This window comes from Eutrema salsugineum, unplaced genomic scaffold (genome assembly GCF_000478725.1).
Source record: "Eutrema salsugineum unplaced genomic scaffold, Eutsalg1_0 scaffold_4, whole genome shotgun sequence".
Taxonomy (NCBI): domain Eukaryota; kingdom Viridiplantae; phylum Streptophyta; class Magnoliopsida; order Brassicales; family Brassicaceae; genus Eutrema; species Eutrema salsugineum.
This window is the reverse complement of record NW_006256686.1, coordinates 2,702,499-2,774,587: the sequence shown is the minus strand read 5'-3', so window position 1 is coordinate 2,774,587 and position 72,089 is coordinate 2,702,499. Positions and strand designations below refer to the sequence as shown.

Genomic DNA, 72,089 nt, shown 5'->3' with positions numbered 1-72,089 from the left:
TTTGAGAATCTCCCTTGCAGATGACCAGAGACTGAACCGTTCCTGCCCACGAGACAAACAAAAGTGCGGGCCAGAAGAGAGTTTTGAAGGGTAAAGCCGTTGCCGTGCCACGTGGTGGAGAGACCAGCAAGAAACCCTCGATGCAACCCGATGACGAGCCAACCCCCAAACGAGCAAGAAATACTGAGCTCACTCTGGCACCAGCTCTCGAATCAAAAAGGAACGGAAGAAGGCAGCTGTGGGATCGGATGACGACGAGCCCGGAGCCTTAGTCCCTTATGTGGACAACGGTGACAAAAAGTCTAAGAAAGAACCAAAGGCCGAGCCAACTACTGAGGAATACTTGGACCACTTTAACTCAATAAGAGTGGCTCAAGGTCGATTCCCTGACTTGGAGTTGCTGAGGAAACTCGAGATACTTGATGACGTGACCCTCATTTTTGAGAATATGGGCTTGGCAAAGTTCTTCGAGATGAGCGATGTTGCCTATGAAGGGATTACACAGCAGTTTCTTGCAACCTTGGAGGTCATCATCTACCCCAAGAGAGATCCAAAGCGATTACATGGCAAAGGATTCGGCCACATTGAGTTTGAAATGGATAGCGTGCACTACAAGGTCAGTTTCAAGGAGCTTGATGAAATCTTTGGGTTTGAAAGGAATGGAAGCTCGCTTGACAAGTTTTTGTACCCTCGTGATGAGTTGGCCGCCTTGTGGGACGATATCTTTTGGACCTTACCTCGTAGGCAAGAGCAAGACAAGCTGCATAAGGAACCCTGCGATCAGATACGCAAACCGCGTCCTAGCATCAACATTCTTCTCGACCTTTAACCCTGGTGTTATTCACACGGCCGAGCTTGAACTGTTGGGACTCGGACTGAAGCCGTTCATCACTCAGATGAAGAACAAGAAAGAGTTCCAAGGGCCGCTGCATTTACCATCATTGGGTGCATTCTTTGCCATTCAAATGCTCACTTATCGGCACAATGTATGGTGCGACCGCAAAAAGCGAGGAGCAAGAAGACTTCAGAACGGTTGGATAGTCACCAAGATCCTGAGGGCTCAAGGGTTTATATTCCCTGATTCACCAAAGAAGCCGAATCTCATTGATGAGTTATACCTAAGTAAAAGTGGTTTCTTCGGAGGCAAGTCAGGGGACAAATGGGTTTACAACTTCACCCTACTGCATAGACACGGCACGCAGGTTCTGCTGCCTAACCGAGGCCTCACCATGCTCGACAAGCAGTGTAACGTCTCATTCTACGTTCTCAAAGACCAGTTGTATAACCCAGCTTTCGACCCACCAACACGCAAATGCACCAAGGCAACACCTAGCAAACCCGAGAACACTAATGGCCCAGAAGATTGTGATAACGAGGAGCAGAGAAACTATGAGAGAAGGATCGGAGCAGGCCGCTATCACTTTGATCCGCAAGTGTGGGGTGAACCTGAATACCATACCAAGAAGCTGTATTCACGAGTTAACACCCTCCAAAAGTGGTGTAAGTGGCAAGACAAAACCATCCACGCATTGGTGGATTGTGTGAGGCATTTAAAGAAGAAAGTAAAGCAGCCCACCACGTCAGCCCACTCCCTCCTGCTCAACATCGAATCCCTCGCACTACTTGGGATCCGACCTCTCCGACTAAGGTATCGACTTCAAATCTTGTACATATGCATCTTGTATATATCATCTTGCATTCGTTCAGTTTGTCTTTTCACTTCTCTCACACGCTTTTATAACACAAGGGACTGTGTTATCTAAGTGTGGGGGAGGAGCTTTGTGTTTGCTAATCTTGTTTTCTTTGTTCTTGTTTGACTTTTGCACTCTTGAGTCTCATTTACCTTAGCACATATAACAAGGCCGAAAAAAAAAACACAAAAAATACATCATTCTAGTTGCATCTCGCATTTTAAGATCGAGTCTAGTTGCATCATGTAGGATTGCATCAGTGCAAGGAGCAATGATAGATTTTTTCCTAGAGAGTAAATCACTTGAGAACTTGAACTAAATATGCTTGTGAAACTCATTCTGTGCTTGTAAAGCTTGAAACGATTTGAATCCGAGAAACAAGTTTGAAATTGCACTCAACTCTAGCTAAGTGATAACCCTGAATCTGAATTGAAAATATCTTTTGATGCATTGCTTGAATAGGCTTGTGGATACCGATACACATACTTGAGCTAGAATCATCGTTTTTTTTTTACCACCCTCCTTCCTTAGCTCAAGTAGCTGAATCCGCATCATGGATCAGTTCCCTCTCCTTGAACCCATCTTTCTTTCAAGCCAATGTTTGCGTGTGAATTGTAAGGCCACCTTGGACTGAACTTGGCAGAACGTGTTAGGTTTAGAGCGACAAGGGCTTGGCTCATTGAGTGATATGTTCCAACATCAAGGAACCAAGAGTATTGGTGAGAAATAAGTGTGGGGGAAAAGACTTATTGGTGAGTGGAAAAAGGTGAGCTGAGTGGAAAAGTGAGAGTGGAAATAGCTAGGGGAATGAATGAAAATGAATTAAGTCTTGAGATAAGCTCTGAAATGAAAAGAAGCCAAAGGCTCAAGTGTTCTGAAATGAAAATGAAAGAGGCTATACGCTATGAAAGAAAAGAGCTGTGTGAATAAGTGAAAACCAAGGCTTGAAAATAAAAGAAAAAAAGGCGAGTCCCCTAGTGAAAAGAAAACGATTGTGAAGAGTGAGGATTCTGAGAGGGTGAACAAGTGAGAAACGCTTTGAGTGGAGTGTGGGGTGTGATGAGTCCTGCCCTTGTATGCATCGGTTGCTTTTTACCTTTAGCATTCTGCCAAAGTTTGGTCGTTCATAGAGAGATCCTTGTTGCATTGCACCCGCTTGAATATCGATGAGATCATTTTTATCTCATGACCTTACCCTAGCAAAGCCAGCCTATTTGAACATTGCATCATTTGATTCACCGGTTACAAACTTAATGAATGTGAAAGAGTTGAGTGTGATAATGACTTGTGGAGATTTCGTGCTTTAGTTGGAAAATATCTGAGTATAGCTTTGCATTGCATATTTGAGCATGAATCCGAGTTCTCTTTGTGGTCACTTCTCACTAAAAAGGAAATATGAGCTCCATCTGCATTACAACCTCTCTCTCTCTCATTTGTTCTTTTTGCTTGAGGACAAGCAAAGGACAAGTGTGGGGGAGTTGATATGTCTATATTTTACATCATTTAGATTGCATTATAGAGTTCTCATCATGTGTTTTCTCATGTAAATTGAGTCTTTAGGCGTCAAAATAGGACTTAGGGCTTGCATTAGGTCCCAAAGAGTTTTGCATGTTTTGAAGTCTTTATCAGGAGCTTTGGAGACCAATTGGAGCCTAAGAAGAGGAACAGAAAAGAAAACGGTGAAGAAAAGGGTCAAAAATGGTGGAAACCGCTTGGAGGAATTTCTCGGCCAAATCTCGTACCGGTTGGTCGGAAACCTCGGCCAAAATGTTTACCGGATGCTCATTACCGGCCAAAAACCTTACCGATCGGCCAGAATCGACTATCGAGTGCGAAAATACCACGGGACAAGTTTTTGACCGAGGCAAGGATTTTTACGACCAAAAAGCTTACCGCGGTACACAGCCCTCGGCCATTTTCCTTACCGGGGGAAGGTTTTTACGACCAAAAGTTGTCCTTGCCCGCGCAATTCAGAGATCAGCAATCCGGGGAACCTTCCGGTCCGAATCAGTTGGCGGGGTCTTCATCAAAGTTGGATAGAATCAAGCAAAGATTCCAGAGCAGTTAGAATCATCCAATTCGGACCAGTTAGGAGAAAGATACAGCTTCCGGAAGATGCACCAGCATTACGCGCATCCGAGAACCGCACTGCGGATTCCAAAGATCACGGCGGACGGAGCCTTTCCGGACCAAACTAGCCTGCCCTGTCTTCATCAAAGTCTGAGATCTATGAAGTACCTTCTCAGAAAAGTTGGAATCGATCAGTTCGGAGCAGTGGTTCAAAAGATAAGGTCTCCGGAGTTCACATTGGTTCAAAAGCTTATTTTCCGGTGAATCTGATGCGGTGCAAAGATGTGAAATCCAGGAAGCCTTCCACTTCCCAAGCTCCAACGGTCCCTTCACCAAAGTTCGAGCTTATTGAGCCATCTTGACTGTGGAACTGGTTCCAGAGCAATTGGAGTCGTGTGCTGAAAGTTACTGCTTCCGGAAGGTGACATGGTCGATACAAGCCTAAATGAGTTGCGATACGCGCTAAGTGTTTTCACAAGCCTCGGTATCTTTACCTTGGCATCACTCAAGTCGAGGCTCATATCTTGGAAGTATTCTGGACTAGACCTCGTGCCAAAGCCTTGGCATGATTAGATCGAGGCATGCATACGTAAGAACTGAAGACTGGAAACGACTAAGTGTTGAAAGTACACCTCGGTGTAATGACCTCGGCGTGCATGCCGGACTGTGTTCTCCCAAGCACCTCGACATCATGACCCCTCGACATTTTATCCCGAGGTCCCTTGTCACGAACCCAGAATCAAGAATAGAATGGCTCAAGAACACACACGTGAGGATGGATCAAAGACTAGGGTTCATGCATGTTCTTGACGTGTTCTTCACGAGATCTTCATCTGGATCCTGACTCACGTGCACACCTCGGCATGAAGACCTCGGCTTCACTTTCCGACACACCGTGGCACTCACCCATCAACCCAAGGAAGCGGTTCAGTACCCGGTTTGTTCCGGGCTGACCCGCGACACTTTCCCTTTACTATAAATACATTTTAGGACCAAAAACCTAATCATCATATCTTTTATCTCCATTTACGTTTAAGAACTTGCCTCTTTTGTGAAACCAGATTAATATAATCCGATATCTCGTTTTTGCATCTGAATCTTGTTCTTTCTTTATTCTTCTTTTATTATCAGCATTAAACTCCTAATCATGACCAGCTACACGTCTTGCAAAGGACTTAGTGAGCTCGTTATGATCAGTGAGTAGTTGTTTAAGCGGCTTTAGATAAGTAGATTAGGGTGCTTTCAAGATAGATTAGTGGGTTTAGGTGTCTACTCTTGCATGTTTCATTCTTTAACCGACGAGATCTCTAGGCTGGACCCAAGCATATCACTTGAGGTTCAGATCTGAGGCATATCTTGAATCAAAAGTGTTTGTAGAAATATATGAACCACTCGGTTAAAGGTTTAAGAGTCTTTCATCGCGAGAGTTATAGTTTGTTCTCTTAAAAGACATATTTGAACTGAATCTTATTGCTGATTGATTCGTGCTTCTCAAAAGACATTTTGGTATGAAGGAGGATCAGTTTAGATGTTTGATACTTTCATGAGAAGATTAACATGCCTTGAGTTCAAAGTTAAATGAAATCGCTTGACAAAATAATTCATTAACCCATTAGTTTAGCTTGGAAGCACCCGAGTCGATTATCTTGTCTAGAGTCTCTTCCCTTATCGCATATTATCATCATCTGAATCACCTGTTTGTTGTTTGCATCTTGATTAGTTTAAATTTCTGCTTTTATTTAATTTTATTGCTTATTTGCCTGTTAATCATCGTCACCAAACTTTTATCCTCTTGTCTTGACTTAAGTGAACAAATGACATAGGCTAGTGTCTCGTTTACAAGCTTGGTTTGACACCCCTTATACTACTTTGACAAGGGGATTGATAACCCTTCTGAGAGCCCCAAAACTCTTAGTTATCAATGATCAACCTTGGCTCGATGGAGAACAAGACCTGATCCCTCCAAGAAAACCTCAAAACCGAGATGCTTTGGACCAGAGAAGAGAAGAACGTGTAGACCTTCATGTTCCGCTCAACGCTGCTGAAGATGTTGATGTGAGTGCAGTGGGCAACACAAGTTTTACCCTAGACAAGCTGCAAGTGCACAGCAAACGAAATAGTACTTAGAGATCGAATCCACAGAGATCTGTGTGTTGAGGACTTCTAACTGATGCTAAAAAAAATCCTAAACCTAATCTAATAAAAAGGGTTTTTGGTTTGTCACTAAATCTAATTATGCAGAGAACTAAAAAGCTGGAAATAAAAATCGGTTGAAAACTATATGAAAAACGGCGCAAGGTTCAAGGTTCATCTTTAGGGTTCATGTTCTAAAACACAAGGAATTTAGGCAAAGATTTTCTATGACTCGAAACTAGGATAGACACATGTAAAATTAGCCAACTCTCGTCACCCTAATCATCTAATCACTTGTTCATGGCAATTAACTCTCGCTCTCATCCCAGAACAAGATCATGCTTTGTAAGTAGCTTTCGTCTCCTACGACAGTGACGTCCAGAAGATCCAGTTCAGGCAACCCATATACAACACTCTCGTGGCTCGGATTAAACCTAGGATCGGATTCTGGGTGATCAATCCAGAATTACCGCTTTGAGATTTGGATGAATGGGAGAATCATGTTAAAAATCGAAATCCTTTTCCTAAAAACCTAGATGTCATTCGAACATTGGGTCCCTTTGGATTATCATTTCACCCAACTAGGTGCCTACTCAGACATGGCTGATGTAGACATCATCATCGGTTTAGAACTAAGAAGAAGAAAAGTAAAAGAAACAAAGTTGCAGAAAATTTTCTCTTATTGAAGACAGAGTGGCGATGGAGAGCTTCTAAAAATGCATAAAAATAAAACCTAAAACTACAAATGATTTCTCTCTCAAAGAGAAGAAAGAGACTCCCTTACAAAAGACCTAAAAATAAGTATTTATAGTGTTTCTTCAAGTCATGGGTGTCTAGGGCTTGTAAATTGGGTGCAGGTAGTATCTTGGGCCTTTAGTAGGGCTCCTGAGGTTCGGACATAGGTCCACCGGGGGTGAAACCTCTTGAGCCACGGTGGGAAGAAGCCTGGCCGCAGGTGAAAGCACCTGTGCTTGACTGGACTTGTGTTGATCGGCCTTCAGTGCATTGATGATATCTGGAGATCTAACCGTCGGATTGCTTTGATTCCAAGTGTTTTGGAAAGCTGGTTGTCTCCTATATAATATCTCCAAATTTGGGGATGATCAGACGGTGAGAAAGTCTTCATATGTTGCTAACTTCTGACAGTATGAATTTATCCAAAAATGTACTTTTGCTCCAAAATGCACTTCAAAGCTCCAAGTTTTCTGAAAAGCCTTTTACAACTCCAAAAAATGGAAAACACTTATAAAACATTTAGAACTGAGTGAAAGCACCTCCTTAAGATACTGAAAGTGATCTATAAAAGTGGTCAAAATCAGGTGTTGTCAACTCCCCCAGACTTAAACATTTGTTTGTCATCAAACAAAACCAAAGATCTAAACCTGGAAAAGAGGTTTGAAAATCGCAGGAACTAACAAAATCTCAGAGACCATGCTTCTAAACCAAAGTTAGTCATTATGCTCAAATCAAGGATAGTCTAGAAAATTTTCACCAAAGCACAAACATAACTAGTCCGTTGATCCGTCATGCGAAAATCTAGACACTTAAACCTGTCCTCCAGTCAACTAGCTCTTAACATTCATTTATAAGTTCCGGTGGTTCTGATCAAAAGGAGTTTAGCAAGGCAATCAAGGCTAGGTATTCAGAATGGCTGTTTAGAATGTGAGGTTTTTAGTGTTTAGGGTTACCTTTTCTGGAGAGACAAGACATTATGAAAAACAGCAAGAGAGGGTGGAGCTGTTGATATCCACAATTTCCAGTCACATTCTTCTTGCCTTAAGATTCTTGATCTCCTTTCTTCAGGTTCTCCTCATGACTTTCCCAGATTTAAATTTTTGTCTAGGTTTTAAAACCAATGCTCACAAATGAATACTTGTAGTCCTTGCTTCAGATAATTTCGGCCAACCTAGACTCTTTTAGGCTATTTGTTTTTCCTTTCCTTTCATATTTTTGATTTTTTTTTTTTAAAGAAAAAAATGTCTTTGGATGTAGAGTCTTAGGAAGCACGAAATTAACCTTTAAATTCAAGCTTTTTGAGGCACCATTCTGCTTTGATAGATTCTTGATGCTCCACTTTCCCAAACTTCTTCAGTCTTCTTCTTAAGTGACTGAAAACCATGTTGCTCCTCTCTCTCCGGCGTTTTTGCACATATCTGTCGATATAAACTAAAGAGAGAATGCATGAGGTTTAAACATAAAGTTTTTGGTAAAAGGTGTGGTACCAGGTAAAGATGAACTGATCATCTAAGACAATAAAGAGTGGTAACAATAAGGTGAGGATGTCCTAGATGTGTATCATGATGCCTGGTAAAACCAATGATGACAAAATTAGATGTCAGAATTATGTTCAAGTGAAATGAGCTAGTCTATCCTGTTAGAAAGAGTCTCCATGAGTAGAAATCCCCTGGTGGGAGTTCGTAGTGCAAATACTCTAACTACCGCCTAGTCTAGTACTAACCACAAAGGAAACTAGCATGTAAAGTCTAGAAACATATGGGTCTTACTCATCATAGTTTTGTGTCAAACATTCCTGAAAAAAAACTCAAGGTCAAAGCATAGAAAAATTTAAAAATTGCAGAAAAAGATAAGAAACAAAAAAAATAGATTAGTACGGATAAACATCCTCCTCCAGACTTAAATCACACTGCCCTAGTGTGAAAAAGTTGGTGAGAAGATGGTGAAATAAAAGCAAAAGAATCTAAAATAAAAGAAAAGAAAAATGGTGATAGAACTGTGGTTATGATGTGGTGATGGGTAGGCGCCTATGTCTCATGGCTGTCATCTGTCTCTGTGGCAGAGGAGTCATCATAAAACCGGCGGTTGTTCTTCAGTAGCCTCTTGCGCCTGTTGATCTTCTCTTTCTGGTCAAGCTTCTTCTTCAAAGCTGCAAATTCTTCATCACTCCTAGTGGATGCTCTAATCTGAGAAGAACTGGCTCTGGATGAAGATGGTGCAGGCTGAAGTCTCCTGCTGTTTGCAGCTACCTCTCTCTTGGCTTTTGCAGCCATAAATTGCTTCATGGTCATAGGTAAGAGTGGCAAAGATGGTAGGAAGTCGCTAGTCTCTGGTTTCCATCCTGGGTCTGAACCATCTCGGAGATGGGGTATTGAATCCGATGGTAGAAGGACCCTATACTCGGTGGAACTGGTGCAGAACCTGTAAGCAAATCCAATTGGGTCCATCTTGGCCCTGGTGATAGTCCTGTCTCTAGAGAACTGAGAAAGATCAAACCAATCCTCTATAAGAGGTGTCTCAGCTGGAAAATCAACACCTGCTGCTATCATAAGTGAAGTAATGATGCTCTCAAAAGCTGGTGAGTAGTCTTGACAATCAGATGTAAGCATCTCATGCTTAACCTTTACTAGGTTCCTCGAAATGATACAAGCAAAGCAAGGAAACCTGGGGTGATCTCGCTGTAGTGTCACCAACTCTGGCTTAAGGACATTCGCTTGGTTGGCTCGCAAAAACACAGTGTATGCTAGTAGCTTATGCACATAGCGGACAGCAGGATGAGAAAGTAATGATGTCTTGGACCTTCCTTTGTCATAAACTCCATAACCCATCAGTTTCCAAAGATCCTCATCTGGATCCTTCTCCAATGCAATCTCATCACAATAAGGTAATTTCAAAGCATCACACATCTCTAAGATGGTAAGAGAGTAGAGATGACCTCCAATAGAGAAGTAGAGTGTGCCATCTAGAGCTCTAGGAGTAGCTCTCTTCTTGTAGCTCAAAGTTGCTGATACAAGGAACTCCTTGGTGTGGCTCTCATAGGTCTGAAAATTCTGCTCCATGAATGATCTCATTCCAAGCCTATCAAGATACCATATCACATCTTCTCTGATTCCAAGCATCTCAAGAGTTGAGTAGTCAATTGCTGGAGTTGGCTTGATCTTCGGCTTCTCAAGCTGCGCCAAGTAGTTGATGTCTAGGTCAATGGCTTTACCAACAAACTTCACTTTCGGCCTAGAGGAAGACTTGACTTTTCGAGGTAAAGATAGCTGAGTGGTGGCTCACTCAATCTCTCCTGAAAAGATTCTTCTTTGTGTGGTAATGAAGGTGGATAGAGGTTCATCATCACTCAGTTGTGTCTCGTTTAATGCGTCATATGTCTCCTGCGAATGGGGCTTTCTCGCATGAGAACTCATCTTGGTTCGAATCAGTCGAACTTGAGAGAGATTCATGACCTGCAAAAACAAAATTCTCGAGACAAAGAATGAATCAAGCTGCTTTGGTATCGATTTTTATGAACAATGTTATAGAGGTATCACAAACACATTCTCATGATGAACAAGCTGTAAATGTATCAAACATTACAAAATCTGAGAATTTCTGGTAAAGTTCGATATATTGATGTTCAACATATGAGATTTCTATATCAAGATGGTGTTAATGCTCACTCATATGTAATCTAATCTGCTTTTCTATCAACAAGAACCAAACAATCCAGATTTGCAAAGCTGAATCAAACAGATCTCCAAATTTCAATTTGCTCAAAGTCTCAAATCTCAGATTTTCGAAAATCTCAAATCTCTAATGTCTAAGTTTTTAATCATGCAATTAAACTACCCAGTAGTCTAGTCTTAAGTTCAAAGACAGTTTTCAATCATCGTAAGGTGAATTTCTACTCATTCTAAGAAAACCTTAAATTTGAGTTCTTAAGGAAAAGTGAGAAATTCGAACTCATACCTTGATGAAAGTGTTATGTGATGACAGATTTGAAATCTCCTTGGAAAAAGAGTGAGATATGTTCAATAATTTGGAAAGGATTTGTCAAGTTTGATATCTGTTTTTTTTCTCAAGATCTCCAAGCTTGTTGGAGAAGATGAAGAGAAATACCTTTTTGATATTTAAATCCTCTTTTTCTTTTAAAAAGGTGTTTTTCCTAAGAAAAAAATTATTTTTAAAAGTCTAGAAGACTTATCTGGCGTGTTTAACACGGAAATTATGCTTCGGGAACTTCCTGGTTAAGTCCCGGAATAAAACGGGAAATTGAAGTTCCGATTTACGGGAAACAGGGAAAACTCGCCTAGGAACCAGACAAGGGCCGGCCGCGGGTGAGACGCGCGCGGCCGCGGCAGAGATGGATTGGGCCGCGGGCGATGTGTGTGGACCGCGGCTGAGAAGGGCTTGGCCGCGGCTGGATTGATCGCAGCCGCAGTGAACTGTATCTTCTGAATTCCTGGTTTCTTCCGTTTTCCTGTTTCTTCCTCCTATCTTTTTGTATTTTCTGGTTTTTTGAATGTTTTTGGTTTTTTTTCTGGGTTTTATGAAAGCATGAAATGCATAAAAAGAAAAGAAAAGATCAAATAGAAAAGAATTAAATAGAAAAGAAAATCATACCAAATGGGTTGCCTCCCATTAAACGCTTTTGTTTAAAGTCTTTTAGCTAGACTCTTGGCAGGATTAGGATTGAGAAGAAGAGACAGGATCCCTTGAATTAAGAGTCCTTGGGATCCTTCTTAGCCTGAACTTTGGATTTCCTTCATCTTGAATCACAATCTCCTTTCCTTTCTTAAAGATTTTTGCATCCTTGAAGACATGTTTTGTCTTCTCAACAAATCCTTCAAGATTTTCTCAAATTGCCTGGATGCAAGTGCTTTTAGTTCCTTTTTGTCATCCAACACCTTCTCCTTGTTCTTGTCTTTTACTATCCACATTTAAGAAAACTAAACAGCGATTTGCATGGTCAATAACAGCACCCACAGTAGCAAAGAATGGGCGACCAAATATCAAAGGTCTATCTTTATTTTTGTCCATCTCAAAACTTGAAAATCGGCTGGGAGTATTATGTTTCCAATAATCAATGGCAAGTCCTGGATCATTCTTTCTGTTCTCTTTTGAGATGAATCACCAAAGATTATCCTTACTGGAGATGGGACAAATGTGCCAATACCAAGTTTCTCAGCAACAGATTTTGACATGACATTCACATTAGCACCAGAATCACATAAACAATTCTGAAAATTCAATTCCAAAGATTGAACAAGTGAAGGAAAAATGCCATGGATCCTTAGACTTTTTGAGTCTTTGGTCAGCCAAGCGTTTGGGTACCTTAACCGGAATAACTTGGCCTCTCTCATGCTCGGTTTCAGAGTCCCTCATGAGAGGTTCAGGTGTCGATTTTTCCTTGGAGTCTGCGACAGGTTCTTCTTCCAAAACTGTTGTTATAGCATTGTATAACTTCTTTGGATTATCTTCCACTCTTCCTGGTAAGACTCCAGGTTGTCTCTTCATTGAATCTACAGTTTGAACTATCTGATGTTCCAACTTTTTGACATGGGTCGCAAGAGATTCGAACTTCCCATTCAAGTCACTGTAAATACAATTGATCTTCCCCCCCCCATTTCCCTGATTGACTTCTCATTGCCTTGAGTAGTCTGCATCATAGTTTGTTCAAGCAATTTTTCCTGGTTGCTTAGCTGGGAAAGGGTTGCTTCTAATGAGCTGGTCTGAGCTTGTTGAGGATTGAAAGGTGGTCTTTGTTGGAAGTTTCCTCCTCCATAGTTCCCATTTTGAAACTTGTTTTGAAAACTCCTTTGCTGCTGCGGATAGGGCTGATTCCTGGCTCCTTGATTTCTGTATGAGAGATTGTTGAAGTTGGCACCAGAGTTCCTGAAGTTGTTGTTGAAAGCTGGACTAAATCGGTTATGGTATGCCTGAGCACCCATAAAATTGATTTCTTCCTCTTGGTACATACCATCTTCTTCATTTCCTGCAGCAGTATCACAAGCATGTATATTCTTATTTTGAGACTTAAGAAGTTGACTTACCATGCGTTTTAGCTCAGCAATCTCACTTGATTCGTGACTAGTGATAGCTTTCTTTGATCTGTCATACTCAGGGTTGTTGTTGTTGTTAGCTACAGCTAGATTTTCGATGAGTGCTCTCCCTTGTGGTATGGATTTCGAACTGAAATCTCTATTCCTGGCAGTGTCAAGAGAAAGTTGATACTTCTGCTGTAGTCCTCTGTAGAAGGTGCTTAGCAAGTTTTCTCCAAAGAAACCATGATGAGGCCAGTCTCTTTCATACTCTTTGAATCGCTCCCAGGCTTCATAGAATGATTCTATTGGGCCTTGTTGGAAACTTTGTATCTTGTTTCTCAGCTGGTTCGATCTTGACTTGGTGTAGAAGTGGTTCAGGAAAGCTGACTTGCATTTTTCCAATGAAGTAATAGAACCAGATGGCATAGATTTTAACCATCTTAAAGCTTTATCACTTAGAGAGAAAGGAAAGAGTTTACACTTCACATAGTCCACAGTTTCTGGAGTTGTTCTCACCATTCCAGAGATTTCTTCAAAAAGATCAATGTGGTCCATTGGATGCTCAGTAGAGATTCCATGTAACTGGTTCTGCTTCACCAAAGAGACAATCTGAGGTTTTATCTCATGATCTCCTGTTGGAACAGTAATTTGAATAGCTGATCGATTTTGGAAGTGTTGGTGAGGTGCATCGAAATCGGCAATGAGTCTATTCTGAGGCTGTCTTCTCGCAGGATTAGCAAGCTGTATTGGTCGATTGGCTTCTCTTCCATTAGGTGGAACAATGTTTTCATCATTCCTTCTTTCTTCAGGATCGGCCTGGTCATGTCTCCTTCGGTTATCAGCGGCTTGAGCAGGATTTAAAGGAACTCGGTTTCCGTCTTCATCGAGTTGTGGCTGGCCATCTTCTTCATGGGCACCATCTAGGTCATCCCCATGAATTGAATCACGGTCATCATCTCCAATGTGATCCTCCTGATCACGGTTTAAAAGATCTTCTCGATGGGCATTAGGATTGGCCATCTTGAGCTTTCTTTGTCTGAGTTTCCTAAGTGCTCTTTCATGTTTGTCAATCTCGTCTCTAAGGGCAATACAATGTTGTATAGGATTTCTCCTAGTTTTCATGCACCTGTGAGCAAAGAAAGCAAAGATAAAAAGAGGAGTTAGAAAATCTCCAGCAGAACTCGAAAATCTTGAGGTCTAGGATTGAAATTAGATTAAGAAGTCAAGTCAACAGCGACAGATCCCCAGCAACGGCGCCAAAAAATTGATGTGAGTGCAGTGGGCAACACAAGTTTTACCCTAGACAAGCTGTAAGTGCACAGCAAACGCAGTAGTACTTAGGGATCGAATCCACAGAGATCTGTGTGTTGAGGACTTTTAACTGATGCTAAAAACAATCGTAAACCTAATCTAATAAAAAAAGGTTTTTGGTTTGTCACTAAATCTAATTATGCAGAGAACTAAAAAGCTGGAAATAAAAATCGGTTGAGAACTATAAGAAAAACGGCGCTGGGTTCAAGGTTCATCTTTAGGGTTCATGTTCTAAAACACAAGGAATTTAGGCAAAGATTTTTATGACTCTGAAACTAGGATAGACACATGTAAAATTAGCCAACTCTCGTCACCCTAATCATCTAATCACTTGTTCATGGCAATTAACTCTCGCTCTCATGCTTTGTAGATCGGAATCCATCTCGGCTTACATATCCTCCGTAAGTAGCTTTCGTCTCCTACGACAGTGACGTCCATAAGATCCAGTTCAGGCAACCCAGATACAATACTCTCGTGGCTCGGATTAAACCTAGGATCGGATTCTGGGTGATCAATTCAGAACTACCGCTTTGAGATTTGGATGAATGGGAGAATCATGTTAAAAATCGAAATCCTTTTTCTAAAAACCTAGATGTCATTCGAACATGGGGTCCCTTTGGATTACCCGTTCACCCAACTAGGTGACTACTCAGACATGATTGAGGTAGACATCATCATCAGTTTAGAACTAAGAAGAAGAAAAGTAAAAGAAACAAAGTTGCAGAAAAATTCTTTTATTGAAGACAGAGTGGCGATAGAGAGCTTCTACAAATGCATAAAAATAAAATCTAAAACTACAATGGATCACATTGAGCGTTTTAAAGAAATCTGCAGCATGATGAGAACAAATCAAGTTCCAGCAGACTATCTTAAGTGTAACCTTTTCCCACTTTCATTAAGTGATAAAGCTCACCGTTGGTTGAAATCTCTGCCTGCAGGATCGATTACTAACTGTGAAGAATGCAAAACTGCTTTCCTAAACCACTTCTACACTAAGTCAAGATCGAACCTGCTGAAAAACGAGATCCAAAGTTTCCAGCAAGGTTCGGTCGAATCTTTTTATGAAGCCTGGGAGGGTTTTAAGGAGTATGAGCGAGATTGTCCACACCACGGATTTCCCGGATCAAACTTTCTGAGCACATTCTATAGAGGATTGCAACCAAAATAAAAACTTTTACTTGACACAGCCAGCAATTGAGATTTCGGACAGAAGACAATCGCACAAGGAAGAGCCCTTATCAAAAATCTTACTCAAGCTACAGAAATGATTGTCCAGAATATGATCGTTCAACAAAGCAGACCGGAGCAGACAACAAGGAGATTACCAAGCTGAAGAACATGATGAACCAACTTCTCAAATGCCATAGGTGTTGATTGGTTCACCCGCTATCACCCGCAAACGCAACGTTTGCGGTTGGTAGCGGTTAGTAGCGTTTTATCACAATCATAGAAATTGCTGCAAACCGCTCCGTATTGTTTTTTACCGCTGAAATCCAAAAGCTGCTTCCCGCCAACGTTTGCGGTTGCGGGCAGTAGCGGTTGAGTAAAAAAAAAATCGCGCTAGAATTAAAAATATAAAATCACGTTAAAAACATTTATAAAACCTTAACCCTACTAATCTTCTCCTATATATAAATCCTAACCTCTCACCTTTTCTATCAAGTTCTAGTTTCTAATCATGGCTTTCATATTAGTTGAAGAAAATTAAGATACAAACATAAATGCCATAATACTTTGGTTTAATTCATTTATATTAATTGTTATGTTTCCATTTTTAAAGTAAGAAATTATAAATATGTATCTTATTAATTACAAAATTAGTTTGTTATAATTTTTTTTTTTTCGTTCTCCAAAAAGTTAAATGATCAAACGAGATGACATGTGCGTTACTTCAACGGATCATTGTGGAAAAACAAACTCAATATAAACGTATTTTGAAGAATACTAATGAGCAATTTGGTGTTGATTTGAGTTGGGGTCGTGCAAAAAATCGATTAGATCAACTGAAAAAATTTTACATCATGCATAACACAAATCCAGAAGATCCATGTATTGGAGCAATTTTTTTCCAGTCTATTACATTATTAGACACAATTTTGGGTGATGTTCCCAATAATTGAAATAAATCATATTATTATAAAATTTATTAGTTTTTAAAATAATTATTTAGTATTTATTTATAATTTTTATTAATTATTTTGAACTAGTGATTTTGATATTAATCATAATAATATAGTTTTTCTGTTATCTAATAATTATATATGATGTTTATTTTGATAATTTTATGTTTAACCGCTAAAACAATCGTTGGTTTGCCAGTCAAAAATGTCCCGCAAACAGACCCGCCTTAAAAAATTTAACCAGTCGTGCAAACGACTGAATAACGCTCAAAACCGCAATCGTCCGCATCCGCAAACTCCCGCACTCGCAACCGCAACCGCTGCGTTTAAACTAGTCAAGCCTATAATCGCCCAGTCTATGCCTGTGAAACCACCAATGGGGTAGAAGATGAAGGATTCTGTGAGACTGATCACAATCCGACCTTTCAAAAAGAATATGTGAACTATGTAGGAGCGCAAGACCCATACCCAAACCGTTTCAACAATGGCTTCAACCACAATTTCCGAAATGCGAAATCCAACAATCTCTCCAACCGGAATCCAAAATTTAGAGAATTCCCCAAGATCGGTACTACCCACCGCAGCAGAAACATTTCCAAAAAAGAATTCAAAATGGAAATTTTGGAGGAAATGGAGGCTTCCAGCCGCGACCACAATACAACTACCAAGGCGCAGGATTCAACAATCAATTCGGACATCAGCAAGGAGTCACAACAAACCAGCTTGCCTCACAAATCGGAAGACTTGAGCAATCAATCCAACAATTTGTCATGACAAATGAGAAGACAGCCAAAGAGATAAACGTGAAGGTCGATTATATGTACAATGAACTAAACGGGAAGTTTGAAGCTCTGTCTAGCCACGTCAAGAAGTTAGACATTCAAGTCGTCCAGAAAACCGATTCCATGAAGAGACAGAATGGAGCCCTTCCTGGAATAGTCGAGGATAACCCTAAGAGGTTCTGCAATGCTATTACTACACTGCCTGAAGGAGGCGCAGAAGACGATGAAAATGATGGAGAAACCTCTATTTTACAGTCCGAGACAAAGTTCAAAGCGATAGTGGAAGGACCAAAGGTAATAGACCCAAGGAGAAGGATAAGGGAAAGCAAAGTCACCAGTCTAGACCCTTTGAAAAAGTCAAAATTGTTGTCCCGCCAGATTTAGTGGAGACCAACGAAGAACAGATCAAAAAATTGATTGAGGGTACTAAAAAGGTCATGAGCAATGTTAAAGTGCGTAAGAAGAACAAAGGAAAGAAGATGGTAATCCAAGGAGAAGAAGTTGAATCGACAAAGCTTAAGGATGTTCAACGCACATCTAAGAAAGTGCCATATTTCCTCGCCTGATTCTCTTTACCGAAGTCGAGCTAAACGACTTAAATAAAAGCGCTTAATGGGAAGCAACCCAATTAGTAAACTTTTCTAAACTTTTCTTTCCTTTTCGCAATTTATGTTTTCTCTTTTCTTTTAGTTTCAGGTGCTCTCATAAAACAAAAAGACAAAAAAAAAAACAGAAAAATCGAAAAACCAAAAAAGAAGTACAGGTTTTTTTTTACTTCTCGATCCAGCAAAAACCAGAGGAAGGAAGTTTGGCCGCAAGAGGATCGGCCACGGTCGCGACCAACCAACCTGTGGCCGACCTACCATCGACTGTGGCATCGTAAATGTACCCATGACCAAACATGGTTCTGTCGCGGTTGCGTGTATTCTGACCGTGGCCATTGGTCATTGAGCCTGTAACCCTGTTTCCAAAAATTCTCGGGACAAACCCGATCCAGATCATTCCAAGCCCCCGTAAGTTTTAAAAGTTTTCATTTCCTGGTTCCATGAACATCAAGCAAAGGTAAGTTCCTTAAAGCTTTTCAAATCCTGAAAAACTTCCCTTCTACTCATAAAAATATTTTTTTTAAAAAAGAAATGAACTTTTTGGATCAAAATTCCTTTTTCTTCTTCTCTTCCAAAAGAATTAGAGATTTAAGAGAAAGAACATCTTTTTCAATTCTTAAGCTTTTCAAAAGATTCTTTGGCCAAACATCACTCTTTTTTCAAAGCTGACTTCAATTCTTTAATCATCTTCGTCATTCCACCAAGGTAAGAAGCTCAATCTGATCTTTTTCTCATAGTTTTAAAATCTAGGTTTTTCTTAAAAAGCTTAGATCTGGGTCTAATCTAAGTAAAGAATGATTTAGAAGTTTAGACTGGCCTTTTTGGTTGTATGGAAATCGATTTTAACACCTGGTTGATTAGAACTATGATTTTTGAAATTTGATATCTTCAACCTTTGCAAAAATTGAATTTAGAGGAATTAAATTGGTAAATTTAGTTAAGTCTTGTGTAATTAGTGATTGGTATTAGGTAATCTATAGATTTTGCATAGAAATTGGTCATTTAATCGATTTTTAGAAAAACTTTATGTCAAGAACATCACAAATCCGAACCTGACCATGAACTACTCGATTTTTTTAAAATTATTATCAGTAATGCTCATTTATTGATTGAATTAGTCTCTTGATGCTTTAAATTGTATCCCTGATCATTGATTTAGTTAATTCAACTGCCATATTCACTCTTTTTCTGAGAATTCTCTTGTTTTGTAGGAACATGGACCAAACCAGATCCCGAAGGAGCCGTCATACTGATGACAGCCCAGAGATAGCACCCGATGACAGCACTCTTACAGAGTACATCCTGAGCACTGCCATACCAGGAGCTTTAGGTCGCATAAAGAGGAACCTCCAGCATTCATGCAGAGTCCCTTCATGGGAACGACCAAAGATCTGATATATTAAGAAGGAGATGAACCCGAGAGTTAGCTATGCAAAAAAAATTCAAGAAGCTGAACATCAAACGACACCTTGCATCGATCATCACACACTTGAGATGCTCGGGATTAGAGAGGATGTTGTCTGGTGCATCGATGCATTTGGACTGCGACCATACATGGAGCTAAATCTCCTTAAATATGCTGATCTAGTTCGCGAGTTCCTAGCGACCATCACCCTTCACCACACGAAGAGGAGGAGCCCCAGACTATAAGACGGTGTTCTATTTTTCTTTATCCGCAGACAGTCCTATTCACTCCTATCTCCGAGCTTTGTGGACCTCTTTAGCTTCCATATATCGATGGCATTCACCTCGAGGAGGAACCTGACTTAGACCTATGGGGAGAGATGGGTCAAGATATCTATAACAGTGGGACATCCAAGTCAGCTCTTTTTACTGACCCTGCAGTAGAGTGGTGCACAAATTCTTGGCACACACGATTTTCTCTCGAGCCAACATGGGATATGTCCTCAAGTCCGAGCTTGTTACACTTCAAATACCATTCCTGGATCACCCTAGACTTGCATGCTTCGCCTGGATCATCACACAGAACATGGTGAAGCATGATCTACATGGATGCGAGGATGCATCTACAGCTTTTGGGAGTGATAACATTGTATTTTGACCATTTTTGTGGATCGATTTTAAATGCTTTTCAAATTATTTTTATTTCTTTTAACTTTTTTTAATATGGTTTTCTAGTATTTGTATTTCCAAGACTCTTTTCAGGTAATTAAGGCAAAAGATGTGCATTAGAGCAAAAGACCATTTTAGATAAATTCAGGCCGTCAGAAGTTTCACATCCGATGGAGACTTTCTCACCATCTGATCATCCCCAAAATTGGACCTAATATAAAGGAGACAACTAGCTTTCAAATGCAATTAGTTTGGAGACTATTCAATGGTTAGATCTCCGCATATCCTTGATGCACTGAAGACATGTTCTGCAGTCACGCGAAGGAAGCAAGAGCAGAATGAAGATTCAACCTCACAGGCCAGTCTCCGCGGGTCCAGGAGCCACGACCGCGGAGAACACACTCTCGTCCACGGTTACGACCCTCTGGCCATGGCCAAACCCCAATTCACCACGGGTAGAAGCCTCGCGACCAGAACCGACTAAAACGCTGGCCCAAGACACTGTTTCAAGCCCAATTCGTCTTCACTTCAAAGAAAACCCTAAAGACGACTGGATAGAGTTTAAGACCTGTAAATATATATCTAAGCAGACCTATTTTTGTGTGCCTCAGTAGAATCCTTTTTGGGAGCCACCAAATTTAGTTTTTTAGGACTTTTATATTTTTATGTTTTTAGTTCTTAGTTTAGGGAGATAGAGATTTCTCTTGAACCCTCTCTATGTTCTATCTTTAATTTCAATTCAGATTTTACTTTTATGCAATCTTTCAATTCGTTTTTACCTTCTTCATGTTCGATTAGTTTCTTAAAGGATTTGAAGAGAAGTTTTCTCCAAGCGTAGATCTCGAAATCGAGATGCTTTTTCTTCATCTCCTTGTCTCTTTATCTCCACTTCTTTCTTTTAATTATGCACGTTTTGGAATAATGAGGTATGATTTTAAAGGCTCCATCGAAGGGAATCGAATATGCTCGGTAGGGATCTTCGCGAGATAAACAAAAAAGCCGAATTCTAGAAATCTTTCTTCTAAGTTTTTATATAATGCTGGATCTATCGCTACGGCCTAGATACTGTTCTAGATGCTTGGTGTTGCGAAAGTTTTCATTAAGTGTCAGATCTAGCTTGAGAAGAGTGTATCTACCATAGGAGCGGAAACCTATCTATGGGTAAATCGTGAATGTTGGCGAGTCTTGTGCAAGTTCCTGCGTTTTTTCCCTTCTAGGACCAGAGTGGAAACCTACTGGTCAAGGTTGCGAGAGACAGTTGGTTATGAGCACGACAAAGGCGTAGTCATACCATCGTGGCTTGAGTTCTAAGAATTTACAAGGATCAATTTTAAGAGCTTTGTTTTGCGCGATTTTAATCGATCATATCCCGTAGACATCCTTTATATTCAACATGAATTTATTCACTTCTAGTTTAGTTTTTAAAATGCTTTTTAAAACCTTTTTTAAAACCCTTTTCAAAATCTTTTTAAAATTCTTTTTTTTTAACGTACATATATTTAAATCTTGACAACCTACCCAAAACCCCGTTTTTCGTCTTAGACTTCGTTTACTAATTCTGGTTCTAAGGTTCTGCAGGTAAAGCGTGGATTCTCTGTGGATCGATTCCCTAAGTACTACAACGCACTGCTGTGCACTTGCAGATATCAGGGGTTATAAATTTAAAACATGAAGCCGCAAAGTCAACCCTAGCAGCATCTGGGAGCACCATCACAGCCATACTACAGGCTGTAGGATTCGAATTCTCATCCGATGCTCCACTTTCTGAGGTCTGGTATGATTTACTCTACCTTTCTCGAGATCACATTATCTCTCGTACCATTTTCGATCCAGACAGATTCGGTTACAAGTATTGTACTAGCACCGAGGAGCACAGAGTTTGCTTACCTTCAGCATCAGTCCTGAGACTGTACTATGGAGCGTGCCCACGATAGACTCCAAGATCTGATGAGTTTCTACCATCTGCACCTCGCCTGCCACTTACCATTGGGCAGTATATGGTGGCTAAGGTCAAGCGCGACGCAGCTGCAGCATGTTCTCACTATCAGCCACCAGTTTTGACCGACCATACCTCATCATCTACATCTTTGTGCTCACATCTGGATTTGGAACGCAGAGTTGATAGACAGGGACGACGATTCGTGCGTGTTGTCACCTTCTTGCAGGAGCAGCACCAGTTCGATGCAGATTCATCTGAGGAGGAGGATTGATCGGACCAGCATTGCATCATCCATACCATTTGATCGTCATTCACGGTTCTACCACCATTTCCATTTGAGCTTTTTATTTTTAGTTTATTGCTTAATCATCTTTTCACCAACTTTTTCACACCGATGATGGTGTGATTTAAGTCTGGGGGAGGATGCTTATCCGTACTAATCATTTTCTCGCTTTGCTTTTTTATTTTTGAGTATTTTGTAAATATTTTACTGTAACCTATTCGACTTCTAGTATTTTTCAAGAATGTTTGAAACAAAACTATGATGATTTCGACCTGTATGCTTCTACACTATGCATGATAGCTCATTTGTGGTTAATACTAGACTAGGCGGTAGCTAGAGTACTTGCACTACGAACTACCACCAAATGACTTCTATTTATGGAGATTTTTTCTGACAGGATATACTAACTCATTTTATTTGACCTTAATATTGATATCTAATTTTCTCATCATTTATTTTAGGCAGACATCGAGATATACATCTAGGACACATTTTCCTTCTTTTTACCACTCTTTGTTTTCTTAGATGGCCAGTTCATCTTTAGCTGGTACCATACCCTTACCCAATCCTTAATTTTTCAAACCTTACACATCCTTTTTTTAGTTTATATCAGCAGATATGTGCAAAAACATCGGAGAGGGAGGAATGACACAGTTTTCAGTCAGCCAAAGGGAAGACTAAAAAGGAGTTGGAAGGAGGTACATCGGCAATGCTAAGCCACTTCGAAAGGCTTGCTCCGTGTCCTCTAAGGCTTTATATCTAAAGGTGTTTTCCCTTTCTTTCTTAAAAAAAAAGGAGAATGAAAGGGAAAACACCAAAAGCCTAAAGAGTCTTAGATGACTGAAATTATTTGAAGCAAAAGGCTATTAGTATGCATCCATTGGAGTTAAGGTTACAATCCGGACAAGAATCTAAGTCTAGGGAAATTGAAAGGAGAACCAGAGGAAGATAAAAGATTCTAAGGCAAGAAGAATGTGACTGGAAACTATGATAGCTCCATCCTCTCTTGTTGTTTTGCATAATACTCTGCTTCTCCAGTAACCAAGTAACCCGAAACACTTTAAAACCTCACCCCTAAAAGAGCCTTTTTGACGTCTAGCCCAGATCACCTTGCTTATACTTCTTATGATGAGAACCACTGAGATTTTTAATGAATGTTAAGAGCTAGTTGACTGGAAGTTAGATCTAAGTGTATAGACTTTCGCATGACAGATCAACGGACTAGTTATGCTTGTACTTTGGTAAGAATTTTCTAAGCTATCTCTGATTGATGCATAATGATTGATCTTAGTCAAGAAGTATGGTCTCTGAGATTTTGTTAGTTCCTGAGTTTTCAAACCTCTCACCGATATTTTATCTTTGTTTTGTTTGAGGACAAACAAAAGTCTAAGTCTGGGGAATTGATAACACCAGATTTTGACCATTTTATGGATCACTTTAATCTTTTGCAGGTGTTTTTACTCCATTTTCAAAGGTTTTCAAAGGATTTCTATGTTTTCGGATTTTAAAAGACTTTTCAGGTAATTTGAGAGAAAGAGGTGCAAATTAGAATAAAAAGACTCTTTTGGATAAATTCAGACCGTCATAACTCTCATGGAGAGACAAAGACCTTCTCACTGTCTGATCTTCCCCCAAAATTGGATATTTAATAGAAGACTCAACCAGCTCTCAAATGCACTTGGTTTGGAGACATTCCAACGGTTGGATCTCAAGATATTCCATTTGCCCGGAGACATTTGAAGACGGCCAGCAAGCTACGGGACCGCGGCCAACTACAGGACCGCGGCCAACAAGCCATTTACCACGGCCAGAGCCACTCGACCGTGGCCAAGCACCCATTCACACAGGTCATGCCTCATGCGAACGCGACCAGCCATCTCCGATGTAAGAAGCCCATTCCTGAAGCCCAAGTCATTTCCAAGCCTCAATTCTGAAACCCTAGATGCCCTGGAGTATTGAAGACTATAAATACTTGTCATTTAGGTCACTTTTACATATCTTTTCCATAATTTTTACAGAGACCTTAGCCGTTTTAGCAATTTTGTAGAGAAGATTTCTCAACCTTGAGTTCATCAATAGAGAAGCTTTCTTCTACCTCTTTTCTTTACTGTTTTTGATTGCTTTCATTAAAACCAATGATGATGTCGACCTCAGCAATGTCTGAGTAGATCCAAGTTGGGCATAGGGTTCCCGAAAAGGACTCTCATAATCAAATAAGGCAACTAGGTTTCTAGATTTGGGATTTTATTTTATGTTCTTCGTTTATTCTTGTTCTTAATGCATGTATGCTTGATTGATCACCTAGCATCTGATCTTGATAGTTATTGTTGTGAAAGTTTTCATTAATTGCCGACCTATAATGAAACGAGTGATTCAACCATAGGAGTGGAAACCTACCTATGGGCGAGTCGTGAGTATTGACGAGTCCTATACAAGTTCCTGCGTTTTCTCCCTTCCAGAGCCAGAGTGGAAACCTGCTGGTCAAGGTTGCGAGAGACAGTTGGTTATGATCAAGACACTGACGTAATCATACCGCCATACTCTAATTCTAGAATCCTAGATATTTTGATATCCACCAATCCTAATCTATAGCCTTAATTGTTAAAACCGATTATGATCCGCATAGAGTTTCCGAATGCCCAGCATTTTTAATTACTGTTTACAACCTAATCGATATTTACCTGCTTTCTTAGATCTGCATTTTTACTCGCTTTCATTTGAATTCCTGTTTGCTTAATTTACTTCCATTCAATTGTTCACTTGCTTTCTTAGGATAGATTTATTTGCTTTTTTTAGTTTTAATTTAATCCGTAACACATACCAAACCCTTAAAAACCGATTTAGTCTAAACATAAGCTTAGAAACCATAGAAAAATATTCGGCACACAAATCTCTGTGAATTCGATCCCTAAGTACTACAATTAATTAGTTGTGCACTTGCGACTTTCATTTGTTTCTTATCAGGGTAAAACTTGACGCCCCCTCATACACCACATCAGTGGAGCAATGTGCTCATGTGGTATAAATAAATAGGGGATCAAAGAAAGTTGTTTTGTGTGAACTCGCATAATTTTCTGGAAGTGAACTGTGAATCTGGACTAAAGCAATTTGGACGTATGTAGTACAATCGTCTTAGTGAAAATTTAGCGAAAGAAGGATATGTGAATAATCCTATATCCCCATGTGTTTTCATCAAGAAAACAACATCCAGATTTGTAATTATCATGATATATGTTGATGATCTAAACATTATTGAAACTCAAGGGGAAAATACAGAAAGCATCAAATTATTTGAAAGGGGAATTTAAAATCAAAGATCTCAGACAAACAAAATATTGGCTTGACTTATAAATTGAGCATTCTTAAAAATGTATATTTATGCACCAGTCCACTTATACAAAAAGAGTACTAAAACACTTTAACATAGATAAAACAACTCCTTTAAGTACTCCTATGGTCGTTAGATCACTTAAGGTTGGAAATGATATATTCCGACCACATGAGGAAAATGAAGAGATACTTGGTTCTGAAGTATCATATCTAATTGCAATTGGAACCCTTATGTACCTTGCCAATAGTACATGATCTGGCATATCATTTTCTGTTAATCTTTTGACAAGATTCAGCTTGTCTCCTATACAAAAACATTGGAATGGGATCAAACATGTCTTTCGTTATCTCCAAAACAGTATTGACTTAGGTTTGCTCTATCTTAAAAAATTCAAAAGGTCAAATGGTTGGTTTTCCAGATGTCGGATCCACATAAAGCCCAATCAGAGGCACTGCTAGGAAAATTGGCTTTTTTAGACCCCAACTATTAGATTATGTTAATCTCAGACTTAACTTTATGTATCCGACTAAAACATACTTACACTTCTATTTAATTTGAGTATCATACTTAAACAATGTTTTTTGTGCATAAACATACTTAACACCAAACGTCGCTAAAAACCCGTCAACCCTTGTCGATGTGGAGGCCATGTCAGAGACCTTGTTCTAAAACAAAATGTCATCGGGTTTAATTGTAAACGACGTTGGGTTAGTTATTTTTTTCTTATTGTATTCTTCGTCTTCAACATCTCTACATTCGACTCTTTCTCTGGTGTCTTTCGCTTCCTTCCCGGCCAACATCTCTTCTCTAATTGTCCATCATGCCACTAAATCCCCTCCTAATTCTAAAAAGCTCCTCACCATCGCAATCTCTGCCGTGACGTCCACCGTTTTAGTCGCCACGCTTATCGAATTGCTTTATTGGCGTAGAAGAAGGAGAAGAAGATGACAGGATAGTAACTTACCTGATGATAGCAAGACGTGGACAACCGACAGTAGCCAGGACCGTGCCTATGTATGAAAATTAGAAACTTTGGCCTACAGGCCTTTTTTAATAGAATTATGCTTAAATTTTTATGATTATAATAATATTAGGGTCAAATATATAAACATAATGTTTTTAGAGTCTTTAAAAAATAAAAATCATTATTAAAAATAAAGATATTATAAAAATAAGGTTAATAATCCTTTGATCTTCTTCGCACATATCATACTTACATTCATTTTACCATTAATACGTTAAACTTTTTTTAAAACAAAACATTAAATTTGCACTAATTTATTTTTTAGCCCAAAACTTACATTAATTTTTTAGTGTAATTTTATATTAAATTTGAATAATGATGGTTATTATTTTAGTAAAAATAATTTCTCTGTATACCGTTTAGGATCTTCACAACTCTGGGCACGGTTCTGAGAGTAGCCACCCAGTTTATCCGCTTCCTCTATTGGTGGCGCCGCTAAGAGTGTAGGAATAGTAAGCAGAGGACGACGACGAACACTAGCTTAGAGTTTCTTTACTTAGGAACGATGGTGAATCCAAGAAAATTTGAGAATCAATCGGCTAGTTATAATGGTTTGAGTTTCTTTACCAGTCTAAATCGGGAGGTTGGTTCAATAGGGGAGGAGTAAGAAGAAGAGTTATACTTCTCCTGGTCGTCGTCAAGCTCAATCAGGCTCACCAGGAAGATCGACCTTCATCAGCATTTCTCTGTCGATGAGTCTGAAGAGATCCGTCGGTGCTAATCTCCGCGATAGAGTCGCCACTGAAAACTTCTACAGGAAGCTCTTAATCATCACTAGCGAAAGTATCAGACAAACCAGATTATTGATTCCTGAGGTTTCTATCACTGCTGGGATTTTGCCTGGCAAAAAAACGCCGATGAAGGATTATGGCCAAATCTCTGACGGTTAAATGATGTTATTTGTTTTTTTTCTTTCTCAGATTTTGAAAATCTTATGTTGCTGCTTACGTGGATGCCACATATACTAGATTTAACAGAATTTTAACAGCGTTTAATCTAATGATGATTTACGCACAAAAAGAAAAGTCTAGGTATAAAATTCAAATTATTTAAAACTTGAGAACGTTTTAGCACATGATACAAGATTGGGTATAAATTTAACATTTTTGCATAGTTTAAGGAGCAAAAAAACAATTTTTCAGCATTGCTATATCTTGGTGTTCTCAGAAGTAGACACTTGTGGTCACTTTTTCGAATCATGCTGAAATCATCGCACTCTACGAAGCAAGTAGAGAATGTGTATGACTGAGATCAATAAGTCAGCATATCCAATCAAGCGGTAAAATTCATGTAAAATTCATGTAAAATTCATGTAAATATGGAGTCAACTATCTTAAATGAAGATACTGTTGCAAGTATTGCCCAAACGAAAGAAGGATATATCAAAAGTGAAAATCAAACATATCCCTCCGAAGTTTTTCTCATATACTCAAGAATTCGAGAAGAATAAATAATCGAAATAAGATATGTTTGATCATGTGAAAATGCAGTGGATCTCTTCACAAAATCATTGTCTACCACTATGTTATGAAAACATGTTCATAATATTAGAATGCGTCATCAATGAGACTTATAGGATGACATTTTAGTCATTCGAGGGGGAGCTTACGTAGTTATACGTACGTTTTTAATTTTTCATAATTTTTTTCTATTGGGTTATCCTAGACAGATTTTTAACAAAGCAACAAAAACAAAACGCGCAAAATAAAGAAATAGTAAAACCGGTCTTAAAAAAAATTGTTATAAAGTTAGAAATTATGACATGCTTCAAAGTCATAAATTATGGTGATGAAATACAACATGGGTAAAACTTATAGAGTTTATCTTCACTATTTCTGTATATACGAACAATCTATTATATTAAAACAGAAGCATTTTTAGTGCTTGCTTCCAAACACTCCCAAAATTTTTTATAATATTTTATTTTATATTTATATTTAATTTTTGAAAATTAGTTATTAATTTAGATATTTTTAGATTTCCTAAAATCTAGGTCATCTTTAATTTAAATTTCAAATTATTAGAGATTTATGATAATTAAATTTAATTACAAAATTCTGCATTCAATTTAATTTAAATTCAAAAAATTCAAAAAATAAATAATTAAATTTAATTACGAAATTTAGATAATAATTTTAATACTTTAGAATTCCTTAAATACAGATTAAATTTAATTAAAATTTTTAAATTTAAAAAATATTTTCATAAAAATGCATAGTAAATAAATATTTTATCGTATATTATCATAATCAATCGGTCGAAAATATCAAATGTTTTAGATTAATAAATATTTATATTATACAATAATATGATCGAGCTGATTAGAGTTATATATATATATATATACTTAAGGTCTATGAGTTAATTTATTAAAATATGTAAGATATTAAGATGATTTAAGATAATTAAACTACCAGGTTAGCCAGTTTTTATATATATATATATATATATATATATATTGTAATAGCACAAATAATAAATAAATATCTTATTATTTTTTTTTCATAATCAATTGGTCCAAATATGCAATAGGTTATATAAATATAATTATAGTCTTATACAGATTAGTTTATCAAAATATGTAAGATATTTAAAATGATTTACGAAAACTAAACGGACGGATTAGCAAATTTATTGATATATAGATTGTTTATGTGTAAATCTAAATTCACATAATAACAAAGTTTATAATTAATATTAGATCAATGTATACTTAATTAACGCATATTCTTATTCTACTTATACAAATTTTTATTGTTTAAAATTAAAACATGATAATAATTTTTTGATTTCAAAAAATAAATAACAAAAAAATATATTTAAAAATAAATAAATGCAATTTATATTAGAAATAAAAAAATACAAAATTCCCGGGGTTAAAATCTAGTTTTGTTTAATTGTAAACACACAATATCACTCACAAAATAATAACTCTCTCTTACTCTAATTTCTCTCATCTTTCTTTATCAATATTCTTATTCTTTTGCAATATTTTTTTTTCTTTATTACTATTTCTCTTTATAATAAATTATAACTATTATTATATCAAATATTAAATAGTGAAATTTTCGTTTAACTTATGCATAACATTACCCCAATTTCCCATTAATTATTGTCTTTTTTATTAATTAATTTGACTCGACAGTCGAGTCGCTTTGTTTTTTTAGAGCTGTCAAACTTATTCGCAGATTTTCTCCATCTCCGGTACTCAGGCGTCAGGCTCTCTCTCTCTGTCTCACCATCTTTTCTTCCTTTTTCCCACCGACAATTCTCTTCTTCTTCTCCGATCGAAATTAGTCGTCTGATCGCAATGCATGCTCTCAAGGACAAGGTCTCACAGAAGCTTTCTAATCTCTTCGCCGATTCCCCTACCCAATCTGCTTCTCCTCGCTATTCCCTCTCCGATTCTCCAAAGGTATCTCCTTTCTCCATCTTTCTTTTCCTTTCCGTTTCGAATCAATAATCCAGAAGCTTGTTTAGATTATATATCTCCTTTGAATCATATGTCCTGTATTGTTACTACCCAATTTCCTGAGATGTGTCGTTGGATTCGAATCTCGTTTGTTCTCCAACGGATCATTTTTCGGATAAAACCAAAAGATTCGTGCTTGGATTTGCTATGCGTTCGATCGATGAGGTGACTTTGATTTGTGACATTAAAGCTTTTGAATGTGTAGGCCAGGCTGAATTCGAGCTCAGGGAAATCGTTTACTTCGTATTTCTCTTTTGGTGTTGTTCAATCTGGAAACGAGAATGGTGATTCCCAACCATGCCCACCTCCTCCTCTTCCCGTTAGAACAGATAGCTACGAGTCTGTTGAGAATTACAAACATGGAAATGGGCAAAACCAAGCTGAGGCAATTACAATGATCTCGAATGGCCAAGACAAGGATTACTTTGACGGGATGAAGCAGATGAAGGAATTAACCGAAAGCTCTGCTTTTATTTCTGCTAACTTGTGTGAGTTCTTGCAAGCGTGTCTTCCAAACATCGTGAGAGGATGCAAATGGATCTTGTTGTATAGGTAAAGAAGAATGTTTTTTGTTGTTTCATCTCTTATTGGAGATTTTTTCAGACTTCTTGGTTTTGATATTAACTTTTTTTCGGATGAAGGGCAGTACGTTGAAACATGGCATATCACTTCGTACGCTACTGCGTAAAAGCGCAGAGCTTCCTGGTCCTTGTTTACTGGTTTGTTTGCTGGCCTGTATGTACATTTTGGAATAAGTTAGTGGGGAAAGATCTTAGTTTGTGATGATTGGGTATTGGTGCAGGTTGCTGGAGACAAACAAGGTGCGGTTTTTGGCGCTTTGCTGGAATGTCCATTAAGACCTACTCCTAAGAGAAAATATCAGGTGGGCTAACACTTTATATTGATAGTTGTGTTTTCGTTTCCTTCCATGTTGTAGTTCCTGATAACAACTATTATAACATGGAAACGCAAACGCTAAGAAACAATCAGGACCTGATAAGTTTTTGTAATGCTGATTCTCTCACATGTTGTTTGATGATAGGGTACAAGCGAGACATTCTTGTTCACAACTATTTATGGTCAACCACGCATATTTAGACCTACCGGTAATCATTTGGACTCCTTTTTTTCTAGTTGTTTTTCTTTTTACTTCTTAAGCAATAGTATAGTAGAGGATGGATATATGAATATAGAGGGAACTGAAAAGTGAAATCTGGGGTGAATGCTTAAGTCTCTCCACAAAAAGTTCTTAAGAATATTGCTTCCATTTGATTCTCATCAGAATTTTCCCGGTTTCATCAACTTGATCCACACTTGTTATTGGTAGTTGAATTGTTGCTAGAAACCATGTAGTGCTCAAAGGAAAAAAGAGTTACCATAGTAGATGATGAAGGGGAAAGTCACTTGTTAAGGATAAGTTCGTGAACCAAGACCCTAGAAACATAAATCAAGCCCCTCGAGTATGTGTAGTGAGAAACCTCTCTTATGAATATGTGTGCAGGTGCTAACCGATATTACTGGATGTGTATGAACGAGTTTTTGGCATTTGGAGGTGGAGGAAACTTTGCTCTATGTTTAGACGAAGATTTGTAAGGGACAATCTTGGCTCCATCTCATATTGAAAATTCCCCCTTTTTAATCGTTTTGATGATACTGAAACCGAAACATTTCTACTTGAACAAGGTTGAAGGCAACAAGTGGACCTTCAGAAACCTTTGGGAACGAATGCTTAGCTAGCAGCACTGAGTTTGAGTTAAAGAATGTCGAGGTAAAGCTATATATAGACATGGACTGTGTGCTGATATCAAGTCTCCACATTGACATCCTTATTCAACATATTATGCAATCTTACTTGGATCCTGAAATAATAAATGCAAGTTAATGCTGTTAAATTTTCATTTGCAGCTCTGGGGATTCGCACATGCGTCTCAATACTTCTCCTCCTGATCTTGAAGATCCTTTCCTGGTTGAGAATCGAGATAACCTTTAAAGAAAGCTTACTGTATTTTTGAATCAGTTGATTGTTTCGAAGTTTATAATTAGGCTAAGACAGTTTTCAGGCTTTAAACTGTTTAAAGAATGATAATATTACATGATTTTGTATCTGTGTTGCGAAGAAGTATACTAATTCAGCTTAGACTGAAACTCTACAATAGTGTTATTATTTGTTATATATATCAGAATTTCATCTAGCTTTAAGAGTAGTGATGCACACAATTTTTCAGAACGAGAGTGGCAGTTTCTGTTTCAAAGATTATACGTTTTGGACAAAATACATCTAGACAAGAACAACAAGAAAGAGGATTGTATACAGACAAGAGCAGATGATGAAAATCAAGCGAGGAAGCCAAGCCTCTCTCCATTCTTCTTAGCAAGCCTAATCAATCCTTGTCTCTGTTTCGCATCAGCTCCTATCGATTTACAGAACTCAGTAATCACCTGAAGAAAATCCAAAAACACAAAAATAAAAAACCCATTTCCCACAAAACTCAATTGATTCTGCTTTCTTTGATCTAATTTAGATAAATGATGATTTGATATAACCACGAACCTGAGAGTGTAAAGCAATAGCTTTGCCTCTAAGCTGATTAAACCTCTTCTTGCCTACTACGTTGCGAGTGACAACAACGAGAGGAGCAAATAAACCTTTGCCTTCATTGACATTCTTCATCATCGGCTGTACTCTGATGGGTTTTCTTGAGACTCGAGCTTGTTGCGGTGGCGCAGAGGTTTTGGCGAGCATGTTGTGGTAATCGTCGCCGGAGATTGAGTTTCCCCAACCTCCACAGAAGGAAGTTCCGAGTAATCCTTGATTTGCAGAAAGCGAAGCAGTAGCCATAGAAATCAGCTTTGGCTTCTCTCTTTCTCACTGATTTGATGTTAATGGTAGGGAGAAGGAGAAATTGAGTGTTTGTGGTTTTGATTTTGTGTTGAACATTGTTGGTGTGGACGAGGTTTGGGTGTTGATTTGGTTTGGATGGAGAAAGGAGAGCCACATATATGATTCTCGAGTTTTGTTTTTATTTATATTTTTAAATTTTGACTCGCTGAATCAAGTTATTCTGCATCTCTTTCTCCTCCGTCCGATCATTGTGTACACGAATCTAACTAAATCTCTAATCAATGACTAAAAGACATTCGGGTTTTTGGATCGGTTTGGCCATTTAAGTAAAAAGATTAAAAAGACTCATATAGAAACCGAAAAAAATTGGTTTGGATCGGTTTGAATATGTATTGGTTTGGATATATTTCGGCTTAGTAATAAAATTGAGAACTAACCGAATCTGCGATATTTTTATCTGAACTATCCAAAATATCAAAACAAAAAATAAAAGTCGGTTCAATTTTGCAAACAGTTGTTTTTGTTTATCTTAGCAAAGATAACTAACTGCATTCGGATATTTCAATTATTTTATGTACATATATAACTAAAAACTAATATATTCGGATTTACTATTGTATAGTTTTAAATATTTCAGTTATTTTATGTACATATAACCAAAAGTAATGTTTTGAGATATATAATTATATTTTATATATTTTGAAAGTTACACTATTTAGTTTGGTTCTAATTCGAGTATTTAAAATATTTTTAAAAATAACTGCTAAGATATTTATGATTATCCGGTTTGGTTTGTCTTTTTATGAAGCCTACATGAAACCAAGTGGTTAATGTTTTCTGAATACATCATATACATGTACATTTGACAACAATAGTATTGATAATATTTGGCTTATAGTGATTACGAATGCGATTAAGCCATAAATTTCAAAGCAAAGCAAGACCATGAAAATGGAGATTCGAAGAGATGATTGTGTTCATAACAAAGCAAGCAAGTTATAAGCATGTTTCAAACCTTCGTCCAGCGACAGAATAACTAGAGATAATAGATAGAATGTACATCGAAGATCTGATACATCCACATGCAGATATGGCAGGTTCTAAACACACAAAAAAAAAAGACAATTACTCTGCTTCGGACAGAGTGCTCATATGGTATGACACTGTCACACTGAGGTAAGCTTGTGAAGAGAATAAAAAGGTTTGTTAGGAATACCTAATCTCCCTTTTGGTTTTGTTAGACTGGCTGATTATGGTGATAAGTTGGCGGTTTTGTTGGATAAGGATTTCTCTCTAGTGGCGAGAATATGATTTGGTGTGCCGAGATTGCGCTTGAAAGGCGCAAGAATCATATAATTTGGAGAAAAGTTGAGTGGTTTGGGCATGGTCTTACAGTTCCTAAAGGACATGATTTTGTCAAGGCTCTTGCTGCTACTGTTTGATGAATGCATCACAAGAATTTAACGAGTGTTCTTCTTCGTAATATCAATACGTGTGTCTTTTTGGTTTATGCAACTACGATGAATGTATTCGTCTATTGTTTCAATTCTATTCATTCGATGTCAAACAAACGAAAAAAAAGCTTTTTGAAAATTTTTACTTTAGTGGATAAAGCGTTTCTTCTCTGGAACTGGAACTGTGGTAAAACAAATTTGATTCACCAAAGCAAAACATAATGCACAAAAATAAAAACCTGAAAAATAATATTAACCTCTGTTTGCTTTAACTAAACCTTTTGAACAAGAAAATATCTCAACCAAATAGTCATCGTGGAACTGTTTGAGCAATCTTTAACTCTCTCTATATATCCACACAAAATCAAACAATCCATCTCCCACCATAGGTTTCTAGGTGATAATACCAGATTTTTACTATTTTTATAGATCACTTTAAAATCTTTTGCAGATGTTTTTACTATATTTTTAAAGGTCTTCAAATAATTTATATGTTTTCGGATTTAAAAGATTTTTCAGGTAATTTGAGAGAAAGAGGTCCAAAATTTGAACAAAAAGACTCTTTTAGATAAATTCAGACCATAAGAACTCTCAAGGAGAGACGAAAACCTTCTCACCGTCTGATCACCCCCAAATTTGGACATTTAATAGAAGACTCAACCAGCATTCAAATACACTTGGATTGAAGACATTCCAATGGTTAGATCTCAAGATATTCCATTTGCCCCAGACATTTGAAGACGGCCAACAAGCCACGTGACAGCGGCCAACAAGCCATTTTCCACAGCCAGGATGCGATCGCAGCCAACCACTCATTCGCCACGGTCACACATCATGCGACTGCAGCGAGCTATCTCCGACTTAAGAAGCCTATTTCTAAAGCCCAAGTCATTTCCCAACCTTAATTCTGAATCCCTAGACGCCTTGGAGTATTCAAAAGTATAAATATTTGTCATTTAGGTCTTTTTTAGATATCTCTTCCATACTTTTTACAGAGACAACTTTTCCTAGCAGTTTTAGCGATTTGTAGAGAAGATTTCTCAACTTTGAGTTCATCAATAGAGAAGCTTTCTTTCTTCTCTTTTCTTTACTGATTTTAATTGCTTTCATTAAAACCAATGATGATGTCAACCTCAGGTATGTCTGAGTAGATCCCGAGTTGGGCATAGGGTTCCTGAAATAGGCTCTCATAATCGAATAAAACATCTAGAATTTTAGATTTGGGATTTTATTTTATGTTCTTCGTTTATTCTTGTTCTTAATGCATGTATGCTTGATTGATCATCTCGTGTCTGATCAAGATAGTTATTGTTGTGAAAGTTTTCATTAAGTATCCAACGTAGAATGAAACGGGCGATTCTTCCATAGGAGTGGAAACCTACCTATGGGTGAGTCGTGAGTATTGACGATTCCTATACAAGTTCCTGCGTTTTCTCCCTTCCAGGCCCAGAGTGGAAACTTACTAGAAAAGGTTACGAGAGACAGTTGGTTATGATCATGACAATGACTTAGTCATACTGCCGTACTCTAGCTCTAGAACCCTAGATATTTCGATATCCAATAATCCCAATCTATAGCCCTAGTTGTTAAAACCGATTATGATCCTTATGGAGTTCCTGAAAGCCCAGAGTTTTTAGTTATTGTTCACAACCCCATCGATTATTTACTTGCTTACTTAGATCTTCGTTTTTGCTTGCTTTCATTCTATATTCTACTTGTTTTTTAGGATAGATTTATTTGCTTTATTTCATTTTAGTTTAAACTGTGACACACACCAACCTCTTAAATCCGATTTAGTCTAGACATAAACTTACAAACCATAGAAAAGTATTCGGCACACAAATCCCTGTGGATTTGATTCCTAAATACTACAATTGATTAGCTGTGCACTTGCGGCTTCCAATTGTTTCTCTTAGGGTAAATATTATTCCCTCACACTGCACATATCAAGTTTTTGGCGCAGTTGCCCGGGTTTTGTTTCGTTGCCGGGGTTTTGTTTCACTGCTTTTTTTATTTTTCTTGTTCTAATTTCTGTTCTAGATACTTGATCTCTAGTTCCGTCTTATGTTTCTGAAATCTCTTTCTGTTCTTTTGTTTTTCTCTGTCTTTAGGGAAGTACATGAATACCAGGCGCAAACCTGCAGCAAATATTCCGATTCTAGACAAGATTGTCAGACACGAAAGAGAACTTCGAAGACTTAGACGAACGCAACGGATGACCGACGACGATCAACCTGGAGACACTATAAGAAAATCGCCATTTTACAACTGGCTGAAACCGTTGTAAAACCCCTTTTACGACGTTTTTGCGACGGTTTCAAAACGGTCGTAAAAACATGATCGTAAAAGGCTTTTCATAAAATCGTCATAATTTTAGAGACGATTAAAATCGTTGTAAAATCGTTGTAAGATGTCCGTCGTAAAGTTACCAACGAATTTACGACGATTTACATCGATTTGGTATACCACTAAAGTGGTCGTAAACTCGACGTAATATAGTCGATATGCTATCGTCGTAAAATCGTCATTAAAAATTTGTCATAAATTCGTCGTAAAATTACAAATGAATTGACGATTTACATTGATTTGGTAAACCACTAAAGTGGTCGTAAACTCGATGTAATATAGTTGTAATGCTATAGTCGTAACTTCGTTGTAGAGATACGACGAATTTACGATGCAATAATATAAAATAATTTAAAACAATTACGACGATTATACGGCGAGTGGAGAAAAATAATAAAAAAAAAATTAAATTAAAATATAAATTAAAAAAATTTATAATTAATTTAAATTTTAATACAAAAAAAAAACATAATCTAATCCCCCTTCCTCGTCTAAACTAATCCCGTCATCTAGCCCGTATTCCCCGTCGTTCCCGACATCCTCCCCGTGATCTGCATCTCGGTTAGAGGTTTCCACAATGTAGTCACCGCGTCTAGGAGGATCCACCCCGAGAGACTGGAACATCTTCTCGTCCGTTTGCACCAGTGGTGGCGGCCTCCTCAAGGAAGAAAACGAAGAGACGCCAAACGCTCTGGTAGCCCGCATTTTCTGTAGCTGTGCTGCGAGCAACGGGTTGTCGGCGCCCAAAATATCAAACAGATCATCATCTGTTCGATCTTCGTCTCGTACTGGTTGCGCATATGGTGCATCTCCTCCCGAAGTTCCGTGGGATCCTCCGCATGAACATGTTCGGTCGCAGTAGCGACCGGAGTATCATGGATGGATCCCATCCCTGAAACTCCCTTCTTCCGAGGGGCAACCTGCAAATAATTGTTGAAAATATAATTAGTATATTAAAAATTTAAAATTTGAAAGTAAAGTTGATCAAGATTAATTACCTCCTCAAAAATCTTGTCCATCTCCGCACCGTCAATACCGGACTGGACTAGACCGAACTACCTCCAGGAGACATCGGAGGCACCTGCTGGGAGAGCTGCGTCTGCCGTTCATATATCCTCGCACAGGTGGCGTTGTAGATATCCTCCGCCCAAGGATCTGTGAATTCGCCGTTCTTCTTCTTGTGCGTTTCGGCGAACACCTTCGTCATTGGGGAAAGTTCTCCCCCGTCTCTTCAGCCTAAAAAACCAATTCGAAATTTATTAAGGAGGCAAATTACAGGTTAATTGAAAAAAAACTTGTTATTAAAAACTTACCATCATAAGACGTCTCCCGGCGAAAGGAACCTGACCGGAAATGTGCGGGACATTCTTTGGATTTCCCACATCGTCTACAGCGTTCCTGAAAATGAAAAAATTATTAGTTTTGTAATTAAAAATATAATATTATATTATAAACACATATTAATTTAATTTACAAACAAACCTGGATCCGGAACACTTGGCGGCAATAGTCAAGGTTGTGCAGAGTCAACCAATGGTGCACCAGACCCTCCCAGACGCTATCGGCCATTGGAGCCGGCTTTGTCTTGTTTCTGTCGTCCTCCCACTTTTGCTTCTAGTCGGAAACGGTGTTGTTGAGCCGGAATTTGACCTTCTCTCTGAAGGCTGTCTTCACACGTTCGTGTGCGGAAGTTTTCCAATGCCAATTTTGTTACAAAAAAAAAGAGTTAGTAATTATTTTAAAAGATAAAAAATAATAATATAATTCATAATTATAAAGAACTTACCGCAAAACACTTGAACCAAGTGTCAAAAGTTGGATGATTCAGCTTCTTAAAGCTGGTATGGGTTGTACGAAGAACCCCTTGATGATGTCGGCAATGCTTCGAACCACTTGGTTGTCGGTCGAAAACCTTATCTTAAGAAAATATTTGTTTAATATTTAAAGTAATCATAAATATAAATATCTTAATAAAAAATTTGTAAAAAAATTGAAAATCGTAACAAAACGTCTCCGGGGCTCGATCTGGATCGAATTTTTTCATACTGCCACGACCCGGTTGCTGTAAAAGATCCTCAACCGTATACTGGGCATACGGTTGAGGCTGTATCGGGGTTGGGGCTGGTGCTGGTGGTGGTGGCGGTGGAGGCGGTGGGACAACCACAAGTTGCGAAACCGTAGGTTTTGTTCCCGAGGACTCTGGGATGGCAGACTCTGAAGCTGAGTTGGACGGGGTGCTACCGTCCGAATCCACAATGTTCCGGTAGTGGAACCTCTTGCTCCGGGGAGCCATCTGAATAATCTACAAATTAAAATTAATTATAATTATTAATTATATATATAACAAATTTATTTTATTTCTAAATTCTGGGCCTATCTAGATTCCAAACCTAACTAATTCCCCTAATTATTTCTATTTAACTATTAAAATTAATAACAGAAATATAATTAAACTGAAAAAAAACTTACAAAATTACTTAGGAGGGGAGAGAGGAAGGGACAGCAAGAGAGAGAGAGGAGTGTGTAGACAGAGAGAGAGAGAGAGAGAGAGAGAGAGATTTGAGAAATGAGCGACGAAGGAAGGAAAACTCGCGTCCCTTATATAGATTTTGTGATTGTCGTAAAATCGTCGTAACATTAACGACGATTTTACGACGATTTAGTTGTAAAACCAACGTACCAGTGCATGACAAGCCACATGGCATGCTCACAGCGTTTGAGCGTTACGACGATTTTACGACGCTTGTTCATCAAACCGTCGTAAAACCGTCGTAATACGCAGACATTTATATCCTCGTACCTCGGATCTGGAGCCAATCCGATGGCTGTCAGAGGTATGATCGTCATGAACATTACGACGGTTTTACGATGGTTCGATTAACAAGCGTCGTAAAATCGTCGTAATATTACGACGCTTGTACAATGGTTTTACGATGCTATTTAAAAAAGTTATCAAACCCTAAATCTTTCAAAAGGATTATTGCATGAAGGACAATGCAAAGTGATTTTAAACTAACATTTTAAAATAAGTTCATCACTTTACATGTATGACTGATTTGTTGAATGAGATAACAAATATTTCAATCATCCTATCTAATATAACTTTTTACTAAACATTTAAAAAAACATGCATGAACTTGTAAATATGTATGAATTTTTTCAAATTTCTGATTTTTATCAGAATGATAGTTTTCATATAAAAAAAGATAACTTATCAAAAATATTTGTGAAATAGATTAAAACCAATCAGATATAAAGGATTCAAAATTTGGGATTTGACCTTTACAACGATTGTACAACGTTTTTTACAGTTTGTCGTAAAATCGTCGTAAAAGTACAACGACTTTACGAAGAGTAGTCGTAAAGTCGTCGTAATACGCATACACTATTCAATCAGGGTATAAGGGTTCACTCAAGGTTTAGGGTTTAGAAAAATCGTTGTAAAACCGTCGTAATGGTTTAAATTATTTAAAAAAATTCAAACAAATACAATTACAAATTACTTAATTATAAAAAATAACAACAAACATATATCAAAACCATGCATGAAAATCAATAAGATTCATCCTCTCGATGTTCTTCATCACCATCAGCTTTGTCTTCCGCCAAATCTTCATCATCGTCCTCAGTTTCATCAAATTCATCAGATTCACCTTCATTTTATGTATCATCGGGGAGATCTTCAACTTGCCTGTTCTGAGGGTCAATTAAGAAAATCTCCTCATCGATATCTGGTTCAATCAGATCTACGCAAGTGTCCTGTTGCAGTGGAACATCCTCAACCCCTACAATCTTGTCCCTCGGAGCCACTTTAATTACTGCTAACCATGAGATTCATGTTGCTCGAACTCGGGGGTATGGTAGAAATGTGACCTGTTCCGCTTGAGAAGCTAATATAAATGGCTCAAACCTGTTGTACTGTCGTGATTTGTTCACGTCTACAACTCCAAATTTGATCGTACCCCTCTTCCAACAGTTGGATCAAACCAGTCAACTTTGAAGATAACAGTTTTCAGCCTTAACAATCCAGGATACTCCACTTCAACTATTTCTCTCAGAACTCCATAAAAATCTTTTTTACCCCTCACACAAACTCCATAGTTAGTTATCGCCCGCTTTGCACCGTGACTGTATGTATGAAAAACATAGTCCCGAGTGAAATACATGGAGGCTGTCGTTATTTTTGCCATCGGACCTCGGAGTAACTCATTGAACCATGTTGGATATTCATCCGGATCATTCGGGTCCACTTAATTAATCACAAAAAACTTGCTTTCTTAATTTTGCAAATATGCATATAAATATATATATATATATATTATACGTACTTGTGCTTTCAACTACTGGGCATAGTGTTGATCTTTACGATCATTGATTTCAGTTTCAGAAATTCCGGAGATGCATTTTTTAATCTCGTCAACGAATGTGCTGCAAAAATATGTATATATAATGTTAAAATAACTATTAATTAACACTGACTTCTATGTATATATATACCTCTCGTACGATGACAACTCTTCGCAGTTTAGCAGGATGTACGTCTGTGCACTGTGATAATCTTTTTCATTGGACCACCAAACTTCCTTCACTTTTCCACTAAGACGTCCGATCGGCGAAAATATGTCAGGTATACTCTCAACTGCATAAGTTTGGCCAACTCTTCCATCATCATATCGACGAGTAACTCTTTTGCGTGTTCGTACTTTTGGTGCAAAATAGTACAAAGTGAAGTGTGAAGTCTCTTCCGTTAAGCTTCCGGCCACAATTGAACCTTCCACTTTATCTCGGTTTTTGGCTTGACCCTTAAGATGCTTCATGGAACGCTCGAACAGATACATCTACCTGTACTGAACCGGTCCACCAAGCTCCGCTTCATGAGGGAGATGAACAGGAAGGTGTTCCATAACATAAAAAAATGATGGCGGGAAGATCTTTTCCAAATTTCACAACAGTATTAGAATATTCGATGCTAGTTGTTCGTGTACTAAGATCCCGGAAAAAAACACCAATGCCTGCATATATACATATACATATACATAATATTAGATAAAATTTTAATATGTACAAAAAGTATAATAGGAATAAAGTGTAGTTAAGTAGTAATTATTTTACCTCCAACAGCTTCATGGACATTTTTGGGCAAGAGTTCAGCAAATGCAAATGGAAATAATCATTGCATAAATACGTGACAGTCATGACTTTTCATCCCTGAAAACTTTACCCTTCTCAACAGATTTAGAAAGATTAGAAACATACCCATCAGGAAACTTAACGTCAGATGAAACCCATTTGAACAATGCTGACTTCTGATATGCACTTAACCAAAATACAGGAACTGGTGCTTTCCTGTTCATAATTGTATGCATGATGTTATCAAAAAAGTTTTTTTCAATGTGCATGACATCAAGATTGTGTCTGAGCTTAGCAAAATCTGGGTATACCGTATTGAAGTGTTTCCATGCCTTTGCATCTGATGAATGACCAACTTCTCCATCTACTTGTGTATGTTCTGCATGTCATCTCATCGATGCAGCTGCCTTTTCAGATTGATAAAGCCGTTTCAACCTATCAGTTATAGGGAGATACCACATACGTTGGTACGCTATCCTTTTACGCCCACCAGTTTGCGGCATGTATCTTGGTTTTTGGCAAAATCGACATTCCTGCAGCTGATCATCATCTTTCCAGAAAATCATACAATTATCAACACATATATCTATCATCTCAGAAGGTAGACCAAGACTAAAAATCAACTTCTGTATTTCATAGTATGTTGTCGCTGCCAAATTATCCTCCTGTAGATACTCTTTCATATGATCAGCCCAATCATCCATGCAAACCTCAGCCAGATTATGATCTGTTTTAATTAACATCATCATAGCTGCCAACGATAATTTAGACAGACCTTCTCTACATCTTTCGTAGATTGACTGATTAGCATTGTCTAACAAATCATAAAATCGTTTACCATCTACATTGGGTTCCTCAACAGCATTACCAGTATGCGTTTCATGAAATGCATCTGTAATCATCTCATGCATCCTATCATGATCTTGACCTTGATCAGATTGATACTGATTAGGCTGATAATAATTTGATTCATCAAAATCAACATGACTTTGAAAATTACTACTACTACCAGCATTCCCATGAGTATTACTACCATATCCTTCTCCATGTTGATACCAAACAAAATATTGGGGCAAAACCCCTCTATTAAATAAATGCGTCCACACGTTTTTTGTTAGAGTATACCTTGTATTCTTGCATTTCAAACAAGGACAAAACATCTTCCCGCTTTCTTTGGTTCTCTCCATATTTGTGGCTTGATACATGAATATTTCTAACCCGTTCTTGAATTCTTCTGTCAACGCCCCTTCTGAATCTTTACGCATATACATCCAGCTTCTTAGCTTGTATATAGACATCTCGAAAAAAACTCAAAAAACCTCTCTCTCTCTCTCTATTGCTTATGTTTGAATGATGATGTTGTGAATAAAAGAAGAAATGAAGATGTATTTATAAAAAAATTTCGGACATTACGACGCTTTTACGACGGTTTTTTACATCGTTTTTTCATCCAAACCTCAAAATTACGACAATTTTACATCGATTATGCGAGAAAATATTTCAACGACATTAGGTAGGTGAACATGTTAAAAATGTTCTTCACCTACCTCCTCTTTCGATGTAAAATCATCGTAACTATACATCGGAATATGGTCGTCGTAAATTCGTCGTAAGGTTATATCGATTTTACGACGAATTTGCATGAAAATTCAAATCTCTCTTTTATTGATTATAATCGTCGTAAAGCGTCGTAAAGTTTACGTCGAATTTACGACGACTTTTTTTTACGACGGTTATACGATGTTTTTTTTTTTTTTGTCGTAAAAACCGTTGGTTATTTGGACGATTTTTAAACCATCATAACAAATCGTTGGAAAACGACTGTTTTCTTGTAGTGATATCCCGTAAACCGAAACCTTAATAAAGCCCATGATGATTCTGATCATGGTGAGGGCCGAGAGGATGATCATAGAGTAGATGGTCAACCTCAGCCCGACAGAAATGAAGACCTAATCCTTCCAAGAAACCCCCAAAACCGAGATGCTGAAGACCAGAGGAGAGGAGAACGTGCAGACCTTGATGCACGATCAACGCTGCTGAAGAAAAGAACCAAGGATTACAACCGAATGGATGCAATAACCACCCCATTCAGTCCGCAAATCAACACCAAAGAAAAGCCTGAAATCATCGTATAGCTGACTTTGATACACCAACTCAGACCTTTCAGAATCGATCTGCGATTCAAGAACCATTCCCCAACCGGAATGAGTTCGAAGTCCAGCCTTAGATAATTTATTTGGTGAAACAAAATCAATTCCATAGATTTCCTTCTCAGCATCCAATGGATCACATTGAGCTTTTTAAAGAAATCTGCAGCATGATGAGAACAAACCAAGTTCAAGCAGATTATCTTAAGTGTAAGCTTTTCCCATTTTCATTAAGTGATAAAGCTCACCATTAGTTGAAATCTTTGCCTGCAGGATCAATTACTAACTGGGAAGAATGCAAAATCGCATTCCTAAACAACTTCTATACTAAATCAAGGTCGAACCTGCTGAGAAACAAGATCCAAAGTCTACTGATGGGTGTGCGGGTCTAGGATTTGTTTTTAACAAGCCCGTTGGTCCTCGAAAAGTTTAAATTTATAAAACCCTAGTGTCTACAAGTGCACAGATGTACGTTATACGAATTAGGGTGTCAATCCACAAGGAGGATGTCTAATATGCGAGAAACAACAAACTGGGAAAGTAAGCAAAATCATAAACTCATGGGATTTGGGGTTTTTGGTTAAGAGTCCTAAACTAAACCTAATCTAATATTCACAAGTAATAAGATGCAATGCAGAATGAATTGTTAAAAGAATATCTCAAGCATATCGACTTAAACTATAGACTCTAAACTCATAGGTGGCGATTTAGACTTCTCCGGTTTACTCTAATCAATGTTTGGTGGCATTTCCAATTAGCTTCCAGGAAATTTATCTTCATCTGTTTCTGGGATCTGCATGGAACTATAATAGACATGTGTATGATTAACCAACTCTCGCCAATTTAAAAGACTCTTCAAGTTATTTGGGAGAAAGAGGTGCAAATTGGAATAAAAAAAAGACTATTTTGGATAAATTCAGACCGTCAGAATTCTCATGGAGAGATGAAGACCTTCTCACCGTCTGATCTTCCCCAAAAGTGGACACTTAACAGAAGACTCAACAAGCTTTCAAATACACTTGGTTTGGAGACATTCCAACACTTGGATCTCAAGATATTCCATTTGCCCCGGAGAAAATTTTGAAGATGGCCAGCAAGTCACGCGACTGCGGCCAACAGCCTATTCACCGCGGCCAGAGCCACGCGACCATGGTGGGCTTGCAGGCCTAGGGTTGTCATTTAACAAGCCCGTTGGTCCTCCAAAAGTTTTAAATTTATAAAACCCTAGTGTCTACAAGTGCACAGATGTACGTTGTAGGACTTAGGGTGTCGATCCACAGAGAGAATGTCTAATCTGCGAGAAACAACAAACTGGGAAGTAAGCAAAGTCATAAACCAATAAAAGGTATGGGGGTTTTTGGTTAAGATCCTAAAGTAAACGTAATATAATATTCACAAGAAATGCAATGCAGGATGAATTGTTAAAAGAACATCTAAAGAATATCGACTCAAACTAAAGACTCTTGAACTCATTTGGCAATTTAGACTTCTCTGGTTTACTCTAATCGATGTATGATGGCATTTCCAATTAGCTTCCGGGCGATTTATCTTCATTTGTTTCTGGGAATCTGCATTGAACTAGAATAGACAAATGTATGATTAACCAACTGTCGTCACCTTAATCAACTAATCTCTTAGATCTAGCAATTAACTCTCGCTCTCATGCTAAACTTAAGATCATGCATTAGACATTGAATTCATCTGCTCACATCTTCTCTATAGGTAGCTTTTGATATGGTCATAATTTGCATCATTTAGGTTGTACATTTCATTATAAATCATGTCTTATTTCTTGCATTTTAGGTCTTTAGGTGTTGTTTTAGGACTTAGGAGTAGCATTAGGTCCAAGTGAGTATTGCATGTTTTGGAGTGTTTACAGGTGATTTGGAAGCAGTTTGGACCTGAAAAGATGAAGCCAGGAGAAGAAATAGTGACTGGATCTTTAAAAATGGTGAAAACAGCCTTTTGGAGGTTCTTGGCGATAGCCTGTACCGCATGAAGCTTTTTCTCGGCGATTTTTATGTACCGCGGGTGGATTTCTCGGCCAAAAACACGTACTGGCGTTTAAGTTTCTCGGCCAAAATTCCCAGGTGCAGATACATCTCCGAAATCGCGTTACCGGAAGGTCTTTCCGGCCGATTCAACCTCCGAGGTATTCATCAAAAATCAAGATAATTGAGTCTAGATCTCAGAACAGTTGGAATCTATGAGTTTGGAGAAGCTAGCTGAAAAATATGGCCACCGGAAGACAGACCTCTCTCGAGTCCATTCCAGAGCAATCCGATATGTCTGGAAAGATTGCCTGTCCGGAGAGTTTTAACATCCGATTCAGATTACAGGGTCTTCAGAAACGTTGGAGATAAGCAGGTCACAGATCCATAACAGGTAGAATCATTGGATTTGGACTCGTGAGCTGAGAGTTAAGCTCACCGGAAGACACACCTGTCTCGCAACAGTTTCAACACCAATCCAATGAGTCACAAAGATTGCATGGGACGATGCCTTTCCAGTATATTCAGTTGTCGAGGCCTTCATCAAGCTTCAAAGTATTTGCGTTCTCTTTCTAGAACGTCTGAGATCATCCAGTTTGGAGCTGTGTGCTGGACAATACTATCTCCGGAGTGAACACTGGTCCAAAAGCTTCTTTTTGATCGTTTCAATGCGCTGCAGAGATGAGCCGTCCAGGGAACCTTCCACTTTCTAAGATCTGAAGAATTCTTCATAAACGTTCGAGAGATTTGAGTGCTCTTTCCATTGAAGTTGGAATCATGTCATTTGGATCCATATCCTGGAAGTTACGCTCCCCTGAATGCGAAGTGGTCCGAGTGCGACTTAGGCATGCGAGTTGGCCGAGCAGCGAACTGAACCGCAGAAAGACTCGCGGTTTACACCAACTTGCGCCTGCGACTTGGGACTAAAGGAGGACCAAATCGCACACATATTATCTCTAGAATGCGTCTTGGTTGTGCGAGTTGAAGAGAAGAAAGCCTGAACAGCACAAACACTCGCAGTTTATACCTATATAGGCATGCGGCTGGGGCTGAAGGATTTAAGGTGCACAAGGCTGTTTCTAAGGCTGTGTGACTTGGCCCTGCGACTTAGGACTAAAGGAGGACCAACTCGCACACATATTATCTCCAGAATGCATCTTGGTTGTGCGAGTTGAAGAGAAGAAAGCCTGAACAGCACAAATACTCGCAGTTTACACCTAGATAGGCATGCGGCTGGGGCTGAAGGATTTAAGATGCACAAGGCTGTTTCTATAGCTGTGCGACTTGGGCCTCCAACTTGGGAAGCACCTGACCATGTCGCACACTTGAGACATGACCCATTTGAAGCCGGGTCAGTACCCAGTTTGTCCTGGGCTGACCCGGTCCGCAAGAGACACTATATATGCTTTTTAGGGTTTTTTCCAAGACTTAAGCTTTTTTCTCTTTGTTTCTTTGCCTCGTTAGTGTAAAAACGAGTTTGATCAAGAGATATCTAGCAGATTTAATCATCTTAAAGCTGTTTCTTATCATTTCTTCATCTCATCTTTACTTCTAATCATGATTAACATTACTTCTTGCAAAGGAAATGGTGTGTTACGTTCATCATGATTAGTGAGAAGTCTTCTTTTAAGCTTCTAGGTGTGTAGATTTAGGGTGCTTAGATGTAGATTAATGATTGTTTAAGATTAGATTCTCTTTTCCTTTCCTTAGTTAGCTGATCCTAATGCTAGATCCTTGCACATCACTTGGGTCTAGAATCTGGGTTTTTCATGCACCAAAAGTGTTTGAAGAAATGCCTGAATGAAAGCTAACTAAGGGTTTATGCATTAATGCCATGATGATATTTGTTAATTGCATAAATGACATATTATAGTTGATTATTAATGCTTACTAGTTCATATTTCACAAATGGGAATTTGGTTTGAAAATGGATTAGTATAGAGATTAATACCTTCATGAGAGGATTAGTCTAGCTTTAAACTCTAAGTTGATTGGATTAGATATCATGTGATTGCTTGCTATGTATTTCTGTATAAGATTCAGTCTTTCTTCATTAAAGATTGTTTGGTCACTAATTAGACTTGGATTGTTGATTGCTTGGTTATCTCTAATGGTTGTTAGACTTGATTAAGTGATTTGCAAAGGGATTTCTGTCATGAGAGTGGATTAATCTGATTAAGAAGCCTAGAGTAAAGAGTAGCAAATGTTGCATTTTTGTTTAGCATCATTAGTTTACATTGAAATCACCCTAATCAATGACCACACTTAGAGGCTTAGTTTTCTCATCTTGTTATCATTCACTTGTCATTTGCTATCACTTGTTTCTTGCTTTTGATCATTTGCTATTATTAATCTTGTTTAGTTTCTTGTTTTAATCATTAGTTTAAACCAAACCTCACTTGTTTGCTTGAATTAAGTAACATATCATATAGTCTAGTGTCTAGCTTCCACATCCTTGGATTGACACCCCTTATACTACTTTGACAAGGGGATTGATAGCCCTCAAGAGCCTAAAAACTCTTGTCTATCAGCTTTCGACTCCTATAGCGACTACGTTCTTCTGAAACTAGGTACGGATGATCTGATTCAGCACTCTCGTGGCTCTGATCGATCCTAAGCTCAGATAATAGGTCATGAATCTACTCTCATGCTTTACGAAAACCTTAGAAGAGATGAGATCCAAAATATGGCTAAGAACAATAGAAATCCTAATTGATATATATGCTTGTCGATATCTTCAAAAAATTTGACTCTCTGGGACTAATCTACATGATGCATTGAATGATGAAATACATAGAACAATGCAAAAGAATGAAACAGAAAATTTAATAAGATAAAAAGGAGTGGATCTGGGGAAAAATCCCCATCTCCATCGCCTAACCCTAGAAAAACAGAGTTTGGTGGCTCAAAATCTCATTACAGGAGCATACACCCGTTTAGGGCTGCTAAACAATGTATTTATAGGTCTTAAGGTCTTCCAGGTCTCATGTAGGGCTTTTATGAAGAGAAATGGCGAAGTGGGCTTTGATGTTGGGCCTTGTGGCTCGTCCTAAGCTCCACCGGGGGTGAGAGTCTTCCAGGGCAGGTAAAACATGTGTTTACCGCGGGTGAGAGTTTTTTGGGACTGCTGAACTGGGTCAACTTGTTCTCCATGTATTCCGTTGGATCTTTGTGAGGTAAAGTGATATGGAAAGCTGGTTGTCTCCTATTGATTGTCTCCAAATTTGAGCTGGATCAGACGGTGAGAAAGTCTTCATTTGAGGCTGAACTTGTGACGGTCTGACTATGAGCTGAAAATGTGGATTTCTTCTATTTTGCCATCATTTGTCCTAAGTTTCCTGAAAAGAGCCCCGAAACTAAAAATACATGGAAATCATAATAAAAGTTCCTAAAACTAATTAAAACCTTTGAAAAAGCATTTGAAATCAATGGTGAAAAGTGATCAAAATCAGGTGTTATCAACTCCCCCAGACTTAGAACTTTGTTTGTCCTCAAACAAAACAAGATCAAATCTAGAAAAATATCATTCAACACAAATGAGAGGGAACTCAAAAATATCAGCAACCATACATCTAGACCTTAATTATGGACAATGCATCAATCAGATCAAGTCTAGAAAATTCTCACCAAAATACAAACATAACTAGTCCGTTAATCCGTCATGCGAAAATCCACACACTTAGAACTAACTTCCAGTCAACTAGCTCTTAACATTCATTAAAGGTTTCAGTGGTTCTCATCAAAAAGATATTAAATAAGGCATTCAAGGTTAGGTATCAAAAAGGCTTTTAAATGGTAAGGCTGATGTGTTTAGGGTTACCTTTTTCTGGAGAGACAGAACATTATACAAAACAGCAAGAGAGGATGGAACTGTAACTGCCCCCACAGTTTCAGTCACATTCTTCTTGTTTCAAGATTTCTGATCTCCTTTCTTCAGGTTCTCCTTATAATTCCCTTAGACTTGGATTTTTGTCCAGGTTGTAATCCATAACTCTTTAAGTGAATACTTATTGCTTTGGCTCAAGTAATTTCGGCTTCTAAGACTCTTTTAGGTTTTTGGTTTCCTTTCCTTTCTTTCTTTTTCTCCTTTTTGGTTTTTTTTTTTTTTTTAGAAAGGGAAAACTGCCTTTTGACTTGGAGTCTTAGGGAGCACGAAAATTACCTTTAAGAATGAGATTTTCTGAGGCATCATACGATTTCTGGCACACTCCCTTCTGGTCTCTTCTAGTCTTTCTCTTGAGTGACTGAAAACTATGTTGTTCCTCCCTCTCTGGCATTTTTGCATATATCTGTCGATATAAACTTAAGAGAGAATGCAAAAGGTTTGAACATGAAAGTTTGGAATAAGGGTGTGGTACCAGCTAAAGATGAACTGGCCATCTAGGACAACAAATAGTGGTAAAAATAAGGTAAAGATGTCCTAGATGTATATCAAGATGCCTTTTTTAAAGCCATTGATGAGAAAATTAAATGTCAAGATTAAGTCCAGGTAGAATGAGCTAGTATATCCTGTCAGAAAAGATCTTCATGAATAGAAGTCCTCTGGTGGGATTTCGTAGTGTAAGTACTCTAGCTACCGCGTAGTCTAGTAGTAAACCTTGAAAGAGCTTTCATGAGTGATTGGTGTAGAAGAAAACAGGTTGGTTATCATCATTGATTTTGTCATTATTCCCTCAAAATGTATTTGACCTTTGAAAACACTTTTTGAGACTCAAAAGACTTTTGAAAAGTTTTAATAAAAATCGAAAAAATTGAAAAGTTTTAAAGAAAAATGCAGAATGCAATGGCTCATTGATAACACCGTATTTTGACCACTTTTATGGATCGTTTTGAAATACTTTTTCTATGTTTTTAATTGCTTTTAAGTACTTTTATCACGTTTTTCTAGTATTTGTAGTTCCAAGACTCTTTTCAGGAAACTTAGGGAAAAGCTTAACAAAAGGGATAGAAAACCAGATTTCAGCTTAGAGTCAAACCGTCAGAAGTTCACCCCTGATTGAAGGCCTTCTCACCGTCTGATCCAACTCAAATTTGGAGATCTTAAAGATGGAAGTATCAGCTTTCCAGCACACTTTACTGCTTGGCAATCCAACGATTCAATCAAAAGATACGCGAAGAGCAAAATGTCCCGTAAACCAGCCGGCGAGCATTTCCACCAGCGGCCAACAAGCCATTTCCCGCGGTCAGAAGCATCCCGACCGCGGCAAACCGTCCATTCCCCACGGTCACAGCCATCCCGACCGCGGCAAGCCAACTCCGAGCCCAAAAGTCCATTCCTGAAGCCCACAATGATTCATTCATTTGAAGAAACCCTAAGTAACGTCCAGAGCACTATAAATACATGTTTAGGAACCCTAATCGAAAATCTCAGAAAAGAACCAAATTATTACTTCATACTTTTATTGTTTTTGCTTTAGCTTTTAGGGAGAGAGAGATTTGTTCTCTTGAACCCTTGTTCTTTCTTTTTCAATTTTGGTTTCTATTCTACTTTTTAATACTATGTTTTTGATTTCGTTCATTATGTCTGAGTAGTGTTATTGTTGGGATTAAGGGATTTTCGATGGGGATTTATATGTTCGATGAGGATTCCATGAGCTTTTGAGCCGAATCTTAGAACTTTTTCTTCTGAATTCGTTTTTACTGCATGAGAGTAGCGTCATGAACTACAATCTGATCCAGATGCTTGGTGACACGAAAGTGTTCATCCGGTGTCAGATCTAGTTTGGGAGAGCAAAACAAACATAGGAGTGGAAACCTACCTATGGGCGATTTGTGAATGCTGACGAGTCTTAAACATAATGCATCTCTTCTCTTCCAGGGCCAGAGTGGAAACCTACTGGTCAGGATTGAGAGAGATAGTTGTCTATGATCACGACAATGGCGTATTCATACGTCCGTGACTCTAGTTCGAAAAGTTTAAGCTAAGATCTTATCAATTTTACTCTCTAGCAATGTTTTGAATCGTTCGTACCCCTGAGAAAACTTCCCTGAACCCCAACGCCTTCTTTCCTATAGATTCACACCGTTTTTATTTCAAGCTTTAGTTCAATATTTTCATTCCTTTTTAGTAGATTTTCATTTAAGCAATTAGAATATCCGTTTTTCTCATTTTTATTCATTTTCGTTAAGTTTAGTTATTAGGCCATTTAATTCCCGTATTTTCTTTTTAGATTTCGTTTTTACATTTTAAACACACCACTAAAACCCCGACAAAACCGTTTGGTTCTAGACTTCCTTACTTTATATTTCTTTCAAAGGCTTTTGCAGGAAAAGATCCTCCTTCCCTTTGGATTCGATCCCTAAGTACTACAATCGATCAGCTGTGCACTTGCGGCTATTGATTTCATTTAGGGTAAAACTTGACAACCCTCACACAACACCACATCAAATTTTTGGCGCCGTTGCCGGGGAAGGCACGCGTTTCCTTTTCCGCAAAACCTCGAGAAAGGTTGGTAAATCGACTCTAGAACCCCCTTTTCTGCATATTTCCATTTTTCGGTTATTTTGTTTCCATTTCAGAAGATATGGATCCTATAAATCGAAATATACACTATGAGGAAGGTTTCTATAACACTTCTCAAGCCACCAGACGCAGAGAAGAACACCAAGCCCGAAACCTTAGCTACATGGATCGATACAGCCAGCCAAACCATCCATACCACCGGCGCAGAGAGACTGTTCGACGCCGGGAAGATCCTTATGGTCCTCCTCCAACCTACTTCGAGCCACACGCCTATAATCCTCCACTGCAGAACCCTAGTCAGCAAGAGGATAACTTGAGGATCAGCAGACGTTTGGGACGCCTCGAAGGGATGATAAACCAGTTCCTTGATCAGCAAATTCTCACCGAAAACACCCTGCTCAAGAGAATTGATTCAATCTCTGAAGAGTTCAACAAAAAATTCGATGATATGGCCAATCATGTTCGAGTTTTGGAAGAACAAACCCACAAAGACTCACAAACACTAGCTGGGATGATCCATCAAGTCGCAACAGAGCAGACAAGACAAGGGTATGACATCATACAAAACTCAAGTGATATTGTCGAATCAAAACAGGAGATTTAAGAAGTCAGAGAATCCACCTCCTGGTATAGAGAGAAGACAGACGAAGAGTTGCAAGAGATCGAGCACAGGCTGAACAAACTCAAGCTCAAAGCACGGGAGATTGATGCAAGAATGGAGCAGATGCCCAACATTGAGCAAATTGAGAGATTTTCTAAGAAATCTCCCAAAGATCCTGATGAAGATGCACAACAACGCCCTGGTATGAGTTCATATGATGCTAGTCTACCCAATAAAGATGCAGGAGAAGTTCGTGTCAAGTACAAGAAGGAAGAAACGGACTTTGAGCAAGTCATATCCAGAGCCGCGGGTCCAAGCATCCTGACCGCGGCCAAGGGCACTTTTCCCGCGGTCGTGACACCTCTGACCGCGGGAGTTGGTCGCTCAGATGCTCCTCCGGGTTTTGAGAGGAAAATAATACATCTCCTGTCCCAACTTCAGCCTCCAGCACCTAAAAAAGCAACTCAGGAAGAAGAAAACCAAGTTTCAGATGAAGAAAAAGATTGGCAGGAATCATTACCATGTATGATGGCAAAGGAATGTGTTGAAGATTCAGCTGACTCTTCAATCCAAGAAGACCAGACATGCAGCGAGATAAAGATGCCATACATCGATTCCATCATTGAATATGACGCTGCAGCTTTCTTTTGTGAATCCTATTCTGCGTTCGAGACACCAGCCAACACCTACAGAGAAAGGCAAGTTCGAATTCTCCATAAGGTCAAGACTACAGAAGCTGTCCCATACAACAGCAAAGCAGGAAAACGTTCTACAACAGAAGAGTTTGAAGAAGAGCTTTGGAGTGACGAAGAACCTGCTAGGCAAAGCAAGGAGATGTCGAAAAAGACTTGTCTCAGAACAAGGTCTTCTTCATCAGACTAAGCAACGTCCAACACCAAAAGTCGAGCTAAACAACTTAAAACAAAAGCGCTTAATGGGAGGCAACCCATTTAGGTATTGTTTTCTTTAGGATTTTTCTTTCTTTTTCTTTTGATCTTTTTCTTTTTCTTAGTTTCAGGTGTTTCTTATAAAACAAAAAAGCCAAAAAAAAAATCAAAAAACCCGAAAAAAACCAAAAAGAAGGATGGTCCCTGACTGCTCAGCCCAGCAGGAACCAAGGAGAAGCAGGAAGAGGCCGTGAAATAAGCCCCCGCGGTCGTAGACGTTCTGACCCCGGGAAACGTAGCATCGACCACGGTCGCGTGATCCTGACCGCGGCCAAGCACCTGTTTGCCGCGGTCGCGTGACTCCTGACCGCGGCAATTGGTCGTTGAGATCAAACCCGACCCCAAACCACCCACTTCACCTCATTTCACCTCACCAATCCCCAGTCCACCTCATTCATCACCCTCCACCACCTTCAGCACCACCTAATCACCTTCCCAAACCAAACCTCTTCGAATGAATCCGGTTCATCTCCACCAGCATCCCGGATTCAGGTAAGTTCTCTTTGTCCTTACCAATTCGATTATCTATGCATTTTTCTCATCCAATCTCGACTTGTTTCACATTGAGGACAGTGTGATTTAAGTCTGGGGGAGGAATTCATCTCTTTCTAACCACTTTTCTTTCATGAGTCTTGCATTATCTACACTTTTTGCATTTTCCTTAAAGTTTTTCAAAACCGGTTTTCAAAACAAAATATGTTTTAAAGGGAATGGTGAACATGAATCAATGATAGTTGACTGTGTGCTTTTAGACTGTTCCTAGTGACATGCTCATTCATGATTTAGGACTAGACTAGGCGGTAGCTAAGCACATTTGAAACGAAGTACCCCAGAGGAATTTGAATGATTTAGATTTAGATGAAGGGATACACTAGCTCTGTTTTATTTGGATTTAATTTGGACTTAATTTTCTCATTGAAGCATTAGACCCGGGAAACGAATCATACATTCAGGACTCCTTTATCCTTTTACCACTCTCTGTTGATCCTGAATGGCTAGTTCATCTTTAGCTAGTTCCCCACCTTAACCAATCCTCTTTCAAACCACATGCACTCTTGTTTTCTATTGTTTTATATGCAGATAAGTGCAAAAACGTTGGAGAGAAACAGGAACGACGCAGTTTTCAGTCACTAAGGACAGAGACCTGCGATTGGCCGGAAGAATTCCCGGAAGGATTCAACACAAGAGGAAGCTCAGTTTGCCTTAGAAAAATCTCAAATTTTGGTACAATCTCATCCTCTAGTCTTTCTCTCTTTAAAAGGCATTTCCTTTCCCAAAAAAAAAAAAAAAATCCGAAAATAAGAAAAGAAAGGAGATAAAAGCCTTAGAGAGTCTAGAGAGGTCGAATTTTAAGTCCCAAGGCAACTGGAGTTCAATTTTATGGAGTTTTGGAGATTGTTTTCTGATTCCCGGAAGAATCTAAGTTTGGGGGAACAGCTGTTTACAACAAAGGAGGAAGGATTATGCAACAACATTTGGCAAGAAGAAGTGACTGAAAAACTGTGGTCATCAACAGGTCCTTATCTCTCTTGCGGTTTTTCATATTATCTTGCATCCTCCAGATCTTCAGGTAACCCGAAACACTTTAACTCCACCACTTAAATAACCCTTTAATGCCAAACGCCGTCTACCCTGGATGATGTCTTTAATGAGAACTCACTATTGAACTTAATGAATGTAGAGAGCTAGTTGACTGGAATCAAGATTTAGATTGTTTAAGTTTTGCATGACGGAAAAAGTGGACTAGTATCTCTTGTGCATTGGTGAGAATTTTCTAGACTAAGTTGTGGATTGATGCACTATCTTTGGTCCTAGTTTTGGAGTTCATGTCTATGAGATTTGTGCATTCCCTATTTTTATTTTCACTTAACCAGTTTAGGCTTTTGCTTTGTTTGAGGACAAACAAAGGTTTAAGTCTGGGGGAGTTGATACCACCGTATTTTGACCACTTTTATGGATCGTTTTGAAATACTTTTTCTATGTTTTTAATTGCTTTTAAGTACTTTTATCACGTTTTTCTAGTATTTGTAGTTCCAAGACTCTTTTCAGGAAACTTAGGAAAAAGCTTAACAAAATGGATAGAAAACCAGATTTCAGCTCAGAGTCAAACCGTCAGAAGTTACCCCTGATTGAAGGCTTTCTCACCGTCTGATCCAGCTCAAATTTGGAGATCTTAAAGATGGAAGTATCAGCTTTCCAGCACACTTTGCAGATTGGAAATCTAACGGTTCAATCAAAAGATACGCGAAGAGCAAGATGTCTCGTAAACCAGCCGGCGAGCATTTCCACCAGCGGCCAACAAGCCACTTCCCGCGGTCAGAAGCATCCCGACCGCGGCAAACCGTCCATTCCCCGCGGTCACAGCCATCCCGACCGCGGCAAGCCAACTCCGAGCCCAAAAGCCCATTTCTGAAGCCCACAATGATTCTTTCATTTGGAGAAACCCTAAGTAACGTCCAAAGCACTATAAATACATGTTTTAGGAACCCTAATCGAAAATCTCAGAAAAGAACCGAATTATTACTTCATACTTTTATTGTTTTTGCTTTAGCTTTTAGGGAAAGACAGATTTGTTCTCTTGAACCCTTGTTCTTTCTTTTTTAATTTCGGTTTCTATTCTACTTTTTAATACTATGTTTTTGATTTCGTTCATTATGTCTGAGTAGTTTTATTGTTGGGATTAAGGGATTTTCGATGGGGATTTATATGTTCGATGAGGATTCCATGAGCTTTTGAGCCGAATCTTAGAACTTTTTCTTCTGAATTCGTTTTTACTGCATGAGAGTAGCGTCATGAACTACAATCTGATCCAGATGCTTGGTGACACAAAAGTGTTCATCGGGTGTCAGATCTAGTTTGGGAGAGCAAAACAAACATAGGAGTGGAAACCTACCTATGGGCGATTTGTGAATGCTGACGAGTCTTAAACATAATGCATCTCTTCTCTTCCAGGGCCAGAGTGGAAACCTACTGGTCAGGGTTGAGAGAGATAGTTGTCTATGATCACGACAATGGCGTATTCATACGTCCGTGACTCCAGTTCGAAAAGTTTAAGCTAAGATCTTATCAATTTTACTCTCTAGCAATGTTTTGAATCGTTCGTACCCCTGAGAAAACTTCCCTGAACCCCAACGCCTTCTTTCCTATAGATTCACACCGTTTTTATTTCAAGCTTTAGTTCAATATTTTCATTCCTTTTTAGTAGATTTTCATTTAAGCAATTAGAATATCCGTTTTTCTCATTTTTATTCATTTTCGTTAAGTTTAGTTATTAGGCCATTTACTTTCCGTATTTTCTTTTTAGATTTCGTTTATACATTTTAAACACACCACCAAAACCCTCACAAAACCGTTTGGTTCTAGACTTCCTTGCTTTATATTTCTTTCAAAGGCTTTTGCAGGAAAAGATCCTCTTTACCTGTGGATTCGATCCCTAAGTACTACAATCGATCAGCTGTGCACTTGCGGCTATTGATTTCATTTAGGGTAAAACTTGACAACCCTCACACAACACCACATCACTCATGCAAGAAAAGGTGGTTAGAAAGGGATGAAATCCTCCCCTAGACTTAAATCACACTGCCTCAGTGTGAAATAGATCAGGCAAGGATGAAAAATAGAGTATGTGAAAAATTTAAAAGATTAAGGAATAGAAAACTTACCTGGTGATGGATTGTGAGGTGGTTGTGGTGGTGATGCTTGATCAAACTTGGATGCTAGGGATCCAAAATAGATTTGGTCAAGGTGGTGGTGGAAGTGGCCAAGGATGGAATGGTAGTAGCCAAAGATGGAATGGTAATGGCCAAAGGTGAAATGGAGGTGGTCAAGGTGGAATAGAGGTGGCCGAGGTGGCCGGCTGTGCTGGCCGTGGGTTGGAACATCGCGGCCGCGGGCCAGATCTTCTTGGCCGCGGTAAAACACCTGCTGGCCGCCGCTGAACCTCCTTTGGCCGCGGCGAGCTCCTTTCTTCTCTTTTTTTTGTGGCATACTAAGGCCTATCTAAAATGAAAGAAACAAAACTTTAATAGAAAAAGAAAGCTAAACAAAAATAAATAAGTACCTAAAATGGGTTGCCCCCCATCAAGCGCTTTGGTTTATAGTCCTTAGCTAGACTTTGCAAAGAAAAAGACTTAGTTTAAATAGGATCTTGTCCTAAGACAAGTCCTCTTCGAAATCCTCTTGTTCTGTCTTGCAGGTTCTTCATCACTCCAGAGTTCTTCTGGTTCAAATGCCTGGGCTTTATGCTCTCCTCTTTTGATCTGAAGTGGTGTAGCTTCATAGAAGATGTCCTTGTCGATATTGGCAAATGACACTCGCCTGTTTGGCCAATCCATGATGGCTCCAGCAGTTGCTAATAAAGGCCATTCAAAGGCCTTTAGGGTGTTTATGAATTTGGTTTACTTCCTATGTTGCTTTGGCAGAAATTCGACATATATATAGTCTTCTGCGACTCAACGTCCCAGGTTTAGACCTCCAGAGACTAAAATTCTCCCCGGCAGCGGCGCCAAAAACTTGGTGGGCTTGCGCGCCTAGGGTTGTCTTTTAACAAGCCCGTTGGTCCTCCAAAAGTTTTAAATTTATAAAACCCTAGTGTCTGCAAGTGCACAGATGTACGTTGTATGACTTAGGGCGTCGATCCACAGGGAGGATGTCTAATCTGCGAGAAACAACAAACTGAGAAGTAAGCAAAGTCATAAACCAATAAAAGGTTTTGGGGTTTTTGGTTAAGATCCTAAACTAATCTAATACTCACAAGAAATGCAATGCAGGATGAATTGTTAAAAGAACATCTAAAGCATATCGAATCAAAGTAAAGACTCTTGAACTCATAGGTGGCGATTTAGAATTCTCCGGTTCACTCTAATCGATGTATGATGGCATTTCCAATTAGCTTCCGGGCGATTTATTTTCATCTGTTTCTGAGAATCTGCATTGAACTAGAATACACATATGTATGATTAACCAACTGTCGTCACCTTAATCAACTAATCTCTTAGATCTAGCAATTAACTCTCGTTCTCATGCTAAACTTAAGATCATGCATTAGACATTGAATTTTTCTGCTCACATCTTCTCTATAGGTAGCTTTCGACTCCTATAGCGACTACGTTCTTCTGAAACTAGGTACGGATGATCTGATTCAGCACTCTCGTGGCTATGATCGATCCTAAGCTCAGATAATAGGTCATGAATCTACTTTCATGCTTTACGAACAACTTAGAAGAGATGAGATCCAGAATATGGCTAAGAACAATAGAAATCCTAATTGATATATATATGCTTGCCGATATCTTCAAACAACTTGACTCTCTGGGACTAATCTACATGATGCACTGAATGATGAAAGACATAGAACAATGCAAAAGAATGAAACAGAAAATTTAATAAGATAAAAAGGAGAAAGAACAGTGGATCTGGGGAAAAATCCCTATCTCCATCGCCTAACCCTAGAAAAACAGAGTTTGGTGGCTCAAAATCTCATTACAGGAGCACACAACCGTTTAGGGCTGCTAAACAATGTATTTATATGTCCTAAGGTCTTGCATGTCTTATTTAGGGCTTATCTGAAGAGGAATGGCAAAGTGGGCTTTGATGTTGAGCCTTGTGGCTCGTCCTAAGGTCCACCGGTGGTGAGAGTCTTCCAGGGCAGGTAAAACATGTGTTTACCGCGGGTGAGAGTCTTCCGGGACTGGTGATCTGGGTCAACTTGTTCTCCATGTATCTTTTGATTTCACTGTTGAATCTTCGTAATGTAAAGTGCTATGGAAGGCTGGTTGTCTCCTCTTGATTGTCTCCAAATTTAAGCTGGATCAGACGGTGAGAAAGTCTTCATATGAGGCTGAACTTCTGATGGTCTGACTCTGAGCTGAAAATGTGGATTTCTTCCATTTTGCCATCATTTTCCCTAAGTTTCCTGAAAAGAGCCTTGAAACTACAAATACATGGAAATAATAATAAAAGTTCCTAAAACTAATTAAAATCTTTGAAAAAGCATTTGAAATCAATGGTGAAAAGTTGTCAAAATCAAGTGTTATCAAACCGCAACCAAGCACCTATTCCCGACGGTCATGCTTCACGCCGTGGCCATGCATCTCCGACTTAAGAAGCCCATTTCCAAAGTCCAAGTCATTTTCCAGCCTCAATTCTGAAACCCTAGATACTTTGGAGTATTGAAGACTAGAAACCCTTTTTCCCAGCCGTTTTATGCGATTTTTAGAGAGAATTCTCCAACTTTGAGTTAATCAATAGAGAAGCTTTCTTTCATCTATTTTCTTTACTGCTTTTGATTGCTTTCATTAAAACCAATGATGATGTCGACGCCAGCCATGGCTGAGTAGATCCTGAGTTGGGCATAGGGTTCCCGAAAGGGGCTCTCATAATCGAATAAGACATCTAGGTTTTTAGATCTTGGATTTTAACTATTTTCTCTATGTATTCTTAATCTTAATGCATGTATGCTTGATTGATCACCTTGTATCTGATCTAGATAGTTAGTGTTGCAAAAGTTTTCATTAAGTGTCCGACCTAGAATGAAACAAGCAATTTTTTCGTAGGAGTGGAAACCTACCTACGGCAAAGTCGTGAGTACTAACGAGTCCTGTACAAGCTCCTGCATCTTCTCTCTTCCAGGGCCAGAGTGTAAACCTACTGGTCAGGGTTGCAAGAGACAGTTGGTTATGATCACGACAGTGACGTAGTCATAGCGCCGTACTCTAGCTCTAGAACCCTAATATTTTGATATCCGTCAATCCCAATCTAAGATCCCTAGTGTTGAAACCGATTATGATCCCTATAGAGTTCTCGAAAGTCTAGCATTTTTAATCATTGTTTACAACTTAATCGATTTACATTTGCTTCTTTTAGATCTGCATTTTTACTTGCTTTAGCTCGAATTCCTGCTTGCTTGACTTACTTCTATTCGATTACTCAATTGCTTTTTGGGATAGATTTATTTGCTTTCTTTAGTTTTAGTTTAATTTGTGACAAACACCAACCCCTTAAAACCAATATAGTCTAGACATAAATTTAGAAACCGTAGAAAAATAATAGGCACAGTAATCCCTGTGGATTCGATCCCTAAGTACTACGGCTGATTAGCTATGCATTTGCGGCTTTCATTTGTTTTTATTAGGGTAAAACTTGTTCCCTAACCTCACAGCACATCAAGTTTTCGGCGCCGTTGCCGGGGATTTGTTTCGCTGTCCTTTTTATGTTTCTTGTTCTAATTTATTTTCTAGACATCTGATCTCTTGTTCCTTCTTAAGTTGCTGAAATATATTTCTCTTTTTTTTTTCTCTGAATTGTATGAATACCAGGCGCAAACCTACAGAAAACATTCCAATTCTAGACGAGATTGACAGACACAAAAGAGAACTTCGAAGACTTAGACGAACGCAAGAAATGGCCGATGATGACCAACCTGGAGATTCTGTGAACTGCAACTTAAACGTGGACCAAGATGGGTCCGAGCATGGTGAAAACCAAGAGGATGATCACAGAGGAGACGATCAGCCTCAGCTAGATGGAAATGAAAACGAGATCCCTCCAAGAAATCCTCAAAACCGAGAGAGAGAAGAACGCGAAGATCTTGATGCTCTTATCAATGTAGCTGATGGTAACAACCAGGATGCAGCCGAATGGACGCAATAGCCAGTAGGCAAATCAACACCGAAGACAAGCCAGGAACCATCGCATTGCTGATTTTGATGCACCGATTCAGAACTTCCAAAATAGATCTGCAATTCAAGTACCATTCCCAAACCGGAACGAGTTTGAAGTAAAGCCTCAAATAATCTCTTTGGTGAAACAAAACCAATTCCATGGAGTTTCTTCTGAACATCCAATGGATCACATTGAGCTCTTTGAAGAAATCTGCAGCATGATGAGAACAAACCAAGTCCCAGCAGATTATCTTAAGTGTAAGTTGCTCCCTTTTTCATTAGCAGATAAAGCTCCTCGTTGGTTGAAATCTTTGCCTGCAGGATCGATCACTAATTGGGAAGAATGTAAAACTTCTTTCCTGAACCACTTCTATACTAAGTCAAGGTCGAATGTACTGAGAAACAAGATCTCAAGTTTCCAGCAAAGACTGGTCAAACCTTTCTATGAAGCTTGGGAACGTTTTAAAGAGTATGAACGTGACTGCCCCCACCATGGATTTCTCGGATCAAGCTGTTGAGCAAATTTTACTGAGGTTTGCAACCAAGGTAAAAACTTTCTCTAGATATAGCCAGCAATGGAGATTTCAGACAAAAGACGATAGCACAAGGAAGAGCCCTCATCGAGAATTTAGCTCAAGCTAATAGCAATGACTGTCCAAAATATGATCGCTCCACGAAGCCGACTGGAACAGACAATAAATAGAGAACCGAGTTGAAGAACATGATAAGCCAACTTCTAAACAACCGCCCAATCCATGCCTGTGAGACCAACAATGGCGCAGAAGATGAAAGACCATACCGATCACACTAATCCAACCTTTCAAGAAGAAGAAGTGAACTATGTAGGAGCACAAGCACCATATCCAAATCACTTCAACAATGGTTTCAAAAACAACTTCCGGAATGCCAATTTCAACAATCTCTCTTACCAGAATCCAAATGTGGAGAACCCTCAGGACCAGCATTACTCACCGCAGCAAAGACCATTCCAAAACAAGTTTCAAAACGGAAATTTCAGAGGAAATGGAGCTTTCCAGCCACGGCAACCATATAACTATCAAGATACAGGCCGGATACAATAATCAATATGGACAACAGCAGGGAGTTACAACAAACCAGCTAGCTTTGCGAATTGGAAGACTTGAACAGTCTATCCAACAGGTTGTCATGACAAATGAGAAAGCAGCTAAAGACATAAACGTAAAGGTTGATTCCATGTACAATGACCTGAACGGAAAGTTTGAAGCTTTATCTTCCACGTCAAAAATCTAGACGTCGAGTTTGTCTAGATAGTCGATTCTATGAAGAGACAAAATGGAGCTCTTCCCGGGAGAGTTGAAGATAATCCCAAAATATTTTGCAACGCTATCACCATGCTGCCCGAAGAAGGAGCTGTAGCCGAAGAAGAGGACAAAGAAACCTCAGCTTTCATATCCCTCTACAAGAATGTCGATGCAATACAACTACCCTTTAAAGTATTCCAACGTTCCCCATTTTAAAGGTTAACCAAGCCGATGATCCGAGACGTTTCTCTTTCCAATGTTTCATTTCAGGAATCAAGTTCACAGACTGTTTATGCGATTCCGGAGCCAATGTCAACATCATGTCTAAGACATTTGCCGAGAAACTAAGGATGAAAGCACTAAAGAAATCGACGGTTAAGGTAATTTTTGGAGATTCTTCCCAAAAAGATACCGAATGGGCGATTCAAGACCTGCAGATTCTAGTTGGAAACAAGATTGTTCCAGCAGACTTCCAAGTTTTGGAGATGGATCAAGACAAAGAAAGACCGCTCATATTTGGCCGACCATTTCTAGCGATAGTAGGAGCAGTAATTGATCATGCGAACCGGCATGCTGTCTTCCTGAATGTGGACCGAAAGAAGTTTTATCCCCTTCTCCGAGACTAGGTTCCAAACATTAACTCGGAGACCAAGGGTAATCGGTCGAAAGAGAAAGAAGCTGAATCACAAATCAAGCCCCTTTGCAAAAATCAAGATCATTGTCCCACCAGATTTAACAGAATCTATCGAGGAACAGATCCAAGAGCTGGTTGAGAGCACAAAAAAGGTCTTAACCAACGTTAAAGTCCGCAAGCAGAGTAAGGGAAAGAAGTTAGTACTACAAGGAGAAGAAGTCAAATCAACAACTTGGGAACGTTGAAGGCACATCATGAGAAGTGCCATGTCCTCTTACCTGATTCCCTAAACCTAAGTCGAGCTAAACGACTTAAAACAAAAGCACTTAATGGGAGGCAACCCATTTAGGTACACTTTCTTTTAATTTTCTTTTCCCCTTTTTGTAATTTATGTTTTCTCTTCCTTTTAAGTTTCAGATACTCTTATAAAATAAAAATACAAAAAAAAAATCAGAAAAACCCAAAAAGAAGTACAAGTTTTTAGCTGCTTGGTTTAAGAGGATTTGAGAATTTTGAAATTTGGAATCTACAAGCTTTGTGAAAATCGAATTTGGACTAATAAAGTTGATGAATCCAATCAAGTCTTATGTGATTAGTGATTGGTACTAGGTAACCTATAGATTTTACATGGAAATTGCTAAATTAAACAGATTTTTAGAAGATTTCTATGTCAAGAACATCACAAATCCGAATCTGGTCATGAACTACTTGATTTTTCGAATTGATATCAATTATGCTTGCTTGTTGTTTTAAGTGATCTCTTTATACTCTGATTTGTATCCCTGATCGTTGTTAATCTCAGCATCCATATTCACTATTTTCCGAGAATTACATTGTCTTGTAGGGACATGGATCGAACCGAGTCTCGAAGAAGCCGTCGCACTGGTGATAGCTCCGAGACAGAACCCGATGATAGTACTCTTGGAGAGTACATGCTGAGCCGGGCTAGACCAAGAACAAGAGGTCGAGTGATGAGGCTGCTCCAACAGTCACGAGAAGCCCATGCGATTCCCGAGCCACCAAAGATCAGATACATTGGGAAGGAGATGAACCCAAGAGTCGGCTATGCAAGGCGGTTCCAGAAGCTAAATATCAAATCGACACCTTGCATCGATTATCATACACTCGAGATGCTTGGTATTAGAGAGGATGTTATCTGGTACATCGATGCACTTGGACTGAGACCATACATGGAGCTGAATCTTTCAGCCTATGCTGAGCTAGTTCACGAGTTCTTAGCAACCGTCACCCTTCACCACACGAAGAGGAGGAGCCCCAGAGCATCTGACGGTGTTTAATCATTCTTTATCCGCGGACAGTCCTACTCACTAACTATTTCTGCACTTTGTGAAGCTCTTAAGCTTCCATACATTGATAGCGTTCATCTCGAAGAAGAGCCTGATTTTGACTTATGGAGAGGGTGTCTATGATAGTGGGAGATCCAAGTCAGTCCTTCTTACTCACCCTGTGGTGAGAGTGGTGCACAAACTCTTGGCACACACGATTTTCTCTATAGCCAACACGTGGTGTGTCCTGAAGACCAAGCTTATTACACTTCAGATACCATTTCTGAACAACCCTTGACTTGCCTGCTTTGCCTGGATCATCGCACAGAACATGGTAAAGGTGAAGCACGATTTACATGGATGTGAGAATGCATCTACTTCTTTTGAGAGCGCCATCACAGCCATACTACAAGCTGTCGGATTTGATTTCTCATCTGATGTCCCACTTCCCGACATCTGGTATGATCTACTCTATCTCTCTCGCGATCACACTATCTCTCGTGCCATTTTTGACCCAGACAGGTTCGGTTACAAGTATTACACTGGCACCGAGGAGCACCGAGTTTATTTACCTTCAGTATCAGTCACGAGACTGTGTGACGGAGCACGCCCGCAATGGACTCCAAGACCTGATGAGTTTCTACCTTTTGTACCTTGCCTGCCATTCACTATCAAAAATATATAGTGGCTAAGGCCAAACGCGATGCAGCTGCAGCACGTTCTGGCTATCAGCCATCAGTTTCCACCGACCATACTTCATCATCTACATCATCACGCACACAGTCTAACCTGGAGCGCAGAGCTGAGAGACAGGGACGTCATTTTGAGCGCGTCGTCACCTTCCCGCAGGAACAACACTAGTTCGATGCAGACACATCAGAGGAGGATTGATTGATCAACATTTCATCATCATCTCCCCACGGTTTTATCATCATTTTATTTTCTTTTATTTTTAGATTATCTTGCCTTTATTTATCATCTTCTCACCAACTTTCTCACACTGGGGACAATGTGATTTAAGTCTGGGGGAGGATGTCTATCCGTACTTATCGTTCTCTTGCTTTGTTTTTCATTTTCAAGTATTTTTTAAATCTTTAAATGTAACCTATGTGACTTTTAGTATTTTTCAGGAGCGTTTCAAAAACTATGATGACTTAGACCTGCATGCTTCTACACTACGCATGATAGCTCATTTGTGGCTAGCACTAGACTAGGCGGTAGCTTAAATACTTGCACTACGAACTCCCACCAGTGGACTTCTATTCATGGAGTTTCTTTCTGACAAGATATATTAGCTCGTTTTATCTGACCTTAATATTGATATTTAAATTTCTCATCATTGATTATAGGCAGGCATCGAGATATACGTAAGACATCTTTTTCCTCATTTTTACCACTCTTTGTTGTCCTAGATAGCCAGTTCATCTTTAGCTGGTACCACACCCTAAACCCAAACCCTTTCTTTTTGAACCTCATGCATTCTATCTCTAGTTTATATCAGCAGATATGTGCAAAAACGCCGGAGAGAAGAGGAACGATGCAGTTTTCAGTTACTCAATATAAAGACTGAATGGAATTGGGAAGGAAGAGTATCAGAAATCTTATCAAGCTTCATATTGCCTCAGAGAACTCATTCTTATGGGTAATTTCGTGCTCTCTATGACTCTCCATCTAAACGTGTTTCCTCTTTCAAAAAAAATGAAAGAAAAGAAAAGAAACAAAAGCTTAATGAGTCTTAGATTGTCGAATTTATTTGGAGCAAAGGCAACTATTATTCATCTATGGAGTTATGATTTTGTAAGCTAGACAATGATCTAAGTCTGGAGGAGTTACGAGAGAACCTGAGGAAGAAGATCAGAGATTTATGGTAAGAAAAAAAGTGACTGGAAACTGTGGATATCAGCAGGTTCACTCTCTCTTGCGGTTTTGCATAATATCTTGCATCCTCCACATCTTCAGGTAATCCTAAACTCATTTAAACATCACCCCTAGAAGAACCACTTTTAATACCTAGCTTAGATCGCCTTGCTTATACTTTATTTGATGAGAACCACCGAGATTTTTAATGAATATTAAGAGCTAGTTGACTGGAAGTTAAATCTAAGATTTCCGCAAGACGAAATAACAGACTAGTTATGCTCGTATTTTTAGTGATAATTTTCTAGGCTATCCTCGATTGATGCATAATGATTGATATCAGTCTAGAAGTATGGTCTATGAGATTTTGTTAGTTCCTACGTTTTCAAACCTCTCACCGAGATTTTGGTCTTTGTTTTATTTGAGGACAAACAAAAGTGTAAGTCTGGGGGAGTTGATAACACCGGATTTTGAACATTTTTATGGATCACTTTAATATCTTTTGCAGGTGTTTTTCCTCCATTTTCAAAGGTTTCCAAAGGATTTCTATATTTTCGGATTTTAAAAGACTTTTCAGGTAATTTGGGAGAAAGATGTGCAAATTGGAACAAAAAAGACTCTTTTGGATAAATTCAAACCGTCAGAACTCTCATGGAGAGACAAAGACCTTCTCACCATCTGATCACCCCAAAAATTGAAACTTTAACAGGAGAATCAACCAAATTTCAAATACACTTGGTTTGGAGACATTCCAACGGTTGGATCTCAAGATATTCCATTTGCCCCGGAGATATTTTGAAGACGGCCAGCAAGTCACGAGACCGCGGCCAACAGCCTATTCACCGCAGCCAGAGCCACGTGACCACGACCAACAGCTTCACGACCGCGGCCAATAGCCTACTCACCGGGGCTAGAGCCAAGTGACCGCGGCCATGCACCTATTCCCCACAGTCATGCTTCATGCGACCGTGGCCAGGCATCTCCGACTTAAGAAGCCCATTTCTGAAGTCCAAATCATTTTCCAGCCTCAATTCCGGAATCCTAGAGACGTTGGAGTATTGAAGACTATTAATACTTGTCATTTATGTCATTTTTAGATATCACCTTTCATACTTTTACATAAACCCTTTTTCCAGCCGTTTTATGCGATTTTTAGAGCGAATTCTCCAACTTTGAGTTCATCAATAGGGAAGCTTTCTTTCATCTCTTTTCTTTACTGTTTTTGATTGCTTTCATTAAACTAATGATGATGTCGTCCCCAGCTATGGCTGAGTAGATCCCGAGTTGGACATAAGGTTCCCGAAAAGGGCTCTCATAATCAAATAAGACATCTAGGTTTTTAGATCTAGGATTTTAACTATGTTCTCTGTTTATTCTTAATCTTAATGTATGTATGTCTGATTGATCACCTTGTATCTGATCTAGATAGTTAGTGTTGCAAAAGTTTTTATTAAGTGTCCGACCTAGAATGAAACAAGCGATTTTTCCGTAGGAGTGGAAACCTACCTACGGCAAAGTCATGAGTACTGACGAGTCCTGTACAAGCTCCTGCGTCTTCTACCTTCTAGGGCTAGAGTGAAAACCTACTGGACATGGTTGCAAGAGACAGTTGGTTATGATCACAACGGTGACGTAGTCATAGCGCCGTACTCTAGCTCTAAAACCCTAATATTTCGATATCCGTTAATCCCAATCTAAGATCCCTAGTGTTGAAACCGATTATGATCCCTATAGAGTTCCCGAAAGTCCAGCGTTTTTAATCATTGTTTACAACTTAATCGATTTACATTTGCTTCTTTTAGATCTGCATTTTTACTTGCTTTAGTTTGATTTCCTGCTTGCTTGACTAACTTCCATTCGATTGCTCAATTGCTTTTTAGGATAGATTTATTTCCTTTCATTAGTTTTAGTTTAATTCGTGACAAACACCAACCCCTTAATTTAGTCTAGACATAAACTTAGAAATCGTAGAAAAATAATAGGCACACAAACCTCTGTAGATTCGATCCCTAAGTACTACGACTGATTAGCTGTGCACTTGCGGCTTTTATTTGTTTTATTAGGGTAAAACTTGTTCCCTCACCTCGCAGCACATCACCGCGGTCGTAGACCCCCTGACTGCGGTCGTTGGTCGTTGAGATGGGATCCTCCTTCCCATCCTTGTCCTGTAATGCAGATCCAAACTGAACTCGGTCCAGCTAATTCTAAAATCCCATAAGTTTAAAAATTTCCCGGTATCTGATTATTTAACCATCAAGCAAAGGTAAGTTCCCAAAAGCTTTTGAAATCCCAAAAATTTCCCTTTTTGGTCATAAAAACACTTTTTAAAGAAAAGAAATGAACTTTTTTTGGATTAAAATCATTTTTCTTCTTCCCTTCCAAAAGAGTTGGAGATTTAGGAGAAAGAACTTTTTTTCAATTCTTAAGCTTTTCAATAGATTTTTTGGCCAGACCTCACTTTTTTTCAAAGTATATTTCAATCTTTAATCATCTTTCCCTTTCCACCAAGGTATGAAGCTCAATCTCATCTTTTTCTCATAGTTTTATAATCTAATTTTTTGTTAAAAGCTTAGATCTGGATCTAATATAGATAGATATTGATTTAGAAGTTTAGACTAATCTTCTAGGTTGTATGGAAATCGATTTTAACACCTGGTTGATGAGAATTTGAGATTTTTGAAATTTGGAATTTTCAAGCTTTGCAAAAGTTGAATTTTGAATTAAATTAGTAAATTTAGTCAAATCTTGTGTGATTAGTGACTGGTATTAGGTAATTTATAGATTTTGCATCGAAATTGGTCATTTAAATCGATTTTTAGAAAATATGTCAAGAACATCACAATTCCGAATCTGGCCATGAACTACTTGATTTTTCAAAACTGTTATTAGTAATGCTCATTTGTTTATTGAATTAGTCTTCTAATACTTAATGTATCCCTGATCATTAATCTAGTCGATTCAACTGCCATATTCACTCTTTTTCCAAGAATTCTATTGTTTTGTAGGAAGATGGACCAAACCAGATCCAGAAGGAGCCGTCATAACGATGACAGCCCAGAGATAGCACCCGATGACAGCACTCTTAGAGAGTACATCCTGAGCAATGCCAGACCAGCAGCTTTAGGTTGCATAAAGAGGCACATCCAGCGTTCACGCAAAGCCCTCCACCACCTGACCGCAAAAGATTCGATACATTGGGAAGGAAATGAACCCGAGGATTGACTATGCAAGAAAACTCAAGAAGCTGAACATCAAACCGACACCTTGCATTGATTATCATACACTTGAGATGCTCGGGATTAGAGAGACTGTTGTCTGGTACATCAATGCACTTGGACTAAGACCATACATGGATCTAAATCTCCCCACTTATGCTGATCTAGTCCGTGAGTTCTTATCGACCGTCACCCTTCACCACATGAAGAGGAGGAGCCCTAGGGCATTAGACGGTATTCTATCTTTCTTAATCCGCGGACAGTCCTATTCACTCATTATCTCTGAGCTTTGTGGAGCTCTAAAGCTTCCATACATCGATGGCATTCACCTCGAGGAAGAACCTGACTTTAGACATATGGAAAGAGATCGGTCAAGGCGTCTATGATAGTGGGAGATCCAAGTCAGCTCTTTTCACGCACCCTGCAGTGAGAGTGGATTCTTGGCAAACACGATTTTCTCTCGAGCCAACATGGGATGTGTCCTAAAGTCCGAGCTTATTACACTTCAGATGCCATTCTTGGACCACCCCAGACTTACCTGCTTCGCTTGGATCATCACACAGAACATGGTGAAGGTTAACCATGATCTACATGGATGTCCGCATGCATGTACTGCTTTTGGGAGCACCATCACAGCCATACTACAGGCTGTAGGGTTCAATTTCTCATCTGATGCTCCACTCTCTGAGATCTGGTATGATTTACTTTATCTTTCTCGAGATCACACTATCTCCCATGCCATTTTCGATTCAGACAGGTTCGGTTACAAGTATTGTACTAGCACCGAGGAGCACATAGTTTGTTTACTTTCAGCATCAGTCCCGAGATTACACGATGAAGCGCGCCTGCGATGAACTCCAGGATCTGATGAGTTTCTACCATCTGTACCTTTCCTGCCACTCACTATTGGGTAGTATATGGTGGCTAAGGCCAAGCATGACGCAGCTGCAGCACGTTACTTCTACCAGCCACTAGAATTGACCGACCACGCCTCATCATCTACATCACCGCGCTCACATCTGGATTTGGAGCGCAGAGTTGAAAGACAGGGACGGCGATTCGAGTGTGCTATCACCTTCTTGCAGGAGCAGCACCAGTTCGATGCAGATTCATCTGCGGAGGAGGATTGATAGGACCAGCATTACTCTAATTATACCATTCGACCTTCACTCACAGTTCTATCATCATTTATATTTTATCTCTTTATTTTCACTTTATGATATCTACTTTATCATCCTTTCACTAACTTTTTTACACCGACGACGGTGTGATTTAAGTCTGAGTGATGATGCATATCCATATTGATCATTTTTCTGCTTTGCTTTTCATTTTCAAGTAGTTTTTAAATCTTATAATGTAACCTATTATGAATTTTAGTATTTTTTAGGAATGTTTGAAACAAAACTATGATGATTTTGACATGTATGCTTCTACACTATGCATGATAGCTCATTTATGGTTAGTACTAGACTAAGCAGTAGCTAGAGTACTTGCACTACGAACTCCCACGAGATGACTTCTATTCATGGAGATTCTTTCTGACAGGATATACTTGCTCATTTTATTTGACCTTAATATCGATATCTAATTTTCTCATCATTAACGATAGCCAGGCATCGAGATATATATCTAGCACATCTTTTACTCATTTCTACCACTCTTTTTTGTCCTAGATTGCCAGTTCATCTGTAGCTGGTTCCATACCCTTACCCAATCCTTTATTTTTGAATCTCATGCATCCTCTCTTTAGTTTATATCAGCAGATATGTGCAAAAACACCGAAGAGGGAGGAACGACATAGTTTTGAGTCACCCAAAGAGAAGGCTAAAAGAAGGAACACTGGCGATGTTAAGTTACCTTGAAGAGCTTGCTCTTAATGGTAATTTTTTGTGTCCTCTAAGAATCTATATCTAAGGCGTTTCCCCTTTTCCAAAAAAAAAGAGAGAAAAGAATGAAAGGGAAAGAAACAAAAGCCTAAAGAGTCTTAGATGGCCGAAATCATTTGAAGCAAAAGGCGATTAGTATATATTGGAGTTGCGGTTATAACCCAGACAAAATCTAAGTCTGGGGGAACTAAAAGGAGAGCCGGAGGAAGATTAAAGATTATATGGCAAAAAGAATGTGACTGGAAACTGTGGATATCAACAGCTCCATCCTCTCTTGCTGTTTTGCATAATAATCTGCTTCTCCAAAAATCAAGGTAACCTGAAAACACTTTAAACCTCACCCCTAAAAAACTGTTCGATACCTAGCATAGATCTCCTTGCTTATACTTCTTTTGATGAGAACCACTGAGATTTTTAATGAATGTTAAGAGCTAGTTGACTGGAAGTTAGATCTAAGTGTATAGATTTTCGCATGACGGATCAACGGACTAGTTGTACTTGTATTTGGTGAAATATTTCTAGGCTATCTTCATTTGATGTACAGTAGAAACTCTATAAATTAATACTCAATAAATTAATAAATACTATAAATTAATAATTTTTCATAGTCCCAAGTTGGGACAGTTCAAAATATGACACAATTCGATAAGATAATAAGATAATAACATTAACAAAACTTCTATATATATATATATATGGTCCCATTAATATCATAAATTAATAATTATCATAAACAAAATCTGATTTA

The 72,089-nt window shown here is 38.8% G+C and overlaps 2 protein-coding genes and 3 non-coding genes across 5 annotated transcripts; 2 read left to right on the top strand and 3 right to left on the bottom strand.

The window, feature by feature from the left end:
- The first annotated feature begins 12,896 nt into the window (after positions 1-12,896).
- Positions 12,897-13,002, top strand: LOC112084847. The gene has a single exon (XR_002898506.1). It is a non-coding gene; the product is annotated as a small nucleolar RNA R71 (small nucleolar RNA).
- A 1,976-nt stretch (positions 13,003-14,978) lies between these two features.
- LOC112084970 lies at positions 14,979-15,085 on the bottom strand. Its single transcript, XR_002898616.1, has one exon. It is a non-coding gene; the product is annotated as a small nucleolar RNA R71 (small nucleolar RNA).
- Positions 15,086-29,315: 14,230 nt separating this feature from the next.
- Positions 29,316-31,790, top strand: LOC18013866 (TLD domain-containing protein 2). The gene is made up of 8 exons (XM_006396083.2): positions 29,316-29,541; positions 29,804-30,150; positions 30,245-30,317; positions 30,401-30,481; positions 30,641-30,704; positions 31,100-31,187; positions 31,282-31,366; positions 31,504-31,790. The coding sequence occupies exons 1-8, from the start codon at positions 29,437-29,439 to the stop codon at positions 31,543-31,545; spliced, it is 885 nt and encodes a 294-aa protein (XP_006396146.1). The 5' UTR covers positions 29,316-29,436; the 3' UTR covers positions 31,546-31,790.
- A 2-nt stretch (positions 31,791-31,792) lies between these two features.
- On the bottom strand, positions 31,793-32,598 carry LOC18013820 (protein PROTON GRADIENT REGULATION 5, chloroplastic). The gene is made up of 2 exons (XM_006396084.2): positions 32,150-32,598; positions 31,793-32,037 (listed from the first exon to the last, which is right to left on the bottom strand). Exons 1-2 carry the CDS (start codon positions 32,435-32,437, stop codon positions 31,933-31,935), a joined length of 393 nt encoding a protein of 130 aa, XP_006396147.1. The 5' UTR covers positions 32,438-32,598; the 3' UTR covers positions 31,793-31,932.
- A 28,974-nt stretch (positions 32,599-61,572) lies between these two features.
- Positions 61,573-61,679, bottom strand: LOC112084792. Its single transcript, XR_002898452.1, has one exon. It is a non-coding gene; the product is annotated as a small nucleolar RNA R71 (small nucleolar RNA).
- Between the last annotated feature and the right edge of the window lie 10,410 nt (positions 61,680-72,089).

Bases quoted from the DNA above. Each gene is read 5' to 3' on its own strand.
- LOC18013820 (XM_006396084.2), bottom strand. From the start codon at position 32,437: ATGGCTACTGCTTCGCTTTCTGCAAATCAAGGATTACTCGGAACTTCC. The intron at 32,038-32,149 runs GTTCGTGGTTAT...GATTTTCTTCAG, and splicing joins CTATTGCTTTACACTCTCAG to GTGATTACTGAGTTCTGTAA.
- LOC18013866 (XM_006396083.2), top strand. From the start codon at position 29,437: ATGCATGCTCTCAAGGACAAGGTCTCACAGAAGCTTTCTAATCTCTTC. The intron at 29,542-29,803 runs GTATCTCCTTTC...TTGAATGTGTAG, and splicing joins CCCTCTCCGATTCTCCAAAG to GCCAGGCTGAATTCGAGCTC. The intron at 30,151-30,244 runs GTAAAGAAGAAT...GATGAAGGGCAG, and splicing joins AAATGGATCTTGTTGTATAG to TACGTTGAAACATGGCATAT.